The sequence below is a fragment of the Coregonus clupeaformis genome, unplaced genomic scaffold (assembly GCF_020615455.1).
Source record: "Coregonus clupeaformis isolate EN_2021a unplaced genomic scaffold, ASM2061545v1 scaf0958, whole genome shotgun sequence".
In the NCBI taxonomy this organism is placed as follows: domain Eukaryota; kingdom Metazoa; phylum Chordata; class Actinopteri; order Salmoniformes; family Salmonidae; genus Coregonus; species Coregonus clupeaformis.
The window spans coordinates 128,161-200,249 of NW_025534412.1; positions in this window are offsets into that span (position 1 = coordinate 128,161).

A 72,089-nucleotide genomic window follows, 5' to 3' on the forward strand; every position below is an offset into this window, starting at 1 on the left:
AATACTATCTTAAATGATAAACAAATCACATTTGCATAATAAGAGTTTACCTTAATTGAAAAATCCTATTTTAATAGTTCTTGTTGGATTGTGAGTGTTTATCTCATTTTGAATGTAAAGAAAAAACAGTTATGAAGTCTTTTTACGTTGCATGTTGGAATTTTTGTCAGGATATCTGATGCGGATGTGGTGCGGAATCAAGTGCAGGACACAGGAGCTAAGTCAAACCAGTCTTTACTTAAAAATAACAAACGGGTCTAACCAACCCGGAGGCGAACAATACGCAACAGTGCGTAAAACACAAAACCGACTGCGCAGCTAGTGGCAGCTAGTACTCCGGAGACGACGACCGCCGAAGCCTGCCCGAACAAGGAGGAGGAGCAGCCTCGGCCGAAACCGTGACAATTTACAAGGCTTGAAGTCCTCTGCTTTTGGGCTAAAGAGCAGAAACCCAGACTTCCTTAAAGAAATTGATGATGTTGATATTGTAGTACTACAGGAAACATGGTGCAGAGGTGATGTTTCCACTGGCTGTCCACTAGGTTATAGGGAGATAATCGTACCATCCACCAAATTAAAAGGAATCACACAGGGCAGAGACTCAGGTGGAATGCTAATATGGTATAAATCTGAACTAACTAATTCAATCGAATTGATCAAAACAGGAGAATTCTTTATCTGGCTAAAAATCAACAAGGAGGCTATCTTAACAGATAACAACGTCTTCCTCTGTGCCACATACATTCCCCCCTCAGAGTCACCCTACTTCAATGAAGAGAGTTTCTCCATTCTAGAGGGGGAGATTAGTCACTTTCAGGCCCAAGGCAATGTGCTGGTCTGTGGAGACCTGAATGCTAGAACAGCAGAAGAACTAGACACTATTAACAGTCGTGGGGACAAACACCTACCGGGAAGCAACAACCTTTCCCTCCCCACATACCCCCCTAGAAACAACTATGACAAAGTGAAAAACAAAAATGGAGTACAGCTCCTGAAGCTCTGTCGAACACTGGGTCTGTACATAGTCAATGGTAGGTTAAGAGGGGACTCTTTTGGTAGGTACACCTACAGCTCATCCCTTGGCAGCAGTACTGTAGACTACTTCATCACAGACCTTAACCCAGAGTCTCTCAGAGCCTTCACAGTCAGCCCACTAACACCTCTCTCTGACCACAGTAAAATCACAGTGTATCTGAAAAGAGCAGAACCCAACCATGAAGCATCACGGCCCAATAAATTACATGGTACTAAACAGACCTATAGATGGAGTGCAAACAGTACAGAAATCTACCAAAAAGCAATTAGTAGGCAAAAAATACAATCTCTCCTGGACAACTTTTTAGCATTAACATTCTCCTACACCAATGAAGGTATAAATTTGGCCGTTTGGAACATAAACTTCATATTTGACAAATTAGCCTCCTTGGCTAATCTTAAGAAACATAAGAGCAAACCAAAAATGATAGATCATGAAAAATGGTTTGATAATGATTGCAAAAATCTAAGAAAGTCATTGAGAAATATATCTAATCATAAACACAGAGACCCAGAAAACAAAAATATACGTCTTCAATATGGGGAAACACTGAAGCAATGCAAACACACCCTAAGAACAAAAAAGGAACAGCACATTAGAAATCAGCTAGATGTGATTGAGGAATCTATAGAATCAAACCACTTCTGGGAGAATTGGAATAAATTAAACAAACCTCATAATGAGGAATTGGCTATCCAAAATGGGGATATGTGGAGAAATCACTTTGCAAACCTCTACAGCAATATAACAAAGAGCCCAGAACAACAAGATATACAAGAAAAATTACAAATCCTTGAATCAGCAGTCAAAGACTATCAGAATCCTGTGGATACCCCAATTACAGAACAATAATTATTGGAAAACGTTGCACTCTCCAACCCAAAAAAGGCCTGTGGTGCTGATGGTATTTTAAATGAAATGATCAAATATACAGACCACAAATTCAAATTGGCTATTCTCAAACTCTTCAACATTATCCTAACTGCAGGTATTTTCCCCGATATTTGGAACCAAGGATTGATCACACCAATTTATAAAAATGGAGACAAATTTGACCCAAATAATTACAGAGGAATTTGCGTTAACAGCAACTTGGGGAAAATTCTCTGCAGTATCATAAACAGCAGACTACATAATTTCCTTGATGAACACAACGTCCTAAGCAGAAGCCAGATTGGATTTGTAAAAAATTATCGTACAACAGACCACATTTACACCCTCCAGACTCTAATTGACAAACAAGTAAATCAAAACAAAGGCAAAATCTACTCGTGTTTTGTAGACTTCAAGAAAGCATTTGATTCAATTTGGCATGAAGGTGTTTTTTACAAACTAATAGAAAGTGGTATTGGAGGGAAAACATATGATGTTATTAAATCAATGTACACTAAAAATAAATGTGCGATTAAAATCGGCAACAAGCAAACAGACTTCTTCTCTCAGGGACGTGGAGTGAAAAACGGCTGCCCAATAAGTCCAACACTATTTAACATCTACATTAACGAATTGGCAAAAACATTAGAAGAATCGGCAGCACCTGGTCTCACCCTACACAACACTGAAATCAAGTGTCTGCTGTACGCAGATGACCTGGTGCTACTGTCTCCCACTAAGGAGGGGTTACAGCAGCGTCTAGATCATCTGCACAGGTTCTGTCAGACCTGGGCCCTGACCGTTAATCAAAAAAAAAACTAATATAATGATACTCCAAAAAAGGTCCGGAAATCAGGATGACAAATATAAATTCTATTTGGACACAGTTCTATTAGAACACACCAAAAATTACACATATATAGGACTAAATATCAGCAACACAGGTAGCTTTCACATGGCTGTGAATGAGCTGAGAGACAAAGCAAGAAGACCATTCTATGCCATTAAAAGGAATATTAAAATCGAAATTCCAATTAGAATCTGGCTCAAAATTTTCCAATCAGTTATAGAACCAATTGCTCTATATGGCAGCGAAGTATGGGGTCCGCTCTCTAATACTGAATTTACCAAATGGGACAAACATCCAATCGAAATACTGCATGCAGAGTTTTGCAAGACTGTATTGCAAGTGCAAAGAAAAACTCAAAATAACGCATGTAGAGCAGAATTGGGCCAATACCCCCTCCTTATTCGAATAGAAAAAAGAGCCATCAAATTTTACAACCATCTAAAAACAAGTGACCCCAAAACATTCCATCACACAGCTCTACTATGTCAAGAGATGAAACAAGAGAAGAGTCCCCTCAGCCAGCTGGTTCTGAGGCTCAGTTCACTAACCAAAACCAACCTCATAGAGCCTCAGGACAGCACTCAGAAAATCTGGCCCAACCAAATCATCACAAAGCAAAAAGAAAAATATATCACCTATTGGAAAGACACCACAAAAAATCAAAGTAAACTTCAATGCTATTTGGCTCTAAACAGACAGTACATGGTGGCAGACTATCTGACCACTGTGACTGATAGAAAACTGAGAAAAACACTGACTAGGTACAGACTCAGTGAGCACAGTCTAGCTATAGAGACCGGTCGTCACAGGCAAACCTGGCTGCCCAGAGAGGACAGGCTGTGCTCACTCTGACCCCGGGGAGAGGTAGAGACAGAGCTGCATTTCATACTACACTGTGACAAATACTCAGACCTAAGATAATCTTTCTTTCCCAAAATTATCATTCAGTACAAAGAATTTGAACCTATAAAAGAGGAAGAAAAAATCTAATATTTATTGGGTGAAAAGCCAAAATGTGTCCTCCTGCCACAACCTGAGGGACAGCCAGTGAAAAGTGTAATGTAATGTCAATAATATTTCCTGTTTTGTTTTGGCTTTCATAGCATGTAATGTGTCTTCTCAGTCATGTTGAGATTGGTCGACTACTATTGCTTTAATGTATTGTTATTATCATTAATATTGTTGTTGTAGTTGCTGTTAATGGTAATCCCATTTCCACTACTACTATTATTATTGCTGTTGGTCCCACCATTTTTGTTATATGTATACTTTGACAATGTAAGTAATTTTACTTGCCATGTCAATAAAGTCTATTGAATTGAATTGAATTGAATTGAGAGAGAGAGAGAGAGAGAGAGAGCGAGAGAGAGAGAGAGACAGAGAGAGAGAGAGAGAGAGAGAGAGAGAGACACACAGAGAGAGAGAGAGAGAGGAAAGAGAGAGAGAGAGACAGAGAGAGAGAGAGAGAGAGAGAGAGAGAGAGAGAGAGAGAGAGAGAGAGAGAGAGAGAGAGAGAGAGAGAGAGAGAGAGAGAGAGAGAGAGAGAGAGAGAGGAGAGAGAGACAGAGAGAGAGAGAGAGAGAGAGAGAGACAGGGAGAGAGAGAGAGAGAGAGAGAGAGAGACAGGGAGAGAGAGAGAGAGAGAGAGAGAGAGAGAGAGAGAGAGAGAGAGAGAGAGAGACAGAGAGAGAGAGAGAGAGAGAGAGACGAGAGAGAGAGAGAGAGAGAGAGACAGGGAGAGAGAGAGAGAGAGAGAGACAGAGAGAGAGAGACAGAGAGAGAGAGAGAGAGAGACAGAGAGACAGAGAGAGAGAGAGAGAGAGAGAGAGAGAGAGAGAGAGACAGAGAGACAGAGAGAGAGAGAGAGAGGAGAGAGAGAGAGAGAGAGAGAGAGAGAGAGAGAGAGAGAGAGAGAGAGAGAGAGAGAGAGAGAGAGAGAGAGAGAGAGAGAGAGAGAGAAGAGAGAGAGAGAGAGAAAGAGAGAGAGAGAGAGAGAGAGACAGAGAGAGAGAGAGAGAGAGAGAGAGAGAGAGAGAGAGAGAGAGAGACAGAGAGAGAGAGAGACACAGAGAGAGAGAGAGAGACAGAGAGAGAGAGAGAGAGAGAGAGAGAGAGAGAGAGAGAGAGAGAGGAGAGAGAGAGAGAGAGAGACAGAGAGAGAGAGAGAGAGAGAGAGAGAGAGAAGGGGCATTGGAGTACGTGGAGCCTTGGAATCTCTTTAGCAGCCCTCCTTTTTCCTCCTAGGTCAGCTCCAGTATTAACCCTAGCATCTCTCATCATGGTAAAGCAGTGTACTGGAATTTGCCTTTGTCAGAACTAGGGCTGTGGCGGTCATTACGTTTTGTACGCCGGTGATTGTCAAGCAAATAACTGCCGGTCTCACAGAAATTGACCATTAATTAATATAAACACATTTAGCATCTCCTGTCTTCCACACATAGCCTACAAGCCACTGATGCAGAACTTTGGTACATCTACATTTAAAAAAGTCTAATAAATCCATGTAATATAGCCTACACCGTCACAATAAATCCATTATTTATTTTAGACAGTTCTAAAGAAACATGATATGAAGAAAATGTTGTCTATTTCAGAAGAACAGAATAGCATACTCTGAGTTGTCCTTATGTTAGGCCCTGATCTGGCTATCAACACTAGTTGATTTATGCATTCCATGGCATTATTTTACATTATTTTTTATTTTATAGTATGAAGAACACAATTGAACAAAGCTGAATAAAATAGAAAGGATATTTTCTCCAAATGATTTGAAAGAGTTCGCACATGCGGCTATTCTGTGTTAAGCGGTTAACAAAGAAACAGGTCCTCCTATATGCTTAATTTAGAGTTATTTATGCAGCTTTAGCTGTGATACAAATGCTGGGCTATATGTTTGATTTTTAATACATTCTAAGGCTGCATGATCGACTCAAATTATGATTTGAATAAAGTTGCATGAAAGGCATGAGTTCTGCTTTGACAAGCACTTGATAATGCCTCGAATTTCCCGGCGGCATCCCCTTTGTGCGGCCGTAATGCCTCCTAAAATAATCTATGTCTTTTGCGGCCAGTGGCTGAATATAATAATTATAATTCCCTTCTCCCGGCTGCGTGCTCCAAAGCACCTCTCACTCACATGGCTCTCTCAGTTATCTCAATTCTTATTAGCCAATCCCTGTCACGTGATCGGGTCCTCCTTACAGGCTACAAGTGAAGACAGACACATCAGGGACGCAACTGCGTGCGTCCTTATCCAATTCCGAGGTGCATATTGAAGATACTGGAAGAACTGTCCACATTTACTTTTCGTCAGCCAACAAGATGAGTAGGCCTAACGAACAGCAAAAGCACTAGCCTATGTCAATCTACTATCCCCCATAGTACGAAAGTTGACCTACTCTATTCTGTGCGAGAATAAATATTCCAAACATAGTCTGGGACAGTTGTGGGATGCGATAGATCCATAATTAATACAACCACTAGCACAAAATAATATTTTTAAAGCAATGAGGCTGATGCAACAGATCAGAACGCTTAGCTTAAAATGTTGATAAACTATTAGGCTATTTCTTCACATTATAAGCGCAGCAATGTGTACACGGCAGTAGGCTATAAACGCAAATGTTCCAAAAATGCAATCAATTAGCAGGAAAACACCATTCTCAAAAGTGACCGCAAATGCGATTATGCATGTACAGTGAGGGAAAAAAAGTATTTGATCCCCTGCTGATTTTGTACGTTTGCCCACTTACAAAGAAATGATCAGTCTATAATTTTAATGGTAGGTTTATTTGAACAGTGAGAGACAGAATAACAACAACAAAATCCAGAAAATCGCATGTCAAAAATGTTATAAATTGATTTGCATTTTAATGAGGGAAATAAGTATATGACCCCCTCTCAATCAGAAAGATTTCTGGCTCTGAGGTGTCTTTTTATACAGGTAACGAGCTGAGATTAGGAGCACACTCTTAAAGGGAGTGCTCCTAATCTCAGTTTGTTAACTGTACAAAAGACACCTGTCCACAGAAGCAATCAATCAATCAGATTCCAAACTCTCCAAAATGGCCAAGACCAAAGAGCTCTCCAAGGATGTCAGGGACAAGATTGTAGACCTACACAAGGCTGGAATGGGCTACAAGACCATCGCCAAGCAGCTTGGTGAGAAGGTGACAACAGTTGGTGCGATTATTCGCAAATGGAAGAAACACAAAAGAACTGTCAATCTCCCTCGGCCTGGGGCTCCATGCAAGATCTCACCTCGTGGAGTTGCAATGATCATGAGAACGGTGAGGAATCAGCCCAGAACTACATGGGAGGATCTTGTCAATGATCTCAAGGCAGCTGGGACCATAGTCACCAAGAAAACAATTGGTAACACACTACGCCGTGAAGGACTGAAATCCTGCAGTGCCCGCATGGTCCCCCTGCTCAAGAAAGCACATATACAGGGCCGTCTGAAGTTTGCCAATTAACATCTGAATGATTCAGAGGAGAACTGGGTGAAAATGTTGTGGTTAGATGAGACCAAAATGGAGCTCTTTGGCATCAACTCAACTCGCCGTGTTTGGAGGAGGAGGAATGCTGTCTTTGACCCCAAGAACACCATCCCCATCGTCAAACATGGAGGTGGAAACATTATGCTTTGGGGGTGTTTTTCTGCTAAGGGGACAGGACAACTTCACCGCATCAAAGGGACGATGGACGGGGCCATGTACCGTCAAATCTTGGGTGAGAACCTCCTTCCCTCAGCCAGGGCATTCAAAATGGGTCGTGGATAGGTATTCCAGCATGACAATGACCCAAAACACACGGCCAAGGCAACAAAGGAGTGGCTCAAGAAGAAGCACATTAAGGTCCTGGAGTGGCCTAGCCAGTCTCCAGACCTTAAACCCATAGAAAATCTGTGAAGGGAGCTGAAGGTTCGAGTTGCCAAACGCCAGCCTCGACACCTTAATGACTTGGAGAAGATCTGCAAAGAGGAGTGGAAAAAAATCCCTCCTGAGATGTGTGCAAACCTGGTGGCCAACTACAAGAAATGTCTGACCTCTGTGATTGCCAACAAGAGTTTTGCCACCAAGTACTAAGTCATGTTTTGCAGAGGGGTCAAATACTTATTTCTCTCATTAAAATGCAAATCAATTTATAACATTTTTTACATGCGTTTTTCTGGATTTTTTTGTTGTTATTCTGTCTCTCACTGTTCAAATAAACCTACCATTAAAATGATAGACTGATCATGTCTTTGTAAGTGGGCAAACGTACAAAATCAGCAGGGGATCAAATGCTTTTTTCCCTCACTGTAATGCTTTTATTATAAAAGGTGAATTTTTATGGTGAAAATGATCTTCCCCAAACTTTAGACACGCTCCGTGTATGTATGCCAGTTAGGCTCTACACTCGTTGTAAAGCAGATTATTTTCAAGCAGTTATTTGGCCACTTTAGTTGTGATACAAACCTTATCAAAACATATAGGCCTATGGGCTAGGCTACATGAGGTGTGCGACTATGATTTGAAAAAGTCGCAACAAAAAAAATGTCTTGCGCTGTTTCTTAGCACACAAGCTGGGCATCATTCCCCAGCGATAATATATAATTCACAAGTGATAGGATAATATTGTCACCAATCAGACTATTCTTGATTTAATCTTGTCTACATATACTAGAGAATATTCTTACATATACTAAACGGTCCGGATTCTCTTTTCCATTTCAAACTTTCTGGATTCTCTGTTCCATTTGAAACTATCTGGATTCTCTTTTCCATTCCAAACTATCCGGATTCTCTGTTCCATTTCAATCTATACAGATTCCTTTTTCCATTTCAAATTGTCCGGATTCTCTTTTCCATTTCAAACTTTCTGGATTCTCTTTTCCATTTCAAACTTTCTGGATTCTCTGTTCCATTTCAAACTATCCGGATTCTCTGTTCCATTCCAAAACTATCCGGATTCTCTGTTCCATTTCAAAATAATCTGATTCGCTTTTCCATTCTAAACTATCCGGATTCTCTGTTCCATTCCAAACTATCCGGATTCTATGTTCCATTTCAAACTATTCGGATTCTCTGTTATATTTAAAACTATCGGGATTCTCTTTTCCATTCCAAACTATCCGGATTCTTTTTTTCAATTCCAAACTATCCGGATTCTCTGTTCCATTTCAAACTATCCAGATTCTCTGTTCAAATTCAAACTATCCGGATTCTCTGTTCCATATAAAATTATCCAGATTCTCTGTTCCATTGCAAAATATTTGGATTCTCTGTTCCATTTCAAACTGTCCGGATCGCTTTTCCATTCCAAACTGTCTGGATTCTCTTTACCATTCCAAACTATCCTGATTCTCTTTTCCATTCCAAACTATCCTGATTCTCTTTTCCATTCCAAACTATCCTGATTCTCTTTTCCATTCCAAACTATCCTGATTCTCTTTTCCATTCCAAACATCCTGATTCTCTGTTCCATTCCAAACTATCCGGATTCTCTGTTCCATTCCAAACTATCCGGATTCTCTGTTCCATTCTAAAGTATCCGGATTCTGTGTTCCATTTAAAACTATCCGGATTCTCTTTTCCAATCCAAACTATCCGGATTCTCTTTTCCATTCCAAACTATCCGGATTCTCTGTACCATTTCAAACTATCCGGATTCCTTTTTCCATTTCAAATTGTCCGGATCGCTTTTCCATTTCAAATTATCCGGATTCTCTGTTCTATTGCAAACTGTTCGGATCGCTTTTCCATTCCAAATTATCCGGATTCTCTGTTCCATTTCAAACTATCCAGATTCTCTGTTCCATTTCAAACTATCCGGATTCTCTGTTCCATTTCAAGCTCTCCGCATTCTCTGTTCCATTTCAAACTATCCGGATTCTCTTTTCCATTCCAAACTATCCGTATTTTCTGTTCCATTTCAAACAATCCATATTTTCTGTTCCATTCCAAACTATCCAAATTCTTTGTTCCATTACAAACTTTCCGGATTCTATGTTTCATTTAAAACTTTCCGGATTCTCTGTTCCATTTCAAACTTTCCGGATTCTCTGTTCCATTTCAAACTTTCCGGATTCTTTGTTCTATTACAAACTATTCGGATTCTCTGTTCCATTTCAAACTGTTCGGATCGCTTTTCCATTCCAAACTATCCGGATTCTCTGTTCCATTTCAAACTGTTCGGATTGCTTTTCCATTCCAAACTATCCAGATTCTCTGTTCCATTCCAAACTATCCAGATTCTCTGTTCCAATTCAAACTATCTAGATTCTCTTTTCTATTTCATACTATCCGGATTCTCTGTTATATTTAAAACTATCGGGATTCTCTTTTCCAATCCAAATTATCCTGATTCTCTTTTCCATTCCAAACTATCCGGATTCTCTGTTCCATTTCAAATTATCCGCATTCTCTGTTCCATTTCAAACTATCCGGATTCTCTTTTCCATTCCAAACTATCCTTATTTTCTGTTCCATTTCAAACTATCCGTATTTTCTGTTCCATTCCAAACTATCCGGATTCTTTGTTCCATTACAAACTTTCCGGATTTTATGTTTCATTTCAAACTTTCTGGATTCTCTGTTCCATTTCAAACTTTCCGGATTCTCTGTTCCATTTCAAACTTTCCGGATTCTCTTTTCTATTTCAAACTATTCGGATTCTCTTTTCCATTTCAAACTATTCGGATTCTCTTTTCCATTTCAAACTATCCGGATTCTCTGTTCCATTTAAAACTATCCGGTTTCTCTTTTCCATTTCAAACTATCCGGATTCTCTGTTCCATTTCAAACTATCCGGTTTCTCTTTTCCATTCCAAACTATCCGGATTCTCTTTTCCATTCCAAACTATCCGGATTCTCTGTTCCATTCCAAACTATCCGGATCCTCTGTTCCATTTCAAACTATCCGGATTCTCTGTTCCATTCCAAACTATCCGGATCCTCTGTTCCATTTCAAACTATCCAGATTCTCTTTTCCATTCCAGTGTTCCAGTGCTTATACTGCTCTGTTACATTTCTCTCCAGACAGCCACTCCTGATCTCAAAGAAATGTCTCTATTGTCACCTTCCTGCTGTCTGAGTGTCAACTCAGCAATCTCCCTGACCTAGAGAGCTGAAAACATTCTCTGTCACACCCTCCTCTGTGTCCTTATGGAGCGATTACATCTCCTCTCTCCATTTCTCTGCTGCTCTGTCACCTCTCTCCATCAGCTAAATCTGTCCTTAATTATTTATCGGACTAACAATGGCAGTTAGTTGTTTTCAGTGTGGGGGGATGGTAATGTCTTTCTGTTAATATTAATATTTTCAGAGTTAATGTCTTCCTGTTAATGTTAATGTTTTCAGTGTTAATGTCTTCCTGTTAATGTTTTCAGTGTTAATGTCTTCCTGTTAACATTAATGTTTTCAGTGTTAATGTCTTCCTGTTAATATTAATGTTTTCAGTGTTAATGTCTTCCTGTTAATATGAATGTTTTCAGTGTTAATGTCTTCCTGTTAATATGAATGTTTTCAGTGTTAATGTCTTCCTGTTAATATGAATGTTTTCAGTGTCAATGTCTTCCTGTTAATATGAATGTTTTGAGTGTTAATGTCTTCCTGTTAATATTAATGTTTTCAGTGTTAATGTCTTCCTGTTAATATGAATGTTTTCAGAGTTAATGTCTTCCTGTTAATATGAATGTTTTCAGAGTTAATGTCTTCCTGTTAATATGAATGTTTTCAGAGTTAATGTCTTCCTAACACCTTCAAGAATGTTGCTGTTGCTAGTTACTTTACTTTTTAACAATTTGTTGTACCTTGTTTAAAATAACAAACAAGAATACAGTTAGACTGAGTTCAAAGTTCTTTGTTTTCCTGCAAAGGGCCCCTTCACCTTCTAGACATGTAGCACAATGGAATCTTCAGTGCCATGATATACATATAGATTTATAGAACTGCAGTCAACGTATGTTCGAAACGCTACTTCAAGGACATTGGTAAATTTCACACGAGAGTGATGAGAGTGATTTAATCTCTTTAACAGATACGTCCTTAAATACATATCATCACACTGCCACTACGATTTTGACCTTTTCTTCGAGAGAAACAAAGATTGATTTACGCCCATGTATGACCTGTGACCCCTGTTCTCTAAAAAGAATAAAAGGTAGAAAGACTAAATGCTTAAAACGTCATAAAACTGTCCTTTAGAATTTATGGTGTCATAAGCAAGGAGAGAGAAAGAGATAGAGAGTGAGAGAGAGAGTGTGAGGGAGGGAGGGAGGGAGGGAGGGAGGGAGGGAGGGAGGGAGGAGGGAGGGAGGGAGGGAGGGAGGGAGGGAGAGGGAGGGAGATAGAGAGAGAGAGAGAGAGAGAGAGAGAGAGAGAGAGAGAGAGAGAGAGAGAGAGAGAGAGAGAGAGAGAGAGGGAGAGAGAGAGAGAGAGAGAGAGAGAGAGAGAGAGAGAGAGAGAGAGAGAGAGAGAGAGAGAGAGAGAGAGAGAGAGAGAGAGAGAGAGAGAGAGAGAGTGAGAGAGAGAGAGAGAGAGGTGACAGAGAGAGAGAGAGAGAGAGAGAGAGAGAGAGAGAGAGAGAGAGAGAGAGAGAGAGCGAGAGAGAGAGAGAGAGAGAGAGAGAGAGAGAGCGAGGAGAGAGAGAGAGAGAGAGTGTGACAGAGAGAGAGAGAGCGAGAGAGTGTGACAGAGAGAGAGAGGGAGAGAGAGAGAGAAAGAGACAGAGAAAGAGAGAGAGAGAGAGAGAGAGAGAGAGAGAGAGAGAGAGAGAGAGAGAGAGAGAGAGAGAGAGAGAGAGAGAGAGAGAGAGAGAGAGAGAGAGAGAGAGTGAGAGAGAGAGAGAGTGTGACAGAGAGAGAGAGAGAGAGAGAGAGAGAGAGAGAGAGAGAGAGAGAGAGAGAGAGAGAGAGAGAGAAAGAGAGAGAGAGAGAAAGAGAGAGAGAGAGAAAGAGAGAGAGAGAGTGAGAGATAGAGAGAGAGAGAGAGAGAGAGAGAGAGAGAGAGAGAGAGAGAGAGAGAGAGAGAGAGAGAGAGAGAGAGAGAGAGAGAGAGAGAGAGAGAGAGAGAGAGAGAGAGAGAGAGAGAGAGAGAGAGAGAGAGAGAGAGAGAGAGGAGAGGGAGAGGGAGAGGGAGAGGGAGAGGGAGAGAGAGAGAGAGAGAGAGAGAGAGAGAGAGAGAGAGAGAGAGAGAGAGGGAGAGAGAGAGAGAGAGAGAGAGAGAGATAGAGATAGAGAGAGAGAGAAAGGGAGAGAGAGAGTGTGATGGGATGTTGTACTGACAGTCACTCTGCTCCTTTGATGAGAAAACTCACAGACTTAATTAAAGCCATGTAAAATGTGTTGTCAGACTGAAACACGGTAATGGCGTAATGTATTGGCGACCATGTTGTAAATCATCATAGATTCCTTATTGATTTCTGCCGCTGAGCCAGTAAAAAAGTATTCTCCCCTTCACTTACTGTGATGAGGATGAATTATGGAACTGCTCAAAGCCTGGTACAGGGAGCCAAATCTAAACCTGCTGTAAAATCCTCACCCCTTAACCATTTGACCAAGAGGACATTTCAGAGGGTTTCTGAGGGGCTATGCCTACTCTAGTGGATCTGTTTCTATGAGTTACACAAACAGAAAGTTGGACACAAGCCACTGTGGAGCACTCTTACACAACTTGTCGATTCAGTCAATTCACGCCTCAAATCGACGAGGCCGTTCTCAAACACCATCCTCTCGCTGTCTAAATGACAAAAAAAAAAAAATAGACTTTCAACATAAACCCTGTCTCCATCATGGCAGGCAGCGAAATAACTGTATTTGCATCAGCATATACTGTCCAATATCCACCCTTCAGAAACATACGTCTGAAAACAATCTCTCCATTATCGTGGAGCATTTTGGTTTCAGCTAGGTCGTATCTCAATCACAGGGTTTGACCTAGGTCGTATCTCAATCATTGTAATGTATTTTAACATTTTAAATGTATTTTACATCAACAGTTGTCACTCCGCTGTGTTTATTATTATTTCCAGACTGTGTGACAAATGAATGGTTAATTGGATAAACACAGCTGAGTGACATGGCACAGAATTGTGAACCGTTGTTAATCAACATTAAAGAACCCTAAACTGAGAAACTGTCTCTCTCATGTCTCTCTGATAGGAGTACGATATCCTTATCTCTGCCTACTCAAACCAGTTTAATAATCTTCAACATGGTCCTTTGGAGCCGGATTGAGTAACCACCTAAAGATATGGCAACAGCACAACTGGATGCACCTGACTCATCCGTGCGGCCCCCGTAATCGCAGAGAGAGACATTCCTCAGAGTTCCTGGCCAATTATGCAGTCGAATATCTGCCTCGCCAAGAACAACGCTCAGCCACCCCTCTCACCAGGACGACGGAGTAGTCGAGCATCCTATCGTGGGGGGGGCAGCAGGTAGCTTAGTGGTTAAGAGCGTTGTGCCAGTAACCGAAAGGTCGCTGGTTCTAATCCCCGAGCCGACTAGGTGAAAAATCTGTCGATGTGCCCTTGAGCAAGGCACTTAACCCTAATTGCTCATGTAAGTCGCTCTGGATAAGAGCGTCTGCTAAATGACTAAACATTTTAATGTAGCAGAGAGGAGGGTGCCCAGTTCCACATCTAGTGCCCACTCAGTGAGCCTAGCCAATGGTGGAGGAGAGAATGAAGCTGTTGGAGCTTGATGAGCTACAGCGTCAGTTTTAGGAAGATCATTGTGTTGACATGGAGTATCAACACCTTGACATCCAAGCCAGAGACGCTCAGTGGTGACAGGAGGAAGCTCAGTGGTAACAGGAGGAAGCTCAATGGTGACAGGAGGAAGCTCAGTGGTGACAGGAGGAAGCTCAATGGAGCAATAACGAGACAACTGACCAGGCGGCGGAAAGTTGACATTGTATTTCTGAATGACCAACAGGTAGCATATAAACTCAGCAAAAAAAGAAACTTCCCTTTTTCAGGACCCTGTCTTTCAAAGATAATTCGTAAAAAGCCAAATAACTTCACAGATCTTCATTGTAAAGGGTTTAAACACTGTTTCCCATGCTAGTTCAATGAACCATAGACAATTAATGAACATGCACCTGTGGAACGGTCGTTAAGACACTAACAGCTTACAGACGGTAGGCAATTAAGGTCACAGTTATGAAAACTTAGGACACTAAAGAGGCCTTTCTACTGACTCTGAAAAACACCAAAAGAAAGATGCCCAGGGTCCCTGCTCGTCTGCGTGAACGTGCCTTAGGCATGCTGCAAGGTGGCATGAGTACTGCAGATGTAGCCAGGGCAATAAATTGCGATGTCCGTACTGTGAGACGCCTAAGTACAGCTGATCGTCCTCGCAGTGGCAGACCACGTGTAACAACACCTGCACAGGATCAGTACATCCAAATATCACACCTGCGGGACAGGTACAGAATGGCAACAACAACTGCCCGAGTTACACCAGGAACGCACAATCCCTCCATCAGTGCTCAGACTGTCCGCAATAGGCTGAGAGAGGCTGGACTGAGGGCTTGTAGGCCTGTTGTAAGGCAGGTCCTCACCAGACATCATCGGCAACAACGTCGCCTATGGGCACAAACCCACCGTCGCTGGACAAGACAGGACTGGCAAAAAGTGCTCTTCACTGACGAGTCACGGTTTTGTCTCACCAGGGGTGATGGTCAGATTCGCGTTTATCGACGAAGGAATGAGCGTCACAGCGATCGATTTGGAGGTGGAGGGTCCGTCATGGTCTGGGGCCGTGTGTCACAGCATCATCGGACTGAGCTTGTTGTCATTGCAGGCAATCTCAACGCTGTGCGTTACAGGGAAGACATCCTCCTCCCTCATGTGGTACCCTTCCTGCAGGCTCATCCTGACATGACCCTCCAGCATGACAATGCCACCAGCCATACTGCTCGTTCTGTGCGTGATTTCCTGCAAGACAGGAATGTCAGTGTTCTGCCATGGCCAGCGAAGAGCCCGGATCTCAATCCCATTGAGCACATCTGGGACCTGTTGGATCGGAGGGTCATTCCCCCCAGAAATGTCTGGGGACTTGCAGGTGCCTAGGTGGAAGAGTGGGGTAACATCTCACAGCAAGAACTTGCAAATCTGGTGCAGTCCATGAGGAGGAGATGCACTGCAGTACTTAATGCAGCTGGTGGACACACCAGATACTGACTGTTACTTTTGATTTTGACCCCCCCTTTGTTCAGGGACACATTATTCAATTTCTGTTAGTCACATGTCTGTGGAACTTGTTCAGTTTATGTCTCAGTTGTTGAATCTTGTTATGTTCATACAAATATTTACACATGTTAAGTTTGCTGAAAATAAACGCAGTTGACAGTGAGAGGACGTTTCTTTTTTTGCTGAGTTTTTATAACATATAACGTAACGTAGCATATAACGTGAAAACAGTTGTGGTCCTAGAACGGAACCTTGAAGAACATCGAAATATACCATTGATTTGTCGGAGGACAAACCATCGACAGAGACGAACTGATGTCTTTCTGACAGATAAGACCTAAACCAGGCAAGAACTTGTCCACGTAGACCAATTAGGGTTTCCAATCTCTCCAAAAGAATGTGGTGATCGATTGTGTCAAAAGCAGCACTTTTTTAAATTTATTTTTTACCTTTATTTAACTAGGCAAGTCAGTTAAGAACAAATTCTTATTTACAATGACGGCCTACACCGGCCAAACCCGGACGACGCTGGGCCAATTGTGTGCCGCCCTATGGGACTCCCAATCACGGTCGGTTGTGATACAGCCTGGAATCAAACCAGGGGGGTCTGTAGTGACGCCTTCAAGCACTGAGATGCAGCGCCTTAGACCGCTGCGCCACTCGGGAGCCCAAGGCCTTGGAGCATGAGGACCGATACAGAGCGTTGGTCTGACGCCATTAAAAAAGGTAATTTACCACCTAGACACGGTCTCAATGGGGAAAGATGAGCTGACTACACTGACTGTGCTAGTGGCAGACTCCACTAAGCTGGCAGGCTGGCTAACAGCCTGCTGCCTGGCCTGCACCCTGTCTCATTGTGGAGCTAGAGGAGTTAGAGCCCTGTCTATGTTCATGGATAAGATGAAAGAGGGCCGATTATCTACAGTTCTATCTTTTGGAAGGGGCAGAAAAACTGTTTTCAACCAGCGATTGAGTTGTGAGACTCTGCTGTAGAGCTCATCACTCACCCTAACTGGAAGGGGGCCAGAGACGATTACTCCATGCCGACACATCTTTCTAGCTAAGTTACACGCTGAAGTTATGTTGCACATGATGACTTCTGACTGTTTCATCCTAACATCGTTCGTGCCAACGTGGATAACAATATCCCTATACTCTCTACACTCACCCGTTTTAGCTTCAGCCAGCACCATCTTCAGATTAGCCTTTACGTCGGTAGCCCTTCCCCCTGGTAAACAATGTATGATCGGTGGATGATTATTTTTAAGTCTAATATTGCGGGTAATGGAGTCGCCAATGACTAGGGTTTTCAATTTGTCAGAGCTAATTGGCTTCGGCGGCTCAGGCAGGTGTAGGAGAGACCTGGGAAGACTCGGCCTCTGATTCTGACTCATTGCTTAGTGGGGAAAACCGGTTGAACGTTTTTTTCGGGTGTGTGAGCGACACCGGTTGAGCATGCCGACACTATTTCTTTCCAAAAAGCGATACGAAAATTATCTGGCTGCAGGGAGGTTAACACTACTACCTGTATTTACTGTTGGCACAGACGCTGTTTCATCCTTTCCTATACTGAAATTACCATTGCCTAACGATTGCCAGATCCTCTTCTCCTCCAGCCCCCCAGATCCTCTCCTCCTCCAGCCCTCCAGATCCTCTCCTCCTCCAGCCCTCCAGATCCTCTCCTCCTCCAGCCCTCCAGATCCTCTCCTCCTCCAGCCCTCCAGATCCTCTACCCCTCCAGCCCTCCAGATCCTCTCCTTCTCCAGCCCTCCAGATCCTCTCCTCCTCCAGCCCTCCAGATCCTCTCCTCCTCCAGCCCTCCAGATCCTCTTCTCCTCCAGCCCTCCAGATCCTCTACCCCATAGATCCTCTTCTCCTCCAGCCCTCCAGATCCTCTCCTCCTCCAGCCCTCCAGATCCTCTCCTCCTCCAGCCCTCCAGATCCTCTTCTCCTCCAGCCCTCCAGATCCTCTACCCCATAGATCCTCTACTCCTCCAGTCCCCCAGATCCTCTACTCCTCCAGCCCTCTCATTGTGTGTGTGCTAATCATGCTGTTCTCCAGCCTCCTATTTTAACTATCCCATCCATAGAGTACAGCTTTGGACTGGCCACCATAACGTCTCTCTCTCTCTTTCTCTCTCTCTCGCGCTCTCTTGCTCTCCATTAGAGACAGGGTCTGCCCCCATCTCCATGTCATATTCCAGGTTAACCATAATAGCATTATGTTTCATCCCCTGCCTTCATGTGGTGATTTTGTGCTTTAACAGCTCCTCTCCTTCCGAAAATTGAGCTCCAATTTCAAAAATAGCTCCTTTGAAAGATTTCACAGTACATTAGAGCGAGAGACAGAGAGAGATAGAGAGCGAGAGAGAGAGAGAGAGAGAGAGAGAGAGAGAGAGAGAGAGAGAGATACTGTATCCTACCCCATCAGCTTGTTTTTCTATCCAGGCCCAGTAATATGAGCGAACAGACAGAGGCAGCATTGTCCTGGACTGAGGCCTTGACACCATCATTCCATCTACCCCCCAGTATATGTCTGGCTCATCAGACAGAACATACAATTCTCTTACAGTCCAAGTGTAACAGTCCAAGGGTAACAAGAGTGATTGATTTGCACAAAGAAAGCAGTGGGAGGAAAAGTCCTTGTCACAGAATGAGTTCTAGCATCTTCTAGAATCAGTTTTTATGTTGTGGAGAAGTTGTTGTGGAGAAGTTGTTGTGGAGAAGTTGTTGTGGAGATGTTGTTGTGGCGACGTTGTTGTGGAGACGTTGTTGTGGAGACGTTGTTGTGGAGAAGTTGTTGTGGAGAAGTTGTTGTGGAGATGTTGTTGTGGAGACGTTGTTGTGGAGACGTTGTTGTGGAGACGTTGTTGTGGCGACGTTGTTGTGGAGACGTTGTCGTGGAGACGTTGTTGTGGAGAAGTTGTTGTGGAGACGTTGTTGTGGAGATGTTGTTGTGGAGACGTTGTTGTGGAGAAGTTCCTGTGAAGTATTTGTGAGGTTTTTGTTGTTGTTGCAATTTTAAGTTTAATCCTTGACATTATATAGTTATAAGCATTATCCTAAGGAGGAGCAGGAAGGAATCACACATTTTTGGTTGGTTTGGCTCTGTACTACAGCACTATGGATTTGAAATGATACAACTTTAAGTTGAGGGTATTTTTATGCATATCGGGTGAACCGTTTAGAAATTACAGCACTTTCTGAACACAGCCCCCCATTTTACGGGACCAAAAGTATTGGGACAAATTCACTTATATGTGTATTAAAGTAGTAAAAAGTTACATATTTAGTCCCATATTCCTAGCACACAATGACTAAATCAAGCTTGTGACTCTACATGCTTGTTGGATGCATTTGCTGCTTGTTTTGGTTGCGTTTCAGATTATTTTGTGCCCAATAGAAATGATTTGGTAAATAATGTACTGTGTCATTTTGGAGTCACTTTTATTGTAAATAAGAATATAATATGTTTCTAAACACTTCTACATTGAATGTGGCTGCTACCATGATTATGGATAGTCCTGAATTAATCGTTAATAATGATGAGTGAGAAAGTTACAGACGCACAAATAGCATACCCATGACATGCTAACCTCTCACCATTACAGTAACAGAGGAGGTTAGCATTTTTTGGGGTGGGGTATGATATTTGTGCGCGTCTGTAACTTTATCACGCTCAACGTAACCTCAAAATGGTTGGTATAAAGACAGTTCAAAGAGCTTCCTTGACTTCATTTAGCATTTTTTTCTATAGTGTTTTATTTGCAACAAATAATCAATCGCACACATACAGACATTTGGGCTGTACGCCTTCCGTCATTCAGTGTGTGTAGGTAGGTTCTCATCCCTGTGACCACACACAGTCAATTCCACACTCTATAAACCCTCTATGTCTATCTCGGGGGCCCCAAGTTCCAGGCAAGAGATAACATAGAACATCGCTCACTCCAGGATTCATCCCTCCCTCTAGCTGAATTGACAGTGAAATGTGTTACCGTTTCTCCCACCATATCGTGTACATTAGTGAGTGATTCTCATGGTTAGATGACCCGTCGTTTGGTGCTTTCTGTTACACTTCATCATCTAAAACGGCAGAAGCTGACTCCCAAATGGCAGCCTTTTCCCTATGTAGTGCACTACGTTAGACCCGAGGAACATTCTGTTGACGGCAGAACATGCAGGGCACACATTCTTTCATGGCGGGAAACAAATGTAAATAAAGAAACTCATTAACATGAAAATGTTTATATTGGTAGGTCATTTAAAGATTACCAAAAGCTCAGACCTAGATCGTGTTTCATAGGAGGTGGATGAAACCCCAGTGACAACATCTACTCCGTCTATATAGGAAGCATTTATTGATGAAACCCCATGACAACATCTACTCCGTTTATATAGGAAGCATTTATTGATGAAACCCCATGACAACATCTACTCCGTTTATATAGGAAGCATTTATTGATGAAACCCCCATGACAACATCTACCCGTTTTATAGGAAGCATTTATTGATGAAACCCCATGACAACATCTGCTCCGTTTATATAGGAAGCATTTATTGATGAAACCCCATGACAACATCTACTCCGTTTATATAGGAAGCATTTATTGATGAAACCCCATGACAACATCTACTCCGTTTATATAGGAAGCATTTATTGATGAAACCCCATGACAACATCTACTCCGTTTATATAGGAAGCATTTATTGATGAAACCCCATGACAACATCTACTCCGTTTATATAGGAAGCATTTATTGATGAAACCCCATGACAACATCTACTCCGTCTATATAGGAAGCATTTATTGATGAAACCCCATGACAACATCTACTCCGTTTATATAGGAAGCATTTATTGATGAAACCCCATGACAACATCTACTCCGTTTATATAGGAAGCATTTATTGATGAAACCCCATGACAACATCTACTCCGTCTATATAAGTTGAGAGCAATTAAAATCAGGATTTATAACCCTCCTTACTGAAGGACTATAAACTCTTCAACATTAACGCAAATAAATGTTTATCCGGTGAATTTTTAGATCATTCCATTCAGTATTATTCACCGAGTGCAAAGGAGAAGAGATAAATGAAATGAGGGGATGAGGGAAGGGAGGCTCCTGAAGAAAAATACAGGAAATATGAGTGAATGACTTAACCCTGAGCTCTGGTCATGACGCTATATGATCCCGGCAGGATGGCTGTGATGAGGGGATGAGAGAAGGGAGGCTCCTGAAGAAAGACAGGAAAGAATGAGAGCCAGCGAGCGAGAGAGAGACGGAAAGAGGAGGCAGGGGACACGAGTGGGTACGCTGCAGCCAAATGACCAATCCAATCTCAGTGGTTTACGGTGTGTGTGTGTGCGTGCGTGTGCACTTGATGCTTGGGCTTCGGTGTCAGGTGCAATGCAGTGGGACGCTATGAGCCACACTGACAGTTAACTCTACAGGCTCTATGAACCACACTGGCAGTTAACTCTACAGGCTCTATGAACCACACTGACAGTTAACTCTACAGGCTCTATGAACCACACTGGCAGTTAACTCTACAGGCTCTATGAACCACACTGGCAGTTAACTCTACAGGCTCTATGAACCACACTGGCAGTTAACTCTACAGGCTCTATGAACCACACTGGCAGTTAACTCTACAGGCTCTATGAACCACACTGGCAGTTAACTCTACAGGCTCTATGAGCCACACTGACAGTTAACTCTACAGGCTCTATGAGCCACACTGACAGTTAACTCTACAGGCTCTATGAACCACACTGACAGTTAACTCTACAGGCTCTATGAACCACACTGACAGTTAACTCTACAGGCTCTATGAACCACACTGACAGTTAACTCTACAGGCTCTATGAACCACACTGACAGTTAACTCTACAGGCTCTATGAACTACACTGACAGTTAACTCTACAGGCTCTATGAACCACACTGACAGTTAACTCTACAGGCTCTATGAACCACACTGACAGTTAACTCTACAGGCTCTATGAACCACACTGACAGTTAACTCTACAGGCTCTATGAACCACACTGACAGTTAACTCTACAGGCTCTATGAACCACACTGACAGTTAACTCTACAGGCTCTATGAACCACACTGACAGTTAACTCTACAGGCTCTATGAACCACACTGACAGTTAACTCTACAGGCTCTATGAGCCACACTGACAGTTAACTCTACAGGCTCTATGAACCACACTGACAGTTAACTCTACAGGCTCTATGAACCACACTGGCAGTTAACTCTACAGGCTCTATGAACCACACTGACAGTTAACTCTACAGGCTCTATGAGCCACACTGACAGTTAACTCTACAGGCTCTATGAACCACACTGACAGTTAACTCTACAGGCTCTATGAACCACACTGACAGTTAACTCTACAGGCTCTATGAACCACACTGACAGTTAACTCTACAGGCTCTATGAACCACACTGACAGTTAACTCTACAGGCTCTATGAACCACACTGACAGTTAACTCTACAGGCTCTATGAACCACACTGACAGTTAACTCTACAGGCTCTATGAGCCACACTGACAGTTAACTCTACAGGCTCTATGAACCACACTGACAGTTAACTCTACAGGCTCTATGAACCACACTGACAGTTAACTCTACAGGCTCTATGAACCACACTGGCAGTTAACTCTACAGGCTCTATGAACCACACTGACAGTTAACTCTACAGGCTCTATGAACCACACTGGCAGTTAACTCTACAGGCTCTATGAACCACACTGACAGTTAACTCTACAGGCTCTATGAACCACACTGACAGTTAACTCTACAGGCTCTATGAACCACACTGGCAGTTAACTCTACAGGCTCTATGAGCTTCACTGTTCTGTTAACTATACAGGCTTAATGAGAAACCAGAGCTGATAACAGCGGCCGACTATATCTTTGCATTGAGGTCTCATCTTTTCTGTTGTTTGGACTGTTTTGATATGGTGCTGGTAACCTCTTCCCATACACAATACCAAGCTCAATGCTTCAAACTGTTTTGCTGAAAGCTGTTGTCATTGATCCCGATTGTTGTTGTTGCAGTGGTCCACCCTCCTCCTGTCCCAAAGTCAACGGGCTAGATCCAGGGGAAGTCAGCATCCTCAAAGTCATAGGCCGCGTCCCAAATGGCACCCTATTGCCTACACAGTGCACTATGGGCCCTTGTCAAAAGTAGTGTACTATATAGGGAATAGGGTGCCATTTGGGACACTAAGACAGGGCTAGACCAGGGGGAAGTCAGCATCGTCTCAGCTTGCTGCTCTGAGGTCAACCAAGGCCAGACAGAGGTGCAGCACTGTAACAGGAGACAGTCTGTCAACACAGGACTACCGTTGTGATTAACGGTCAATATTGACCACCAGGGGGGGATGGGATTTACTTCAAACGCTGCAGACTCGATCAGAAAATTGCCTTAAAACAGCACGTTGCCGACAAAGAGCTATCGGGTTGAATCCTGGCGCAGGTGTAGATGGCTGAACTGGCCTGGGCACAGAAACAGAATATGGGGAGCAACATTCCTCTGATTAAGTCGAAGAGCTGCGTGACTGACGTCGCTACATCTGGTTCAGTGATGAGTTGAAAGAGTACTCGGAATGGCCACGTTCACATAGCATTCACACTGATGCAAAGACTGCACTTGTTAGTTTGGGGAATGGGAAAACAATGCTGAAACCCAGAACGTAACTCTTGTTAGTGTGGGGAATGGGAAAACAATTCTGAAAACCAGAACGTAATTCTTGCAATTTAGGACAAATCCATATTCAGACTGATTCTAAATTGAACCATTACTGACACACTAAGAAATGCAATTTGGTCCCACAAATCAGGGCTTCCTGCGTTCTGCTTATCTGGAACTCAGCACAATGGAAGGTACCTACTATGTACACACTCAGGATATCACTGAGAGGCAGAGCCCCATGCAACAATACAATCATGGAACAATTTTCCTGTCTTGTCGTGTGTTTCCTATTCTGACAGGAGTTATCAGAGTGGGGTAAGAAGTGATGTAGGAAGGAAGGAAGAAATAAAGGAAGGAATTAAGGAAGGAAGGAATTTGATCATACACTGTATGCCACTGAAATAAGAGATAAAATTGCTGTCCATCAGGGGCTGCAGAGTAACATGGCTATAAAGACTAGATCAGTGGTGGTTCTGTTCTATGAAGACTAGATCAGTGGTGGTTCTGTTCTATGAAGACTAGATCAGTGGTGGATCTGTTCTATGAAGACTAGATCAGTGGTGGTTCTGTTCTATGAAGACTAGACCAGTGGTGGTTCTGTTCTATAAAGACTAGATCAGTGGTGGTTCTGTTCTATAAAGACTAGATCAGTGGTGGTTCTGTTCTATAAAGACTAGATCAGTGGTGGTTCTGTTCTATAAAGACTAGATCAGTTCGACACCCCCCATGCTGGCATTGTAGTCCTTCACAGAAACAGGAATGGGGACATTCTTCCTTTTTTCACCCTCCTTCAGACATGGTTGTTATTGAATGCCTTATGGGGTGATTGACATAGCAGTGGGGGGTGAAGACCTTGACCGGCGGGGGCGCTTGCTGTGCAGGAGTGGCTCCTCCACTGTGGTGAATAAAATAAAGGGATATATTGTTGTAAGACACACAGAATTACAGTTGACTACATTTACAAAACGACATTACTGTTATGTAAAAACACAAAGCCTAAACTTTATCTGTACAGTGACTCTCATAGAAGGTGTGAAGCACAAAGCAAACAGAAACACTTTGGAGACAAAGGCAGAGGTGAGAACCACAAATAAACAATGGCCATGAGAGTTTAGTGGCCTCTCCAAAGTTACAAGGATTAAATTTAGAACAGCAAACAAATATGAAACATAGACAATAACTACTTTGGAATTGTATAACATTGAAATGACTTGTTACATAGGCCTATGTAAACTAAATCGTTAGCACAAAAAGCAGATAACTTATAAAAAAATGAAATACATATAGTAAATTAGCTATATAAAGTCATTAAAATAATTTCCTTACAGATCTAAAAGTGGATCCAATCCTTCTAGAAAGCAATCTTCGTCGGCCGAGTCGAAATACTTGTTGTCCAAATCGCTCCCCTGATATGAGTCCGACCAGTATTTTATTGATGAGGTCATCGGCTCGGCCTGCCCGTATACATTCGTATGCCCATATATGGTAGTAAGTCACACCAAAGATTTTAAGGCACAGCTCAATAGCCAAGATACTCAGCTTTTCTGCAGACACCCTGCTTTGCAGATAGGGGCTACCGTTCTCAAACCAGACTGAATTGAATAAAGAAAATCTAATAGGGTCCTCAAATATGGGGACTTTACAGTTAAGAGGTTAAGAGCAGCTCTGTCACAGTGTGTTAAATAAAGAGCAGCTCTGTCACAGTGTGTTAAATCTAGAGCAGCTCTGTCACAGTGTGTTAAATAAAGAGCAGCTCTGTCACAGTGTGTTAAATCTAGAGCAGCTCTGTCACAGTGTGTTAAATAAAGAGCAGCTCTGTCACAGTGTGTTAAATAAAGAGCAGCTCTGTCACAGTGTGTTAAATCTAGAGCAGCTCTGTCACAGTGTGTTAAATCTAGAGCAGCTCTGTCACAGTGTGTTAAATAAAGAGCAGCTCTGTCACAGTGTGTTAAATAAAGAGCAGCTCTGTCACAGTGTGTTAAATAAAGAGCAGCTCTGTCACAGTGTGTTAAATCTAGAGCAGCTCTGTCACAGTGTGTTAAATAAAGAGCAGCTCTGTCACAGTGTGTTAAATATAGAGCAGCTCTGTCACAGTGTGTTAAATAAAGAGCAGCTCTGTCACAGTGTGTTAAATAAAGAGCAGCTCTGTCACAGTGTGTTAAATCTAGAGCAGCTCTGTCACAGTGTGTTAAATCTAGAGCAGCTCTGTCACAGTGTGTTAAATAAAGAGCAGCTCTGTCACAGTGTGTTAAATCTACAGCAGCTCTGTCACAGTGTGTTAAATAAAGAGCAGCTCTGTCACAGTGTGTTAAATCCAAGGCTCTGTCACAGTGTGTTAAATCTAGTGAAGCAGCTCTGTCACAGTGTGTTAAATAAAGAACAGCTCTGTCACAGTGTGTTAATAAAGAGCAGCTCTGTCACAGTGTGTTGAAATAAAGAGCAGCTCTGTCACAGTGTGTTAAATCCAGAGCAGCTCTGTCACAGTGTGTTCAATCTAGAGCAGCTCTGTCACAGTGTGTTAAATCCAGAGCAGCTCTGTCACAGTGTGTTAAATAAAGAGCAGCTCTGTCACAGTGTGTTAAATAAAGAGCAGCTCTTTTCATCTAGTCTGCCTGGTGCTTGGCTGCTCAGTTCACAGGACCAAACCATTATTTCATGCGCATCACACGTGCCATCGCCCCCCCCTATTTATAGTCAATGGAATGTTCCACATTCAATTTGGGACCATAAGCCACAGGTCTGTGTGTGTGGTGTATGTAGTGTGAATATCCTTTTATTAAAGCTGACTGTCGAGGTCCTCAAGGACATGCTGCTGCCTCCCCTCAGAACTCAGAACCATCCTGAGTGGATTCTGAATATTTGATCTAAATTCCAATAGAACCTTTTTATTTTTTTACCTTTATTTAACTAGGCAAGTCAGTTAAGAACAAATTCTTATTTACAATGACGGCCTACACCGGACCAAACCCGGACTACGCTGGGCCAATTGTGCGCCGCCGTATGGGACTCCCAATCACGGCCGGTTGTGATACAGCCTGGAATCAAACCAGGGGGTCTGTAGTGACGCCTCAAACACTGAGATGCAGTGCCTTAGACTGCTGCGCCACTCGGGAGCCAGTTGAATAGAACTGTGTGCCTATTTAAAGCTGGATTCCTTCCTGATGCTACGTCAAAGCAGCGTGACATCCACAACCCTGACCTGTGTTGTTCTATTCTCGCCATGTCGGCTACTGTCACCAACTGACACAAACAGTCCAGTACTGATTAAAGACTGTCGTTATTCAGAGGGCTTGGTTCTTACTTACCCATGACCTCTAGCCTGCCCCAGATGGATTGGACCCCAGAGGGAAACCACCTGCTGGCTGTAACTACAGTTGCTGTTGCTGCTGGTGAAAACATTTCCTCCTGTCCAAATTTTTTTAAAGATGGCCCCCATGAAACTCCCATTTTTTCCACTTGAGTGTTGTTGTGGCTTTTTAATTTAATTTACGAGTACTATAATGGACTTACAGTACCTTGATTTTTCAGCAGCAAATTAATCCTCACATTCACCATCAATCTATTTTTCACACCCTGTGATCAAGTCGTTTGCTTTCAAATTGAAAGAAAAATTCTGGAATCAAAATCTTCATATTCAAGCAGTTGAAGCGTGGAAGTTTTCAGAACATTGTGATTGTCTACCAACTCTAAGCTACTCTACACAGCATGGCTCCTTACAACAATGTTTGTAATGATCTCCCACAGAGAGGATCAAACGGGATCAAAGGTTATATCATAATCAGGATAACAAAAGGTTTTAAGGTTCTTCACCAAACACCTATGGCAGATAGATCAACCTGCATGAATATTTCATATAGTAAACTACAGACTTAAATGCTTAAATGCTTAGTACACATGGGCACCCTCATAGATATCATCCTGACTAACTTACCCTCTAAATACACCTCCGCTGTCTTCAACCAGGATCTCAGCGATCACTGCCTCATTGCCTGCGTCCGTAACTGGTCCGCGGTCAAACGACCACCCCTCATCACTGTCAAACGCTCCCAAAAACACTTCAGCGAGCAGGCCTTCCTAATTGACCTGGCCCAGGTATCCTGGATGGATATAGATCTCATTCCGTCAGTAGAGGATGCCTGGTTGTTCTTTAAAAGTAATTTCCTCTCAATCTTAAATAAACATGCCCCATTCAAAAAATACAGAACTAAGAACAGATATAGCCCCTGGTTCTCCTCAGACTTGACTGCCCTTGACCAGCACAAAAACATCCTGTGGCGTACTGCATTAGCATCAAATAGCCCCCGCGATATGCAACTTTTCAGGGAAGTTAGGAACCAATATACACAAGTAGTTAGGAAAGCAAAGGCTAACTTTTTCAAACAGAAATTTGCATCCTGTAGCACTAACTCCAAAAAGTTTTGGGACACTGTAAAGTCCATGGAGAATAAGAGCACTTCCTCCCAGCTGCCCACTGCACTGAGGCTAGGAAACACTATCACCACCGATAAATCTACAATAATTGAGAATTTCAACAAGCATTTTGCTACGGCTGACCATGCTTTCCACCTGGCTACCACTACCCCGGCCACCAGCTCTGCACCCTCCGCTGCAACTTGCCCATGCCCCCCCGCTTCTCCTTCACACAAATCCAGACAGCTGATGTTCTGAAAGAGCTGCAAAATCTGGACCCCTACAAATCATCTGGGCTAGACAATCTGGTCCCTTTCTTTCTAAAACTAGCCGCTGAAATTGTCGCAACCCCTATTACTAGCCTGTTCAACCTCTCTTTCGTAACGTCTGAGATCCCCAGAGATTGGAAAGCTGCCGCGGTCATCCCCCTCTTCAAAGGGGGTGACACTCTAGATCCAAACTGTTACAGACCTATATCCATCCTGCCCTGCCTTTTGAAAGTTTTTGAAAGCCAAGTTAACAAACAGATCACCGACCATTTCGAATCCCACCGTACCTTCTCCGCTATGCAATCCGGTTTCCGAGCTTGTCATGGGTGCACCTCAGCCACGCTCAAGGTCCTAAACGATATAATAACCGCGATCGATAAAAGACAGTACTGTGCAGCTGTCTTCATCGACCTGGCCAAGGCTTTCGACTCTGTCAACCACCGCATTCTTATTGGCAGACTAAATAGCCTTGGTTTCTCAAATGACTGCCTCGCCTGGTTCACCAACTACTTCTCAGATAGAGTTCAATGTGTCAAATCGGAGGGCCTGTTGTCTGGACCTATGGCAGTCTCTATGGGGGTGCCACAGGGTTCAATTCTTGGGCCGACTCTCTTCTCCGTGTATATCAATGATGTCGCTCTTGCTGCTGGTGACTCTCAGATCCACCTCTACGCAGACGACACCATTTTGTATACATCTGGCCCTTCATTGGACACTGTGTTAACAAACCTCCAAACGAGCTTCAGTAGCCTCCAACTGCTCTTAAACACTAGTAAAACTAAATGCATGCTCTTCAATCGAACGTTGCTGGCACCCGCCCACCCGACTAGAATCACTAATCTCGACGGGTCTGACCTAGAGTATGTGGACAATTACAAATACCTAGGTGTCTGGTTAGACTGTAAACTCTCCTTCCAGACTCACATTAAGAATCTCCAATCCAAAGTTAAATCTATAATCGGTTTCCTATTTCGCAACAAAGCCTCCTTCACTCATGCTGCCATACATGCCCTCGTAAAACTGACTATCCTACCGATCCTTGACTTCGGCGATGTCATTTACAAAATAGCCTCCAACACTCTACTCAGCAAATTGGATGTAGTCTATCACAGTGCCATCCGTTTTGTCTCCAAAGCCCCATATACTACCCACCACTGTGACCTGTATGCTCTTGTTGGCTGGTCCTCACTACATATTCGTCGCCAAACACACTGGCTCCAGGCCATCTATAAATCACTGCTAGGCAAATCCTCGCCTTATCTTAGCTCATTGGTCACCATAGCAACACCCACCCGTAGTATGCGCTCCAGCAGGTATATCTCACTGGTCATCCCCAAAGCCAACACCTCCTTTGGCCGCCATTCCTTCCAGTTCTCTGCTGCCAATGACTGGAACAAATTGCAAAAATCTCTGAAGCTGGAGACACTTATCTCCCTCACTAACTTTAAGCATCAGTTGTCAGAGCACCTTACCGATCACTGCACCTGTACACAGCCCATCTGAAATTAGACCGCCCAACTACCTCATCCCTATATTGTTATTTATTTTGCTCATTTGCACCCCAGCATCTCTATTTGCACATCATCTCTTGCACATCTATCATTCCAGTGTTAATACTAATTGTAATTATTTTGCACTATAGCCTATTTATTGCCTTACCTCCATAACTTGCTACATTTGCACACACTGTATATATATTTTCTATTGTGTTATTGACTTTATGTTTTTTTACCCCATATGTAACTCTGTGTTGTTGTTTTTATCGCACTGCTTTGCTTTATCTTGGCCAGGTCACAGTTGTAAATGAGAACTTGTTCACAACTGGCTTACCTGGTTAAATAAAGGTGAAATAAAATAAAAAATAAATATCAACTACCTCAACTAGCCGGTGCCTCCGCACATTGACTCTGCACCGGTACCCCCCTGTATATATAGCCTCCCTACTGTTATTTTATTTTACTTCTGCTCTTTTTTTCTCAACACTTTTTTTGTTGTTTTATTCTACTTTTTTTATAAAAAATAAATGCACTGTTGGTTAAGGGCTGTAAGTAAGCATTTCACTGTAATGTCTGCACCTGTTGTATTCGGCGCATGTGGCCAATAAAAGTAGATTTGATTTGATTTGATTTAACACAGTCTTAGTAAAAAAGCTACCGGAGCTGCGGCCTGCTACCTTCTAGAAGGAGGAGACAGTACAGCTGCATCAAAGCTGGGACCCGAGAGACTGAGAAACAGCTTCTATCTCCAGGACATCAGACCGTCAACAGCCATCACTATCCTTCTTAGTCCCTGTCACTAGCCGGCTATCACCCAGTTACTCTACCCTGCACCTTAGAGACTGCTGAACGATGAGTCATTGAACACTGGTCACTTTATTAATACTGTTTACATACTGTTTTACCCAGGAAAATAAACATTTCTCTGCGCCTGCGATAACATCTGGAAATCTGTGTACACGACCATTCAAATTTCGTTTGATTTTAATAGCATTTAGGCATTTAGCCCAAAGGCTTTTTAATCATGTTCGCAAACAATGTTCTATCTAACTTCATGGGTATTTTCCCATGGGAAGGGGAAGAATTGACAACTAAAGAACAGATAAGTAATATTTCTAAAAATAGAAATTATCTTGTCATGTCTGCAACCTAGAGAGTGAGAGCGAGAAAGTGAGAGAGCGAGAGAGCGTGAGAGAGAGAGAGAGAGAGAGCGAGAGAGAGCGAGAGAGAGCGAGAGAGAGCGAGAGAGAGCGAGAGAGAGAGAGAGAGAGAGAGAGAGAGAGAGAGAGAGAGAGAGAGAGAGAACGAGAGAGAGCGAGAGAGAGAGCGAGAGAGAGCGAGAGAGCGAGAGAGAGAGAGAGAGAGAGAGAGAGAGAGAGAGAGAGAGAGAGAGAGAGAGAGCGCGCGCGAGAGAGAGAGAGCGAGAGAGAGAGAGAAAGAGAGAGAGAGAGAGAGAGACAGAGAGAGAGAGAGAGAAGAGCTCTACTTAGTGAGTGTAAGTTGTGGCTCAGATTGGGTTCTATTAGGCTTGACCAGGAGGAATGGAGGGTGGGATGGGGAGAGGCAAAGAAGCGAGAGAATGTAAGAATGAAAGCGTGAAAGAGCTCATCTATCACAGTTAAGCTGCAGGGGAGAGACCCACGGTCCAAACTTGCTACAGTTGCAGAATATAGCAAATTTGCTTTAACCGAAACCTGGCAGGTACACAAGAACTGTGAGGTGACATTTAGTGTGTGTGTGTGTGTGTGCATTGAGAGTGTCTGTCCTGTTTTGTTAGGTCCACTCAGGATGTAGAGGGCATTCGGAAAGTATTCAGACCCCTTCCCTTTTCCAAATGTTGATACGTCACAGCCTTATACTAAAATCGATGTAAAAAAAAGTATCTCGACACACAATACCCCAATGACAAAGCACTTTTTGTCAGAGCAAAAACCAAGCCATGAGGTCAAAGGAACTGTCTGTAGAGCTCCGAGATAGGATTGTGTCAAGACACAGATCTGGGGAAGGGTACCAAAAAATTCTGCAGCATTGAAGGTTCCCAAGAACACAGTGTTCTCCATCATTCTTAAATGGAAGAAGTTTGGAACCACCATGACTCTTCCTAGAACTGGCCGCCCGGGCCAAACTGAGCAGAAGGGCCTTGGTCAGGGATGTAACCAAGATCCTGATGGTCATTTAAAATTTTAGCAGACGCTCTTATCCAGAGCGACTCACAGTTTAGTGAGTGCATACATTTTTCATACCTGCCCCCCGTGGGAATCGAACCCACAACCGTGGCGTTGCAAGCACCATGCTCTACCAACTGAGCTACACAGGGCACTCTGGTCACTCTGACAGAACTCCAGAGTTCCTCTGTGGAGATGGGAGAACCTACCAAAAGGACAACAATCTCTGCAGCACTCCACCAATCAGGCCTTTATGGTAGAGTGGCCAGACGGAAGTGGTCAGACGGAAGCCACTCCTCAGTAAAAGGCACTTGACAGCACGCTTGGAGTTTGCCAAAAGGCACCTAAAGACTCAGACCATGAGAAACAAGATTCTCTGGTCTGATGAAACCAAGATTGAACTCTTTGGCCTGAATGCCAAGCTTCACGTCTGGAGGAAACCTGGTACCATCCCTACGGTGAAGCATCCTCCTCTGTAGCTCAGCTGGTAGAGCACGGCGCTTGTAACGCCAGGGTAGTGGGTTCGATCCCCGGGACCACCCATACTCAAAATAAATATATATGCACGCATGACTGTTAGTCGCTTTGGATAAAAGCGTCTGCTGAATGGCATATTATTATTATTATGGTGGTGGGCAGCATCATATTGTGGGGATGTTTTTCAGCGGCAGGGACTGGGAGACTAGTCAGGATCGAGGGAAAGATGAACGGAGCAAAGTACAGAGAGATCCTTGATGAAAACCTGCTCCAGAGCGCTCAGGACCTCAGGGGCGAAGATTCACCTTCCAACAGGGCAACAACCCTAAGCACACAGCCAAGATAATGCAGGAGTGGCTTCGGGACAAGTCTCTGAATGTCCTTGAGTGGCCAAGCCAGAGCCCGGACTTGAACCCGATCTAACATCTCTGGAGAGACCTGAAAATAGCTGTGCAGCGACGCTCCCCATCCAACCTGACAGAGCTTGAGAGGATCTGCAGAGAAGAATGGGAGAAACTCCACAAATACAGGTGTGCCAAGCTTCTAGCGTCATACCCAAGAAGACTCAAGGATGTAATCGCTGCCAAAGGTGCTGAGTAAGGGTCTGAATACTTATGTAAATGTCATATGTCCGTTTTAATTTTTTTATACACTTGCTAAAATTTCAAAACGTGTTTTGGATGTGTCATTATGTGGTATTGTGTGTAGATTGATGAGAAGAAGAAAAAAAAGATTTAATCCATTTTAGAATAAGGCTGTAACGTAACAATGTAGAAAAAGTCAAGCGGTCTGAATACTTTCCCAATGCACTGCACAGTAAGAGGAGGAGGAGGAGGAGGAGGAGGAGGGAGGGTTGAGTTCACCCTTGGATTTCTTTTCAGACATTAGACCTGATTAACTCACACACACAAACACTCACACACACACACACACACACACCTCACAGAGACGTCACACTGTGTGAACTGACTGAACTGTTATCAAATCAAATGTTATTGGTCACATGCGCCGAATACAACAGGTGCAGACATTACAGTGAAATGCTTACTTACAGCCCTTAACCAACAGTGCATTTCTTTTTAACAAAAAAAGTAAAAATAAAACAACAACAAAAAAAGTGTTGAGAAAAAAAGAGCAGAAGTAAAATAAAATAACAGTAGGGAGGCTATATATACAGGGGGGTACCGGTGCAGAGTCAATGTGCGGGGGCACCGGCTAGTTGAGGTAGTTTAAGTAATATGTACATGAGGGTAGAGTTAAAGTGACTATGCATAAATAATTAACAGAGTAGCAGCAGCGTAAAATGATGTGGTGGGGGGGGCAGTGCAAATAGTCCGGGTAGCCATGATTAGCTGTTCAGGAGTCTTATGGCTTGGGGGTAGAAGCTGTTGAGAAGTCTTTTGGACCTAGACTTGGCACTCCGGTACCGCTTGCCGTGCGGTAGCAGAGAGAACAGTCTATGACTAGGGGGGCTGGAGTCTTTGACAATTTTGAGACATCCTTACCTTAGGGGGTGACATCATGCTCAGCCTTGATCAAAGAGAACTAAAACAGATAGAAGACCGTATAAAGAACAGGTCTTTGGGTATTCACTAACCCTGTCACACACATGACTGTTATAAAGAACAGGTCTTTGGGTATTCACTAACCCTGTCACACACATGACTGTTATAAAGAACACGTCTTTGGGTATTCACTAACCCTGTCACACACATGACTGTTATAAAGAACACGTCTTTGGGTATTCACTAACCCTGTCACACATGACTGTTATAAAGAACAAGTCTTTGGGTATTCACTAACCCTGTCACAGACATGACTGTTATAAAGAACAGGTCTTTGGGTATTCACTAACCCTGTCACACACATGACTGTTATAAAGAACACGTCTTTGGGTATTCACTAACCCTGTCACACACATGACTGTTATAAAGAACACGTCTTTGGGTATTCACTAACCCTGTCACACACATGACTGTTATAAAGAACACGTCTTTGGGTATTCACTAACCCTGTCACACACATGACTGTTATAAAGAACAAGTCTTTGGGTATTCACTAACCCTGTCACACACATGACTGTTATGAAGAACAAGTATTTGGGTATTCACTAACCCTGTCACACACATGACTGTTATAAAGAACAAGTCTTTGGGTATTCACTAACCCTGTCACACACATGACTGTTATGAAGAACAAGTATTTGGGTATTCACTAACCCTGTCACACACATGACTGTTATAAAGAACAGGTCTTTGGGTATTCACTAACCCTGTCACACACATGACTGTTATAAAGAACACGTCTTTGGGTATTCACTAACCCTGTCACACACATGACTGTTATAAAGAACACGTCTTTGGGTATTCACTAACCCTGTCACACACATGACTGTTATAAAGAACACGTCTTTGGGTATTCACTAACCCTGTCACACATGACTGTTATAAAGAACAAGTCTTTGGGTATTCACTAACCCTGTCACACACATGACTGTTATAAAGAACAAGTCTTTGGGTATTCACTAACCCTGTCACACACATGACTGTTATAAAGAACACGTCTTTGGGTATTCACTAACCCTGTCACACACATGACTGTTATAAAGAACACGTCTTTGGGTATTCACTAACCCTGTCACACACATGACTGTTATAAAGAACACGTCTTTGGGTATTCACTAACCCTGTCACACACATGACTGTTATAAAGAACAAGTCTTTGGGTATTCACTAACCCTGTCACACACATGACTGTTATGAAGAACAAGTCTTTGGGTATTCACTAACCCTGTCACACACATGACTGTTATAAAGAACAAGTCTTTGGGTATTCACTAACCCTGTCACACACATGACTGTTATGAAGAACAAGTCTTTGGGTATTTACTAACCCTGTCACACACATGACTGTTATAAAGAACAGGTCTTTGGGTATTCACTAACCCTGTCACACACATGACTGTTATAAAGAACACGTCTTTGGGTATTCACTAACCCTGTCACACACATGACTGTTATAAAGAACACGTCTTTGGGTATTCACTAACCCTGTCACACACATGACTGTTATAAAGAACACGTCTTTGGGTATTCACTAACCCTGTCACACATGACTGTTATAAAGAACACGTCTTTGGGTATTCACTAACCCTGTCACACATGACTGTTATAAAGAACACATCTTTGGGTATTCACTAACCCTGTCACACATGACTGTTATAAAGAACAAGTCTTTGGGTATTCACTAACCCTTTAACACATGACTGTTATAAAGAACACGTCTTTGGGTATTCACTAACCCTGTCACACACATGACTGTTATAAAGAACACGTCTTTGGGTATTCACTAACCCTGTCACACACATGACTGTTATAAAGAACACGTCTTTGGGTATTCACTAACCCTGTCACACACATGACTGTTATAAAGAACAAGTCTTTGGGTATTCACTAACCCTGTCACACACATGACTGTTATAAAGAACACGTCTTTGGGTATTCACTAACCCTGTCACACACATGACTGTTATAAAGAACACGTCTTTGGGTATTCACTAACCCTGTCACACACATGACTGTTATAAAGAACACATCTTTGGGTATTCACTAACCCTGTCACACACATGACTGTTATAAAGAACAAGTATTTGGGTATTCACTAACCCTGTTACACACATGACTGTTATTAAGAACACGTCTTTGGGTATTCACTAACCCTGTCACACACATGACTGTTATAAAGAACACGTCTTTGGGTATTCACTAACCCTGTCACACACATGACTGTTATAAAGAACACGTCTTTGGGTATTCACTAACCCTGTCACACATGACTGTTATAAAGAACAAGTATTTGGGTATTCACTAACCCTGTCACACACATGACTGTTATAAAGAACACGTCTTTGGATATTCACTAACCCTGTCACACACATGACTGTTATAAAGAACACGTCTTTGGGTATTCACTAACCCTGTCACACATGACTGTTATAAAGAACAAGTATTTGGGTATTCACTAACCCTGTCACACACATGACTGTTATAAAGAACAAGTCTTTGGGTATTCACTAACCCTGTCACACACATGACTGTTATAAAGAACACGTCTTTGGGTATTCACTAACCCTGTCACACACATGACTGTTATAAAGAACACGTCTTTGGGTATTCACTAACCCTGTCACACACATGACTGTTATAAAGAACACGTCTTTGGGTATTCACTAACCCTGTCACACACATGACTGTTATAAAGAACAAGTCTTTGGGTATTCACTAACGCTGTCACACACATGACTGTTATGAAGAACAAGTCTTTGGGTATTCACTAACCCTGTCACACACATGACTGTTATAAAGAACAAGTCTTTGGGTATTCACTAACCCTGTCACACACATGACTGTTATAAAGAACACGTCTTTGGGTATTCACTAACCCTGTCACACACATGACTGTTATAAAGAACACGTCTTTGGGTATTCACTAACCCTGTCACACACATGACTGTTATAAAGAACACGTCTTTGGGTATTCACTAACCCTGTTACACACATGACTGTTATAAAGAACACGTCTTTGGGTATTCACTAACCCTATCACACACATGACTGTTATAAAGAACACGTCTTTGGGTATTCACTAACCCTGTCACACACATGACTGTTATAAAGAACACGTATTTGGGTATTCACTAACCCTGTCACACATGACTGTTATAAAGAACACGTCTTTGGGTATTCACTAACCCTGTCACACACATGACTGTTATAAAGAACACGTCTTTGGGTATTCAATAACCCTGTCACACACATGACTGTTATAAAGAACACGTCTTTTGGTATTCACTAACCCTGTCACACACATGACTGTTATAAAGAACACGTATTTGGGTATTCACTAACCCTGTCACACATGACTGTTATAAAGAACACGTATTTGGGTATTCACTAACCCTGTCACACACATGACTGTTTTAAGATGGGTCGTTCAAGACTACACAAACAGCTGTATTGCAGACCGTCAATAAACTCCAATATATACTGAACAAAAATATAAACGCAACATGTAAAGTGTTGGTCCCATGTTTCATGTGCTGAAATAAAGGATCCCAGAAATGTTCCATGGGCAAAAAAAAGCTTATTTCTCTAAAATGTTGTGCACAAATATGTTTACATCCCTGTTAGTGAACCTTTCTCCTTTGCCAAGATAATCCATCCATCTGACAGGTGTGGCATATCAAGAAGCTGATTAAACAGCATGATCATTACACAGGTGCACCTTGTGCTGGGGACAATAAAAATCCACTGTAAAATGTGAAGTTTTGTCAAACAACACAATGTCACAAGTTTTGAGGGAGAGTGCAATTGGCATGATGACTGCAGGAATGTCCACCAGAGCTGTTGCCAGAGAATATAATGTTAATTTCTAATTTTAAAGAATTTGGCAGTACGTCTAAGTGGCCTCACAAGTGCAGACCACTTGTATGGCGTCATGTGGGCGAGCGGTTTGCTGATGTCAACGTTGTGAACAGAGTGCCCCATGGTGGCAGTGGGGTTATGGTATGGGCAGACATAAGCAACGGACAACGAACATAATTGCATTTTATCTATGGCAATTTGAATGCACAGAGATACCGTGACGAGATCCTGAGGCCCATTGTCGTGCCATTCATCCGCCGCCATCACCTCATGTTTCAGCATGATAACGCACGGCCCCATGTCGCACGGATCTGTACACAATTCCTGGAAGCTGAAAATGTCCCAGTTCTTCCATGGCCTGCATACTCACCAGACATGTCACCCATTGAGCATGTTTGGGATGCTCTGGATCGACGCGTCCGACATCTGTTCCAGTTCCCGCCGATATCCAACAACTTCGCAAAGCCATTGAAGAGGAGTGGGACAACATTCCACAGGCCACAATCAACAGCCTGATCAACTCTATGCGAAGGAGATGTGTCGCGCTGCATGAGGCAAATGGTGGTCACAGATGAAATTCTGTATTACCATGTCATGTGAAATCCATAGATTAGGGCCTAATGAATTTATTTCAATTAGCTGTTTTCCTTATATGAACTGTAACTCAGTAAAATCTTGGGACAATTGTGCGCCGCCCCATGGGTCTCCCGTTCGCGGCCGGCTACGACAGAGCCTGGATTCGAACCACTCTCCCGAGTGGCGCAGTGGTCTAATGTGCCACTAGAGATCCTGGTTCGAATCCAGGCTCTGTCGTAGGCGACCGGGAGACCCATGGGGCGGCGCACAATTGGTCCAGGGTAGGGGAGGGAATGGCCGGCAGGGATGTAGCTCAGTTGGTAGAGCATGGCATTTGCAATGCCAGGGTTGTGGGTTTGATTCCCACGGGGGGCCAGTATGAAAAAAAAAAAAAAAATGTATGCACTTTTTGTGTAAGTCGCTCTGGATAAGAGCGTCTGCTAAATGACTAAAATGTGTTAATATTTTTGTTCAGTATACATTTGCATCTACTAGAAAATTTTAACTTAGTATTTCCTATATTAATACTAGTTATAACTGAGTTATGAACATTGTAACATCTAACCTCTTAGTAGCACTAGAGACCAGAGAGAGAGCAACACTAGGAGATCTAGAGACCAGAGAGAGAGCAACACTAGGACATCTAGAGACCAGAGAGAGCAACACTAGGAGATCTAGAGACCAGAGAGAGAGAGCAACACTAGGACATCTAGAGACCAGAGAGAGAGCAACACTAGGAGATCTAGAGACCAGAGAGAGAGCAACACTAGGAGATCTAGAGACCAGAGAGAGAGCAACACTAGGAGATCTAGAGACCAGAGAGAGAGCAACACTAGGGAGATCTAGAGACCAGAGAGAGAGCAACACTAGGAGATCTAGAGACCAGAGAGAGAGCAACACTAGGAGATCTAGAGACCAGAGAGAGAGCAACACTAGGAGATCTAGAGACCAGAGAGAGAGCAACACTAGGACATCTAGAGACCAGAGAGAGAGCAACACTAGGACATCTAGAGACCAGAGAGAGAGCAACACTAGGACATCTAGAGACCAGAGAGAGAGCAACACTAGGAGATCTAGAGACCAGAGAGAGAGCAACACTAGGACATCTAGAGACCAGAGAGAGAGCAACACTAGGAGATCTAGAGACCAGAGAGAGAGCAACACTAGGACATCTAGAGACCAGAGAGAGAGAGCAACACTAGGACATCTAGAGACCAGAGAGAGAGAGCAACACTAGGACATCTAGAGACCAGAGAGAGAGCAACACTAGGAGATCTAGAGACCAGAGAGAGAGAGCAACACTAGGACATCTAGAGACCAGAGAGAGAGAGCAACACTAGGACATCTAGAGACCAGAGAGAGAGCAACACTAGGACATCTAGAGACCAGAGAGAGAGCAACACTAGGAGATCTAGAGACCAGAGAGAGAGCAACACTAGGAGATCTAGAGACCAGAGAGAGAGCAACACTAGGAGATCTAGAGACCAGAGAGAGAGCAACACTAGGACATCTAGAGACCAGAGAGAGAGCAACACTAGGAGATCTAGAGACCAGAGAGAGAGCAACACTAGGAGATCTAGAGACCAGAGAGAGAGCAACACTAGGAGATCTAGAGACCAGAGAGAGAGCAACACTAGGACATCTAGAGACCAGAGAGAGAGCAACACTAGGACATCTAGAGACCAGAGAGAGAGCAACACTAGGAGATCTAGAGACCAGAGAGAGAGAGCAACACTAGGAGATCTAGAGACCAGAGAGAGCAACACTAGGAGATCTAGAGACCAGAGAGAGAGCAACACTAGGAGATCTAGAGACCAGAGAGAGAGAGCAACACTAGGAGATCTAGAGACCAGAGAGAGAGCAACACTAGGAGATCTAGAGACCAGAGAGAGAGAGCAACACTAGGACATCTAGAGACCAGAGAGAGAGCAACACTAGGAGATCTAGAGACCAGAGAGAGAGAGCAACACTAGGAGATCTAGAGACCAAGAGAGAGAGCAACACTAGGAGATCTAGAGACCAGAGAGAGAGCAACACTAGGAGATCTAGAGACCAGAGAGAGAGAGCAACACTAGGAGATCTAGAGACCAGAGAGAGAGCAACACTAGGAGATCTAGAGACCAGAGAGAGAGCAACACTAGGAGATCTAGAGACCAGAGAGAGAGAGCAACACTAGGAGATCTAGAGACCAGAGAGAGAGAGCAACACTAGGAGATCTAGAGACCAGAGAGAGAGCAACACTAGGAGATCTAGAGACCAGAGAGAGAGCAACACTAGGAGATCTAGAGACCAGAGAGAGAGCAACACTAGGAGATCTAGAGACCAGAGAGAGCAACACTAGGAGATCTAGAGACCAGAGAGAGAGCAACATTAGGACATCTAGAGACCAGAGAGAGAGCAACACCAGGAGATCTAGAGACCAGAGAGCAGCTATGAACAGGGAGCAGCTTTGACCAGAGAGCAAACCACGCTATGAAAGACATCCAGGTTTTAAATTGTATTGCGGCTGTGTGTGTGGGTGGTCAACACATTTAGACTATGTCACAAATGGCATCCTATTCCCTATATAGTTCACTACTTTTGACCAGATCCCTATCGGCCCTGTTTAAAGTAGTGCACTATATAGGGAATAGGGTGCCATTTGTGACTCATTATTTACAAGCCTCCTTTCCATTAAGGACGCGGTTTCATTTGTTGCATTTGTCTTCCATCATATTCCACATTAATCTAATTTCATCACATCTCATTCCGTTCCATAGCAGGCCCATAAATCTATGTTGAGAGGAAAACCTTTTAACAAACAGATGGATAGAACAGTCAAACTGGATAGTCAACCTCATCAAACAGATATATAGAACAGTCAAACTTGATTGTCAACCTCATCAAACAGATAGATAGAACAGTCAAACTGGATTGTCAACCTCATCAAACAGATGGATAGAACAGTCAAACTGGATTGTCAACCTCATCAAACAGATGGATAGAACAGTCAAACTGGATTGTCAACCTCATCAAACAGTTTTCTGATGAGTCAAACAATTTCTGAAAAGCTGTATCCTAGCGGTTAAGAGCATTGAGCCAGTAACCAAAAGGTTGCTGGTTTGAATCCCTGAGCCGACTGAGTGAAAAATGTCGAAGTGCCCTTGAGCAAGGCACTTAACCCCAATTGTTCCTGTAAGTCGCTCTGGATCAGAGTGTCTGTAAATGGTTGATGTATGCACATGAAGCTTTTACATCATGTTCCTAACGGCAAAATAGTTATTTCACAACTTGGGTCTAAATAGTGCGTACAGTGTTGTATTGCTGTGCTCACACTGAGTGCTGTAAGATTTCTTTGTTCATTTTTACCGATAAACGTCTGAATCGATCAGACTTTCAATCTGATAGATCTGTTAGTACAGCATTATTTAATTACTTATTTAGTTTCGTTTCGTTGCGGTTCTTGAAAGTAGAAGTGATGACACAGTGGAGTCTGGGAGTCAAGAAAGGACTAAGATAACTTATTAATTTAACCCAACCCGACTACATCCCAAATGGCACCCTATTCCTTATATATGGCTCTGGTCAAAGGTAGTGCACTAGATAGTGAGTAGGGTACGATTTGGGACTCATCCTTAGCCTCCCCTGTCCTAACAGACTCCAGGAAGTAAACAAAGGAGCTAATTAGTTCTACATAATTTAATCCTAGCTTTGTATTATAGCCAACCTGCTCATATTAGTCCAGAGATATTTAATCATACTATATACACACAGCCAACAGAGGGATGTTAAATTATATTGTTCCTGATAGGTGGAGACACTCTGTGTGCTTCCCAAATGTTTAGTCAGATATGACAATGTAACCGATAAGGACCAACACACTGCCTTATCGGTTACTTAATTAATTTAGCCCCCCGACTACATCCCAAATGGCACCCTATTCCCGTATAGGGCTCTGGTACACTATGGTGTTGTCACGGATTCTGCCGAGGCTGCCCCTCCTCCTTGCTCGGGCAGGTTTCGTCGTTCGTCGTCACCGGAGTACTAGCTGCTGCCGATCTATGTTATATGTTTCTATGTTCTACCTGTTGTTGTCAGATTGTTTCACACCTGTTGCCCATCTACTCTCCTGAGTGGCGCAGTGGTCTAAGGCACTGCATCGCAGTGTTAACTGTGCCACTAGAGATCCTGGTTCGAATCCAGGCTCTGTCGCAGCCGGCCGCGACCGGGAGACTCATGGGCGGCGCACAATTGGGATGCAGGGATGTAGCTCAGTTGATAGAGCATGGCGTTTGCAACGCCAGGGTTGTGGGTTTGATTCCCACGGGGGGCCAGTATAAAAAAAAGATGTATTCACTAACTGTAAGTCGCTCTGGATAAGAGCGTCTGCTAAATGACTAAAATGTAAATGTTGTGATTACTCCGCCCCTATTTAACCCTGTGGCTCCCATTGTGTCCTGTGCGTGTTTGTTTGCTGATGTCGTTGGTGAGCGGGTTTATTCCTCCCTGCGTGGAGGCTTCTTGTTTCTTTACGTGTATTAGTAAAGATACGTTTTTCATTGAGTTCTGTGTCCTGTGCCTGACTTCAGTCTACCGCATACACTGACATCGTGACAGAAACACGCACCACGATGGAGTCAGCAGGAACGACTGGATCTACGAAGATGATGGAAGAACGAGTCCAACGTCAAGGGACGATGATCCAGAATCTCTGTGCTACGATGGAACGAGTGTTCCAGATGATGGAGCAAATAGAGAGAGGTGGTATCCCTTCACCATGCCCAACCACACCACCACCTGCTACACTGGCTACCACTTCGCCCCCTGGGTCCAGGGGAATTCGGCTCTCGCTCCCGAGGGCATATGACGGTACACCTACCGGGTGCCAGGGATTTCTCCTCCAGGTAGAGCTTTACCTGGCCACCATTCACCCGGCGCCCTCGGGATACGAGAGAGTGCCCGCCCTCATCTCCTGTCTATCAGGGAAGGCGCTTGAGTGGGCTAACGCCGAGTGGGGGAATATAGACTCGAGAACTGTCCGCTACGAGGATTTCACCCGCCGCTTCCGGGCGGTATTCGATCATCCGCCGGAGGGCAGAGCGGCGGGAGAACGGCTGGTCCACCTACGACAGGAGATGAGGAGCGCGCATGATTTAGCGCTGGAGTTTAAGACTTTAGCAGCCAGCGCGGGATGGAATGAGCGGGCCCTTATCGACCACTACCGTTGCAGCTTAAGAGAGGACGTCCGTCGGGAACTGCCTGCAGGGACACCACTTTCAACCTGGACCAACTGGTGGACATGTCCATCCGGTTGGATAACCTGTTGGCAGCCCGCGGACGTTCTGATGGGGGTCTGTCCATTCCATCCCCCAGCACCTCCGAGCATACCCCCATGGAGCTTGGAGGTGCTGCAGGTAGGGAGACTGGGAGAGAGACTGTCCCCTGCACCAAGTGCAGCCGCAGAGGACACACTGCTGGTCGGTGCAGGGGAGGGTTCTCAGGAGGTCGAGGCAGCAGGCAGAGCACTGGTTGACCGTCTCAGGTGAGTAGGCACCCGACTAACCCAGAGTTCCCTGTTGCCAATATGTGTATCGACATTATGTTTCCAGATTTTTCTCCACATTCCCAGCATAAGGCGCTAGTAGATTCAGGCGCGGCTGGGAATTTTATTGATCGCCAGTATGCACGTAGCCTAGGGATTCCCACAGTGTCTGTTGATAAACCTTTCCCTGTTCACGCATTAGATAGTCGCCCGTTAGGGTCAGGCATAATCAGGGAGGTCACCGCTCCACTGCTAATGATGACGCAGGGGGGTCATGAGGAGAGGATTAGCCTCTATCTGATTGATTCTCCTGCGCATCCTGTGGTGTTGGGACTTCCCCTGGTTAGCCATTCATGACCCACGATTTCATGGCAACAGAGGGCTCTCAAGGGATGGTCCAGTCAGTGTTCAGGGAGGTGTTTAGGAGTTTCCTTGGGGGCAACTTCGGTGGAAAGTCCAAACCAGGTTTCCACCATGCACATTCCATCTGAGTATGCCGATTTGGCTCTCGTCTTCAGTAAAAAGAGGGCGACTAAATTACCACCCCATCGTCCGGGGGATTGTGCGATAAATCTCCAGGTAGGAGCTGCACTTCCCCGGAGTCACGTGTATCCTTTGTCTCAGGAGGAGAAGGCGGCTATGGAGACATATGTCACCGAATCTCTGAGGCAGGGATACATTCGGTCATCCACTTCACCCGTTTCCTCAAGTTTCTTTTTTGTGAAAAAGAAAGATGGTGGGTTACGCCCGTGCATTGATTACCGTGGCCTAAATCAGATTACCATCAAGTACAGCTATCCATTACCTCTGATAGCTAGTATGACAGAATTATTGCACGGGGCACGCTTTTTCACAAAATTGGATCTTAGGAGCGCGTACAACCTAGTCCGTATCCGTGAGGGAGATGAGTGGAAGACGGCATTTAGTACCACCTCTGGACATTTTGAGTATCTGGTCATGCCATACGGGTTAATGAATGCTCCTTCAGTTTTCCAATCATTTGTGGATGAGATTTTCAGAGACCTGCACGGACAAGGGGTAGTGGTGTATATTGATGACATCCTTATATACTCCGCTACACGGGCAGAGCATGTGTCCCTGGTGCGTAAGGTGCTTGGAAGACTGTTGGAGCATGACCTGTATGCTAAGGCAGAGAAATGCCTGTTCTTCCAAGAGTCCATCTCTTTCTTGGGGTACCATATGTCCGCGTCAGGGGTGAGGATGGAGAGTGACCGCATTTCGGCCATGCGTAATTGGGCGACTCCAACCACGGTAAAGGAGGTGCAGCGATTTTTGGGTTTTGCTAATTACTACTGGAGATTTATCCGGGGCTTTGGTCAGGTAGCAGCTCCCATTACCTCGTTACTGAAGGGGGGGCCGGTGCGTCTGCGGTGGTCAGCGGAGGCGGACAGGGCTTTTAGGCGTCTGAAAAACCTGTTTACCTCGGCTCCAGTGCTGGCTCATCCGGACCCCTCTTTAGCCTTCACGGTTGAGGTGGATGCGTCCGAGGCTGGAATAGGCGCTGTACTGTCTCAGCGCTGGTTACGCCACCTAAACTCCGCCCCTGTGCCTTCTTTTCGAAGAAGCTCAGCCCGGCGGAGCGCAACTATGATGTGGGGGACCGGGAGCTGTTGGCTGTGGTCGAAGCTCTGAAAGCGTGGAGACATTGGCTTGAGGGGGCTAAACACCCTTTTCTCATTTTGACTGACCACCGCAATCTGGAGTACATCCGGGCAGCGAGGAGGTTAAACCCTTGCCAGGCAAGGTGGTCCATGTTTCTTACCCGTTTTGTTTTCACCCTTTCTTACAGGCCAGGTTCCCAGAACGCTAAGGCAGATGCTCTGTCCCGACTGTATGACACGGAGGGGAGTTCCGTGGAGCCCACTCCCATACTTCCGGCGTCGTGTCTGGTGGCACCGGTGGTGTGGGAGGTTGACGTGGAGATCGAGCGGGCGTTGCGCAACGAACCCACTCCTCCTCAGCGTCCAGAGGGTCGTGTGTACGTACCGCTTGATGTTCGCGATCGGTTGATCTATTGGGCTCACACGTCACCCTCCTCTGGTCATCCTGGTATTGGTCGGACAGTGCACTGTCTTAGTGAGAAGTACTGGTGGCCCACCTTAGCTAAGGACGTGAGGGTTTATGTTCCCTCCTGCTCGGTGTGCGCCCAGTGTAAGGCTCCTAGACACCTGCCCAGAGGTAAATTGCAACCTCTACCCGTTCCACAACGACCAAGGTCCCACCTATCGGTGGACTTCGTGACGGATCTTCCCTCCTCACAAGGGAACACCACAATCCTGGTCGTTGTGGATCGGTTTTCTAAGTCCTGCCGCCTCATTCCGCTGCCCGGTCTCCCTACGGCCCTACAAACAGCTGAGGCCCTATTTACACACGTTTTCCGGCACTACGGGGTGCCTGAAGATATAGTGTCTGATCGGGGTTCCCAGTTCACCTCTAGGGTTTGGAGGGCGTTCATGGAACGTCTGGGAGTCTCGGTCAGTCTGACCTCAGGATTTCACCCCGAGAGTAATGGGCAGGTGGAGAGAGTAAACCAGGAGGTGGGTAGGTTTCTGAGGTCGTATTGCCAGGACCGGCGGGGGGAGTGGTCGGTTTACCTCCCCTGGAAAGAGATAGCCCAGAACTCCATCCGCCACTCCTCTACTAACCTGTCTCCGCTCCAATGTGTATTAGGTTATCAGCCGGTCCTGGCACCTTGGCATCAGAGCCAGATCGAGGCTCCTGCGGTGGACAAGTGGTTTCGGCGCTCGCAGGAGACCTGGAACGCTGCCCATGTACGTCTGCAGCGGGCCATCAGGCGGCAAAAGGCGAGCGCCGACCGCCACCGCAGTGAGGCTCCGGTGTATGCACCGGGGGACCGGGTCTGGCTCTCGACCCGAAACCTGCCCCTTCGCCTGCCCTGCCGGAAACTGGGTCGGCGGTTTGTGGGGCCATTCAAAGTCCTGAGGAGATTGAACAAGGTATGTTATAGGTTACAACTTCCTACTAATTATCGTATTAACCCCTCGTTCCATGTGTCTCTCCTCAGGCCGGTGGTAGCTGGTCCACTCCAGGAGTCGGAGATACGGGAGGTTCCTCCGCCCCGCTGGACATCGAGGGGCACCGGCGTACTCGGTTCGGTCCATATTGGATTTGAGGCGTCGGGTGGGGGCCTGCAGTATCTCGTGGAGTGGGAGGGGTACGGTCCGGAGGAACGGTGCTGGGTTCCTAGGAGGGATATCCTCGATCCATCCATGTTGAGGGATTACCACCGCAATCATCCCACTCGCCCCGTGCCGCGTCCTCCTGGCCGTCCCCGAGGCCGGTGTCGACGCACGGCTGGAGCCGCGCGTCAGGGGGGGGGGTACTGTCACGGATTCTGCCGTGGCTGCCCCTCCTCCTTGCTCTGGCAGGTTTCGTCGTTTGTCGTCACCGGAGTACTAGCTGCTGCCCATCTATGTTATATATTTCTATGTTCTACCTGTTGTGTCAGATTGTTTCACACCTGTTGCCCATCTTGTGATTACTCCGCCCCTATTTAACCCTGTGGCTCCCATTGTGTCCTGTGCGTGTTTGTTGTTTGTTCGCTGATGTCGTTGGTGAGCGGGTTTATTCCTCCCTGCGTGGAGGCTTCTTGTTTCTTTACGTGTATTAGTAAAGATACGTTTTTCATTGAGTTCTGTGTCCTGCGCCTGACTTCAGTCTACCGCATACACTGACATCGTGACAGGTATAGATACACTATGGTATAGATACAATATGGCATTGATACACTATGGTATAGATACACTATGGTATAGATACACTATGGTATAGATACACTATGGTATAGATACACTATGGTATAGATTTACATTTACATCATTTAGCAAACGCTCTTATCCAGAGCGACTTAGAAATTGGTGCATTCAACTTTTGATAGCCAGTGGGACAACCACTTTTTTTTTAGTTTTGTATTTTTATGATGGGGTGGGGGGTAGAAGGATTACTTTGTACTATTCCAGGTATTCCTTAAAGAGGTGAGGTTTCAAGTGTCTCCAGAAGGTGGTGAGTGACTCCGCTGTCCTGGCGTCGTGGTGGAGCTTGTTCCACCATTGGGGTCTCAGGATGCTTTACTGTTGGCATGACACAGGACTGCTGGTAGCGCTCACCTTGTCTTCTCCGGAAAGGGGATTCATCAGAGAAAATGACTTTACCCCAGTCCTTAGCAGTCCAATCCCTGTACCTTTTGCAGAATATCAGTCTGTTCCTGATGGTTTTCCTAGAGAGAAGTGGCTTCTTTGCTGCCCTTCTTGACACCAGGCCATCCCCCAAAAGTCTTCGCCTCACTGTGCGTGCAGATGCACTCACACCTGCCTGCTGCCATTCCTGAGCAAGCTCTGCACTGGTGGTGCCCCGATCCCGCAGCTGAATCAACTTTAGGAGACAGTCCTGGCGCTTGCTGGACTTTCTTGGGCGCCCTGACGCCTTCTTCACAACAATTGAACCTCTCTCCTTGAAGTTCTTGATGATCCGATAAATGGTTGATTTAGGTGCAATCTTACTAGCAGCAATATCCTTGCCTGTGCAGCCCTTTTTGTGCAAAGCAATGATGACGGCACGTGTTTCCTTGCAGGTAACCATGGTTAACAGAGGAAGAACAATGATTTCAAGCACCACCCTCCTTTTAAAGCTTCCAGTCTGTTATTCTAACTCAATCAGCATGACAGAGTGATCTCCAGCCTTGTCCTCGTCATCGCTCTCACCTGTGTTAACGAGAGAATCACTGACATGATGGCAGCTGGTCCTTTTGTGGCAGGGCTGACATGCAGTGGAAATGTTTTTTTGAGATTAAGTTCATTTTCATGGCAAAGAGGGACTTTGCAATTAATTGCAATTCATCTGATCACTCTTCATGACATTCTGGAGTATATGGAAATTGCCATCATCGAAACTGAGGCAGCAGACTTTGTGAACATTTATATTTGTGTCATTCTCAAAACCTTTGACCACGACTGTAGTTAGAGTGAGATTTTCTGAAGCCATACTGATGTTTGTATAACAGACTTTACCTTTTTAAGATATTTTATAAATCTGTTATGTGCCATTAATATAGCCATTAAAACATGGCTCAGGATTCTTTCCACTCTCAGACATGACACAGTCCATCTGGCCCTCAGGTAATGTAACTAATGTAGTGGGAGGTTGTGTTTGTGACAAGAGGAGTGTTTGAATTTGAATGAACTGATTCAAATTCAACATCAATAATTTATCTCTGAGAAGTTATCTCTGAAAAGTTATCTCTGAGATTGTCTGAGACCTGTCAGTCAGACGTGATGATGTGGCGAGGACAGGTTGGTCTGAGACCTGTCAGTCAGACGTGATGATGTGGCGAGGACAGGTTGGTCTGAGACCTGTCAGTCAGACGTGATGATGTGGCGAGGACAGGTTGGTCTGAGACCTGTCAGTCAGACGTGATGATGTGGCGAGGACAGGTTGGAAATATTTTGCCCTCAGACTACAGATTATAGTACGCTAAACTGACATTCCTCCATTCCTCCACCCCTCCACTCTACTCCTCCACCTCTCCACTCCTCCATTCCTCCACCTCTCCACTCCTCCACTCCTCCACCCCTCCACTCCTCCATTCCTCCACTCCTCCACCCCTCCACTCTACTCCTCCACTCCTCCACCCCTTCGCTCTACTCCTCCACTCCTCCACCCCTCCGCTCTACTCCTCCACTCCTCCACCTCTCCACTCCTCCATTCCTCCACTCATCCACCCCTCCACTCTACTCCTCCACTCCTCCACCCCTCCACTCTACTCCTCCACTCCTCCACCCCTCCGCTCTACTCCTCCACTCCTCCACCCCTCCACTCTACTCCTCCACTCCTCCACCCCTCCACTCCTCCACCCCTCCACTCTCCATTCCTCCACCTCTCCACCTCTCCACTCCTCCATTCCTCCACTCCTCCACTCCTCCACCCCTCCACTCCTCCATTCCTCCACTCCTCCACCCCTCCACTCTACTCCTCCACTCCTCCACCCCTCCGCTCTACTCCTCCACCTCTACCCTCCGCTCTACTCCTCCACTCCTCCACCTCTCCACTCCTCCATTCCTCCACTCCTCCACCCCTCCACTCTAGTCCTCCACTCCTCCACCCCTCCGCTCTACTCCTCCACTCCTCCACCCTCCACTCTAGTCCTCCACTCCTCCACCCTCCGCTCTACTCCTCCACTCCTCCACCCCTCCGCTCTACTCCTCCACTCCTCCACCTCTCCACTCCTCCACTCCTCCATTCCTCCACTCCTCCACCCCTCCACTCTACTCCTCCACTCCTCCACCCCTCCGCTCTACTCCTCCACTCCTCCACCCCTCCGCTCTACTCCTCCACTCCTCCACCCCTCCGCTCTACTCCTCCACTCCTCCACCCCTCCACTCTAGTCCTCAACTCCTCCACCCCTCCGCTCTACTCCTCCACTCCTCCACCCCTCCGCTCTACTCCTCCACTCCTCCACCTCCACTCCTCCATTCCTCCACTCCTCCACCCCTCCACTCTACTCCTCCACTCCTCCACCCCTCCGCTCTACTCCTCCACTCCTCCACCCCCCTCCACTCCTCCATTCCTCCATCCTCCACCCTCCGCTCTACTCCTCCACTCCTCCACCCTCCGCTCTACTCCTCCACTCCTCCACCCCTCCGCTCTACTCCACTCCTCCACCCCTCCGCTCTACTCCTCCACTCCTCCACCCCTCCACTCCTCCATTCCTCCACTCCTCCACCCCTCCACTCTAGTCCTCCACTCCTCCACCCCTCCGCTCTACTCCTCCACTCCTCCACCCCTCCGCTCTACTCCTCCACTCCTCCACCCCCTCCACTCTAGTCCTCAACTCCTCCACCCCTCCGCTCTACTCCTCCACTCCTCCACCCCTCCGATCTACTCCTCCACTCCTCCACCCCTCCGCTCTACTCCTCCACTCCTCCACCCCTCCGCTCTACTCCTCCCACTCCTCCACCCCTCCACTCTAGTCCTCCACTCCTCCACCCCTCCGCTCTACTCCTCCACTCCTCCACCCCTCCGCTCTACACCTCCACTCCTCCACCCCTCCACTCTACTCCTCCACTCCTCCACCCCTCCGCTCTACTCCTCCACTCCTCCACCCCTCCGCTCTACTCCTCCACTCCTCCACTTCTCCACTCTACTCCTCCACTCCTCCACTTCTCCACTCTACTCCTCCACTCCTCCACCCCTCCACTCCTCCACCCCTCCACTCCTCCATTCCTCCACCTCTCCACCTCTCCACTCCTCCATTCCTCCACTCCTCCACTCCTCCACCCTCCACTCCTCCATTCCTCCACTCCTCCACCCCTCCACTCTACTCCTCCACTCCTCCACCCTCCGCTCTACTCCTCCACCCTCCACCCCTCCGCTCTACTCCTCCACTCCTCCACCCCTCCACTCTAGTCCTCCACTCCCTCCACCCCTCCACTCTACTCCTCCACTCCTCCACCCTCCGTTCTACTCCTCCACTCCTCCACCTCTCCACTCCTCCACTCCTCCATTCCTCCACCCTCACCCTCCACTCTACTCCTCCACTCCTCCACCCCTCCGCTCTACTCCTCCACTCCTCCACCCCCTCCGCTCTACTCCTCCACTCCTCCACCCTCCGCTCTACTCCTCCACTCCTCCACCCCTCCACTCTAGTCCTCAACTCCTCCACCTCCGCTCTACTCCTCCACTCCTCCACCCCTCCGCTCTACTCTTCCACTCCTCCACCCCTCACTCCTCCATTTCTCCTCCTCCACCCCTCCACTCTTCCACTCCTCCACCCCTCCGCTCTACTCCTCCACCTCCACCCCTCCACTCCTCCATTCCTCCTCCTCCACCCTCCGCTCTACTCCTCCACTCCTCCACCCCTCCGCTACTCCTCCACTCCTCCACCCTCCACTCTAGTCCTCCACTCCTCCACCCCTCCGGTCTACTCCTCCACTCCTCCACCCCCTCCGCTCTACTCCTCCACTCCTCCACCCTCCGCTCTACTCCTCCACTCCTCCACCCCTCCACTCCTCCATTCCTCCACCCTCCACCCCTCCACTCTAGTCCTCCCACTCCTCCACCCCTCCGCTCTACTCCTCACTCCTCCACCCTCCGCTCTACTCCTCCACTCCTCCACCCTCCACTCTAGTCCTCCACTCCTCCACCCCTCCGCTCTACTCCTCCACTCCTCCACCCCTCCGCTCTACTCCTCCACTCCTCCACCCTCTCCCTCTAGTCCTCCACTCCTCCACCCCCTCCGCTCTACTCCTCACTCCTCCACCCTCCGCTCTACTCCTCCACTCCTCCACCACTCCGATCTACTCCTCACTCCTCCACCCTCCGCTCTACTCCTCACTCCTCCACCCCCTCCACTCTAGTCCTCAACTCCTCCACCCTCCGCTCTACTCCTCCTCCTCCACCCCTCCGCTCTACTCTTCCACTCCTCCACCCCTCCACTCCTCCATTCCTCCACTCCTCCACCCCTCCACTCTACTCCTCCACTCCTCCACCCTCCGCTCTACTCCTCCACTCCTCCACCCCTCCACTCCTCCATTCCTCCACTCCTCCACCCCTCCGCTCTACTCCTCCACTCCTCCACCCCTCCGCTCTACTCCTCCACTCCTCCACCCCTCCACTCTAGTCCTCCACTCCTCCACCCCTCCGCTCTACTCCTCCACTCCTCCACCCCTCCGCTCTACTCCTCCACTCCTCCACCCCTCCGCTCTACTCCTCCACTCCTCCACCCTCCACTCCTCCATTCCTCCACTCCTCCACCCCTCCACTCTAGTCCTCCACTCCTCCACCCCTCCGCTCTACTCCTCCACTCCTCCACCCCTCCGCTCTACTCCTCCACTCCTCCACCCCTCCACTCTAGTCCTCAACTCCTCCACCCCTCCGCTCTACTCCTCCACTCCTCCACCCCTCCGATCTACTCCTCCACTCCTCCACCCCTCCGCTCTACTCCTCCACTCCTCCACCCCTCGCTCTACTCCACTCCTCCACCCCTCCACTCTAGTCCTCCACTCCTCCACCCCTCCGCTCTACTCCTCCACTCCTCCACCCCTCCGCTCTACTCCTCCACTCCTCCACCCTCCACTCTACTCCTCCACTCCTCCACCCTCCGCTCTACTCCTCCACTCCTCCACCCCTCCGCTCTACTCCTCCACTCCCTCCACTTCTCCTCTACCCTCCACTCCTCCACCCTCCACTCCTTCACCCCCTCCACTCCTCCATTCCTCCACCTCTCCACCTCTCACTCCTCCATTCCTCCATTCCTCCACTCCTCCACCCCTCCTCCTCCATTCCTCCACTCCTCCACCCTCCACTCTACTCCTCCATTCCTCCACCCCTCCGCTCTACTCCTCCACTCCTCCACCCTCCATCCTCTCACTCCTCCACTCTCCACTCCTCCATTCCTCCTCCTCCACCCCTCGATCTACTCCTCCACTCCTCCACCCCCTCCGCTCTACTCCTCCACTCCTCCACCCCTCCACTCTAGTCCTCAACTCCTCCACCCCTCCGCTCTACTCCTCCACCCTCCACCCCTCCGCTCTACTCCTCCACTCCTCCACCCCTCCACTCCTCCATACCTCCATCCTCCCACCCCCTCACTCTACTCCTCCATCCTCCACCCCTCCGCTCTACCTCCACTCCTCCACCCCTCCACTCCTCCATTCCTCCACTCCTCCACCCCTCACTCTACTCCTCCTCCTCCACCCCTCCGATCTACTCCTCCACTCCTCCTACCCCTCCGCTCTACTCCTCCACTCCTCCACCCCTCCGCTCTACTCCTCCACTCCTCCACCCCTCCACTCTAGTCCTCCACTCCTCCACCCCTCCGCTACTCCTCCACTCCTCCACCCCTCCGCTCTACTCCTCCACTCCTCCACCCTCCACTCTACTCCTCCTCCTCCACCCTCGCTCTACTCTCCACTCCTCCACCCCTCCGCTCTACTCCTCCACTCCTCCACTTCCTCCCTCTACTCCTCCACTCCTCCACCCTCCTCCTCCACCCCTCCACTCCTCCATTCCTCCACCTCTCCACCTCTCCACTCTCCATTCCTCCATTCCTCCACTCCTCCACCCCTCCACTCTCCATTCCTCCCTCCTCCACCCCTCGCTCTACTCCTCCATTTCCTCCACCCCTCACTCTACTCTCCTCCTCCACCCTCCACATACTTCCTCCACTCCTCCCCTCTCCACTCCTCCATTCCTCCACTCCTCCACCCTCCGATCTCTCCTCCTCCTCCACCCCTCCGCCTACTCCTCCATACTCTCACCCTCCACTCTAGTCCTCAACTCCTCCACCCCTCCGCTCTACTCCTCCACTCCTCCACCCTCCGCTCTACTCCTCCTCCTCCACTCCCTCCCCTCCTCCATACCTCCTCCTCCCACCCCTCCACTCTACTCCTCCACTCCTCCACCCTCCGCTCTACTCCTCCACTCCTCCACCCTCCTCCCTCCTCCATTCCTCACTCCTCCACCCCTCCGCTCTACTCCTCCACTCCTCCACCCCTCCGCTCTACTCCTCACTCCTCCACCTCTCACTCCTCCATTCCTCCACTCCTCCACCTCCTCCACTCTAGTCCTCCACTCCTCCACCCCTCCGTTCTACTCCTCCACTCCTCCACCCCTCCACTCTAGTCCTCCACTCCTCCATCCCTCCGCTCTACTCCTCCACTCCTCCACCCTCCGCTCTACTCCTCCACTCTCCACCTCTCTCACCCCTCCAGCTCTACTCCTCCACTCTCACTCCTCCTCTCTACTCCTCACTCCTCCACCCCTCCGCTCTACTCCTCCACTCCTCCACCCTCCGCTCTACTCCTCACTCCTCCACCCCTCAGCTCTACTCCTCCACTCCTCCACCCCTCACTCTAGTCCTCAACTCCTCCACCCCCTCCGCTCTACTCCTCCACTCCTCCACCCTCCGCTCTACTCTTCCACTCCTCCACCCCTCCACTCCTCCATTCCTCCACTCCTCCACCCCTCCACTCTTCCACTCCTCCACCCCTCCGCTCTACTCCTCCACTCCTCCACCCCTCCACTCCTCCATTCCTCCACTCCTCCACCCCTCCGCTCTACTCCTCCTCCTCCACCCCTCCGCTCTACTCCTCCACTCCTCCACCCTCCACTCTAGTCCTCCACTCCTCCACCCCTCCGCTCTACTCCTCCACTCCTCCACCCTCTCGCTCTACTCCTCCACTCCTCCACCCCCTCCGCTCTACTCCTCCACTCCTCCACCACTCCACTCCTCCATTCTTCCACTCCTCCACCCCTCCACTCTAGTCCTCCACTCCTCCACCCCTCCGCTCTACTCCTCCACTCCTCCACCCCTCCGCTCTACTCCTCCCTCCACCCCTCCACTCTAGTCCTCAACTCCTCCACCCCTCCGCTCTACTCTCCATCCTCCACCCCTCCGATCTACTCCTCCACTCCTCCACCCCTCCGCTCTACTCCTCCTCCTCCACTCCGCTCTACTCCTCACTCCTCCACCCCTCCACTCTAGTCTCCACTCCTCCACCCCTCCGCTCTACTCCTCCACTCCTCCACCCCTCCGCTCTACTCCTCCACCTCCCACCTCTCCACTCTACTCTCCACTCCTCCACCCTCCGCTCTACTCCTCCACTCCTCCACTTCTCACTCTACTCCTCCACTCCTCCACCCTCCACTCCTCCACCCTCCACTCCTCCATTCCTCCACCTCTCCACCTCTCACTCCTCCATTCCTCCACTTCTCACTCCTCCACCCCTCACTCCTCCATTCCTCACTCCTCCACCCCTCCCTCTACTCCTCCACTCCTCCACTCCGCTCTACTCCTCCACTCCTCCACCCCTCAGCCTACTCCTCCCTCCTCCCTCTCACTCCTCCATTCCTCCACTCCTCCACCCCTCCACTCTAGTCCTCACTCCCTCCACCCCCTCCGTTCTACTCCTCCACTCCTCCACCCCCTCCACTCTAGTCCTCCACTCCTCCACCCTCCGCTCTCCTCCACTCCTCCACCCCTCGCTCTACTCCTCCCTCCTCCACCTCACCCCTCCGCTCTACTCCTCCACTCCTCCACCCCCTCCACTCTACTCCTCCACTCCTCCACCCTCCGCCTCTCCTCCATCACCCTCCGCTCTACTCCTCCACTCCTCCACCCTCCGCTCTACTCCTCCACTCCTCCACCTCCACTCTAGTCCTCAACTCCTCCACCCCTCCGCTCTCTCCTCCACTCCTCCACCCCTCCGCTCTACTCCTCCACTCCTCCACCCCTCCACTCCTCCATTCCTCCACTCCTCCACCCCTCCACTCTTCCACTCCTCCACCCCCTCCGCTCTACTCTCCACTCCTCCACCCTCACTCCTCCATTCCTCCTCCTCCAACCCTCCGCTCTACTCCTCCACTCCCTCACCCCTCCGCTCTACTCCTCCACTCCTCCACCCCTCCACTCTAGTCCTCCACTCCCTCCACTCCTCCGCTCTACTCCTCCACTCCTCCACCCCTCCGCTCTACTCCTCCACTCCTCCACCCCTCCGCTCTACTCCTCCACTCCTCCCACCCCTCCACTCCTCCATTCCTCCACCCTCCACCCTCCACTCTAGTCCTCCACTCCACCCCTTCGCTCTACTCCTCCACTCCTCCACCTCCGCTCTACTCCTTCACTCCTCCACCCTCCACTTCTAGTCCTCCACTCCCTCCACCCCTCCGCTCTACTCCTCACTCCTCCACCCTCCGCCTGCTCTCACTCCTCCACCCTCCCTCTAGTCCTCCACTCTCCACCCTCCCTCTACTCCTCACTCCTCCACCCTCCGCTCTACTCCTCCACTCCCTCACCTCCGCACTCTCCACTCCACCCTCCGCTCTACTCCTCCACCTCCACCTCGCTCTACTCTCCATCCTCCACTCCTCCACCCCTCCCTCTACTCCTCACTCCTCATCCCACCCCTCCGTCTACTCCTCCACCTCCACCTCCGCTCTACTCCTCCAATCCTCCACCCCTCCGCTCTACTCCTCCACTCCTCCACCCTCCGCGATCCTCTACTCCTCCACCTCCACTCTAGTCCTCCACTCCTCCACCCTCCGTCTCTCCTCCCTCCTCCACCCCTCCGCTCCTCCTCCACTCCTCCACCCCTCCACTCTACTCCTCCATCTCCACCCCTCCGCTCTACTCCTCCACTCCTCCACCCCTCCGCTCTACTCCTCCACTCCTCCACTTCTCCACTCTACTCCTCCACTCCTCCACCCCTCCACTCCTCCACCCCTCCACTCCTCCATTCCTCCACCTCTCCACCTCTCCACTCCTCCATTCCTCCACTCCTCCACTCCTCCACCCCTCCACTCCTCCATTCCTCCACTCCTCCACCCCTCCACTCTACTCCTCCACTCCTCCACCCCTCCGCTCTACTCCTCCACTCCTCCACCCCTCCGCTCTACTCCTCCACTCCTCCACCTCTCCACTCCTCCATTCCTCCACTCCTCCACCCCTCCACTCTAGTCCTCCACTCCTCCACCCCTCCGTTCTACTCCTCCACTCCTCCACCCCTCCACTCTAGTCCTCCACTCCTCCACCCCTCCGCTCTACTCCTCCACTCCTCCACCCCTCCGCTCTACTCCTCCACTCCTCCACCTCTCCACCCCTCCGCTCTACTCCTCCACTCCTCCACCCCTCCGCTCTACTCCTCCACTCCTCCACCCCTCCGCTCTACTCCTCCACTCCTCCACCCTCCATCTCTACTCCTCCACTCCTCCACCCTCCGCTCTACTCCTCACTCCTCCACCTCCACTCTAGTCCTCAACTCCTCCACCCCTCCGCTCTACTCCTCCACTCCTCCACCCCTCCGCTCTACTCTTCCACTCCTCCACCCCTCCACTCCTCCATTCCTCCACTCCTCCACCCCTCCACTCTTCCACTCCTCCACCCTCCGCTCTACTCCTCCACTCCTCCACCCTCCATCCTCCATTCCTCCACTCCTACCCTCCGCTCTACTCCTCCACTCCTCCACTCCGCTCTACTCCTCACTCCTCCACCCCTCCACTCTAGTCCTCCACTCCTCCACCCTCCGCTCTACTCCTCCACTCCTCCACCCCTCGCTCTACTCCTCCACTCCTCCACCCCTCCGCTCTACTCCTCATCCTCCACCCCTCCACTCCTCCATTTCCTCACTCCTCCAATCCCTCCTCTAGTCCTCCTCCTCCACCCCTCCGCTCTACTCCTCCACTCCTCCACCCCTCCGCTCTACTCCTTCACTCCTCCCACCCCTCCACTCTAGTCCTCCATCCCTCACCCCTCCGCTCTACTCCTCCACTCCTCCACCCCTCCGCTCTACTCCTTCCTCCTCCACCCCTCCACTCTAGTCCTCCACTCCTCCACCCCTCCGCTCTACTCCTCCACTCCTCCACCCTCAGCTCTACTCCTCACTCCTCCACCCCTCCGCTCTACTCCTCCAATCCTCCACCCCTCAAGCTCTACTCTCCTCCTCATCATCTACTCCTCATCCTCTCCTCCACCCTCCGCTCTACTCCTCCATCCTCACCCTCCACTCTCTCTCCACCTCCGTCTACTCTCTCCTCCACCCCTCATCTACTCTAATCCTCACCCTCCCTCTACTCATATCCTCCACCCTCACTCTGCTCCTCTAATCCTCCACCCCTCCGCTCTACTCCTCCACTCCTCCACCCCTCCGCTCTACTCCTCACTCCTAAACCCCTCCGCTCTGCTCCTCCACTCCTCCCCTCTCCATCTCTATCACTCCTCCACACTCCACTCTACTCTCTAGTCTTCACTCTCCACCCCTGGCTCTACTCCCCACTCCCTCTACTCCTCCACTCCTCACCCTCACTCCTCCACTCCTCACCTCCCTCCACCCTTCCACTCCTCCACCCCTCCACTCTACTCCTCCATCCCTCCAGTCCTCCATTCCTCCACCTCTCCACTCTTCCTTTCCTCCACTCCTCCACCTGTCCACTCCTCCATTCCGCCACTCCTCCATTCCTCCACCCCTCCATCCTCCACCCTCCACTCCTCCACCCCTCCGCTCTACTCCTCCACTCCTCCACCCCTCCGCTCCTACTCCCCCCTCCACCCCTCCACTCTAGTCCCTCCCACTCCTCCACCCCTCCGCTCTACTCCTCACTCCTCCACCCCTCCGATCTACTCCTCCACTCCTCCACCCTCCACTCTACTCCTCCAATCCTCCACCCCTCCGCTCTACTCCTCCACTCCTCCACCTCAGCTCTCTTCACTCCTCCATCCTCCACCCTCCGCCTACTCCTCCACTCCTCCACCCTCCGCTCTCTCTCCTCCACCCTCCAGCTCTACTCCTCCACCCTCATGCTCTACTCCTCCACTCCTCCACCCTCCCTCTACTCCTCCATCTTCACCTCCGCTCTGCTCATCTACTCCTCCACCCTCCATCTGCTCCTCCTCTTCCACCTCCGCTCTACTTCCCTCTCTACCTCACTCTACTCTCCTCCTCTCACCTCTCCGCTCTTCTCCTCCTCCTCCCACCCCTCCGCTCTACTCCTCCCACCCCTCCGCTCTACTCCTCACCACCCCGCTCTCACTCTCCACTCCTCCACCCCTCCACTCTACTCCTCCACTCTTCCACCCCTCCACTCCTCCACTCCTCCACTCCTCCACCCTTCCACTCCTCCACCCCTCCACTCTACTCCTCCACTCCTCCATCCCTCCAGTCCTCCATTCCTCCACCTCTCCACTCTTCCTTTCCTCCACTCCTCCACCTCTCCACTCCCTCATTCCATCCTCCCATTTCCCTCCTCCTCCACCCCTCCACTCCTCCATTCCTCCACCCCTCCATCCTCCACCCCTCCACTCCTCCACTCCTCCATTCCTCCACCCCTCCACTCCTCCACCCTTTCACTCATCCATTCCGCCAACCCTCCATTCCTCCACTCCTCCATTACTCCACCGCTCCACTCCACCCTCCACCCCTCCGCCATTCCTCCACTCCTCCACCCCTCCACTACTCCACTCCTCCACCTCTCCACTCCTCCACTCTACTCCTCCATTCGTCCACCCCTCCATTCCTCCACCCCTCCACCCCTCCATTACTCCACCCTCCACTCCTCCATTCCTCCATCGCTCCATTCCTCCACTCCTCCATTCCTTCACCCCTCCACCCCTCCATTCCTCCATTCCTCCATTCCTCCACTCCTCCACCCCTCCATTCCTCCACCCCTCCATTCCTCCATTCCTCCACCCCTCCATTCCTCCACCCCTCCATTCCTCCATTCCTCCATTCCTCCATTCCTCCACTCCTCCATTCCTCCACCCCTCCATTCCTCCATTCCTCCACTCCTCCACCCCTCCATTACTCCATTCCTTCACCCCTCCACCCCTCCATTCCTCCATTCCTCCATTAGTCCACCCCTCCATTCCTCCATTCCTCCACCCCTCCATTGCTCCATTCCTCCACAACTCCATTCCTCCATTCCTCCACTCCTCCATTCCTCCATTCCTCCATTCCTCCACCCCTTCATTCCTCCATTCTTCCATCCCTCCATTCCTCCATTCCTCCATTCCTCCATTCTTCCACCCCTCCATTCCTCCATTCCTCCACCCCTCCATTCATCCATTCCTCCATTCCTCCATTCCTCCACTCCTCCATTCCTCCGCCCCTCCACTCCTCCATTCCTACACCTCCATTCCTCCACCCCTCCATTCCTCCATTCCTCCACCCCTCCATTCCTCCATTCCTCCATTCCTCCACCCCTCCATTCCCCCACTCCTCCACTCCTCCATTCCTCCACCCCTCCACTCCTCCATTCCTACACCCCTCCATTCCTCCACTCCTCCATTCCTCCACCCCTACACCCCTCCATTCCTCCATTCCTCCACCCCTCCACTCCTCCATTCCTCCGTTCCTCTGTTCCTCCATTCCCCCATTCCCCCATCCCTCCATTCCTCCATTCCTCCATTCCTCCACTCCTCCATTCCTCCACTCCTTCACCCCTCCATTCCTCCATTCCTCCACTCCTCCATTCCTCCATTCCTCCATTCCTCCACTCCTCCATTCCTCCACTCCTCCATTCCTCCATTCCTCCACCCCTCCACCCCTCCATTCCTCCATTCCTCCACGCCTCCGTTCCTCCATTCCTCCACCCCTCCATTCCTCCATTCCTCCATTCCTCCATTCCTCCATCCCTCCATTCCTCCATTCCTTCACCCCTCCATTCCTCCATTCCTCCATTCCTCCATTCCTCCACTCCTCCACCCCTCCATTCCTCCATTCCTCCACCCCTCCACCCCTCCACCCCTCCATTCCTCCATTCCTCCACCCCTCCACCCCTCCTCCCCTCCATTCCTCCATTCCTCCATTCCTCCACTCCTCCATTCCTCCATTCCTCCACCCTCCATTCCTCCATTCCTCCACCCCCCATTCCTCCATTCCTCCATTCCTCCATTCCTCTATTCCTCCATTCCTCCATTCCTCCACCCTCCACCCCTCCATTCCTCCATTCCTCCACCCCCTCCACCCCTCCTCCCCTCCATTCCTCCATTCCTCCATTCCTCCATTCCTCCACCCCTCCATTCCTCCATTCCTCCACCCCCCATTCCTCCATCCTCCACCCCTCCATTCCTCTATTCCTCCATTCCTCCATTCCTCCACTCCTCCAGTCCTCCATTCCTCCACCCCTCCACTCCTCCAGTTCTCCATTCCTCCACCCCTCCATTCCTCCACTCCTCCATTCCTCCATTCCTCCACCCCTCCACCCCTCCATTCCTCCATTCCTCCACGCCTCCGTTCCTCCATTCCTCCACCCCTCCATTCCTCCACCCCTCCATTCCTCCATTCCTCCACTCCTCCATTCCTCCATTCCTCCATTCCTCCACTCCTCCATTCCTCCACCCCTCCATTCCTCCATTCCTCCATTCCTCCACTCCTCCACTCCTCCATTCCTCCACTCCTCCATTCCTCCACCCCTCCATTCCTCCATTCCTCCATTCCTCCATTCCTCCACTCCTCCATTCCTCCACTCCTCCATTCCTCCACCCCTCCATTCCTTCATTCCTCCATTACTCCATTCCTCCATTCCTCCACCCCTCCATTCCTTCATTCCTCCATTACTCCATTCCTCCATTCCTTCACCCCTCCATTCCTCCATTCCTCCACTCCTCCATTCCTCCATTCCTCCATTCCTCCACTCCTCCATTCCTCCACCCCTCCATTCCTTCATTCCTCCATTACTCCATTCCTCCATTCCTTCACCCCTCCATTCCTCCATTCCTCACCTCCACCCTCCATTCCTCCATTCCTCCACCCTCCACCCTCCTCCCCTCCATTCCCTCCATTCCTCTCCACTCCCTCCACTTCCCTCCCATTCCTCCATTCCTCCACTCCTCCATTCCCTCCCCACCCCCATTCCTCCCATTCCTCCATCCCCCCATTCCTCCATTCCTCCACCCCCCCATTCCTCTATTCCTCCATTCCTCCACTCCTCCACTCCTCCATTCCTCCACCCCTCCATTCCTCCACTCCTCCATTCCTCCACTCCTCCACACCTCCATTCTTCCATTCCTCCACCCCTCCATTCCTCCACCCCTCCACTCCTCCACTCCTCCACCCCTCCACCCCTCCATTCCTCCACCCCTCTATTCTTCTTCGGTACTTATTGTTCCAAAGAATACCTTTTCCCAAAATGGCAGCAATTATCAACACTTTTCCTGCTCTTTGAAAGCCCACTGTACCACAATCATGTATTTTTTGTATAAAGATACTGAGAACCATAGCCTGCTACAAACTATGCTGCCTGCTCACATAACTGACTATTTTTCACTCTACAATGACTCATGTATTACACAGACATATTTCCTATACATTGAGGGCCTCTCTCTCACACAATTGATTTTCCACATAATTGCCAGGTGTGAATGGATTTGCTAAATACACACTAATAATACATACCAGTTATTATACTCTCTGTCTTCACTCACAAATATTTTTCACATACCTACCTTTCTAAAGGATGGGGAATGGATCTCTCTCTCTCTCTCTCTCTCTGTCTCTCTGTCTCTCTCTCTCTCTCTCTCTCTCTCTCTCTCTCTCTGCCCTTCTGCTTCATCTGTCCCCCATCAGAGTTCACAGATGTGAACTAGATGACAACTCCACCCCCTCATCCCACCCCTCCCTTTTCCAGCCCCTCTCTTTCCACCGAAAATAATTACAAGTTATATAAGTTTCAGCAGTTTGTACAAACATCCCATCCACAGACCCAGACATGGGCACACACACAGGCCGGCGACCAACCTTACTCTCCAACCAACCCCAAAGTGTGTGCTAGAGGAAGGAAGTGTGTTTTCTCTGACAAACTGTCCTATAAAGAACACATAACAAGTGGACAGAACCATTTTTTAAAGCACAAATATGTCACCATCCAATAAACTCTAAAAGCCCAGCTTCTAAAAGCCTTTAAAAGTCCAGGCTCTAAAAACCCAGACTCTAAAAGTCCAGTCTTTAAAAGCCCACCCTCTGAAAGCCCTGCCAAATGTTTATGGAGAGACAGATTATCTAACAATGATCTGTCAAAACAAACGCCCTATTTGATCATCCTTAAAGTAGGCCTAAGTGTGGGCAATGTGGAAAACATTTTCCACTAACAGAGGCTGTTGCTCCTTATCCCGGTAATTTAACCAGACACCATTGTTTTGAGGTAAACCAGGCTATTTCCTCCTCTACAGTATGAGACAGACATGAGTGGCTCTTGTCTCTGTCTTAACACAGAGCATTACCCAAGAGTCCTTTTACTGTTTTAAACTGCAATTGAAGTTTTAAATACATTTAACTTTTAGTCATTTAGCAGACGAGAATGAGAAAAGCAGTTGAGTGTCATCGGCATAGCCATGATAGGAGAGACCATGAGATGAGTGACATGGTCTCTAGAGAAGAAAAGGGCTCGAACCAACCCTGGGGAACACCAGTAGTGAGAGGACATGATGCATTTACACACTGGTCATTTAACAGACATGTATGTCCAAGCAAAAAAACAGCCTAATTATAACTGTATCGGTCCAATGAGATAACATCAGACCTGTTCCTCGCTCCACACATGTCAATCACACCCACACCGCACGCACGCACGCACGCACGCACACAGACACGCATACACACAGACACACACGCGAATGCACATGCACCCACGGACACACACACACGCACAGAGATGGGGAGAGGCTGTAGAGGAGCCACCTGTAGGAAGGGTTTACGGCCATGTGGTGTGTGTGTGTGTGTGTGTATGTGTGTGTGTGTGTGTGTGTGTGTGTGTGTGTGTGTGTGTGTGTGTGTGTGTGTGTGTGTGTGTGTGTGTGTGTGTGTGTGTGTGTGTGTGTGTGTGTGTGAGTGAGTGGTGGTGAGTGAGTGAGTGAGTGAGTAGGTGAGTGAGTGGTGAGTGGTGAGTGAGTGTGTGGTGTGTGTGTGTGTGTGTGTGTGTGTGTGTGTGTGTGTGTGTGTGTGTGTGTGTGTGTGTGTGTGTGTGTGTGTGTGTGTGTGTGTGTGTGTGAGTGAGTGGTGGTGAGTGAGTGAGGTGTGTGTGTGTGTGTGTGTGTGTGTGTGTGTGTGTGTGTGTGTGTGTGTGTGTGTGTGTGTGTGTGTGTGTGTGTGTGTGTGTGTGTGTGAATGTGTGTGTGTGTGTGTGTTTACGACTATGTGTTCCTGCACCATTGGCAGCTCTATGTAGACAGCGGTCGTTTAGGGCCCCCCGGCTGCTAGGGGCCCTGTCATGCCAAATAATGTCCTGCGGCCAAATAGTGTCCCCCTCTGCGTCACAATGGAATTAGATAAACTATTAGCGTCCATTGCTATAGCAACGGTGTGATGACATAATGGTTAGAATTTTGGAGATCATTACAGCCTAAATGTCTTTTCATCATCGCTATGCAAACAAAGCAGATTTCCGCGACAATTTCACTGTTTAAACAAGTTTTGTTTAGCTAATAAAACATTATTATTCAAACTACTTTTGGGTACCTTGTTGACATTACAACATGAAACCCATGTCTTAAACGTTGCTACGTTTCGGAAATGGCAAAGGAAACGTGTAATCTGCTTGACACATTGTTACTTACCTTACAGATCACGAAGTCAGCAAATTTTTCACTCCATTCATATGCAAATCCGTTTGATTCATACACTGGCTTGTCTGGCTGGCATGTTTTTATTTTAAACTGCCCTTATCTACACTAAAATAATATTATTTCAGTAGTCCTCTATTATGATTCATTTTTTTCGATCTCGCATAGCTCATTAGCACCCCCTTGTGGTTGAATATATATGTATCTGTTGTAGGTCCTAGGATACAACAATGAATAGTGTGGAACAAATATATACCATCAAAGGATCACTTACAACTTACAATAATGAACACCTTGTGAAACAACTGTGAAAACCAACTTGGCAATATTTAAGAATGTAATATATAAACGTTGATATTTTTTTGTTACAGTTGTGTCATTAATTTATTTTCACAGATATGTTATACACTCACATGGCAATCAGACTAAAATACTGAATTCTGGTGTGTGGAATATGGAGGTGGGTGCTGTGTGGGTGGGAGGTTCTGCCTGTCACTAGTTCTCAACAGGCAGCCAGTCTCGGAAGGAGGACTTGAAGAGGGAGACTGCAAAGTCCAGTCTCTCTTTGTTCTGAGTGTTTGCAGCGCTAGTGTTTTTAGTTCATCTGTGTATCTCACATATTATGAGCCCAGTATGATAGAGCAAGAACACTTTCTTAGCAGATAATGACAACAACAGTAGCTGTAGATGATGTAATGACAAGTTGGAGGGTGGTTGGTAATGGAGGACATCAGGTGGATCCACGTCTGGGTGTTGGGCAGAACCCCTAGGTCCTGGAGAACAGGAGCAGAGCTAAAGGGAACAGGTCTGGGTGTTGGGCAGAACCCGGGTCTGGAGAACAGGAGCAGAGTAAAGGAACAGGTCTGGGTGTTGGGCAGAACCCTGGGTCTGGAGAACAGGAGCAGAGTTAAAGGGAAAGGTCTGGGTGTTGGGCAGAACCCCTAGGGTCCTGGAGAACAGGAGCAGAGCTAAAGGAAACAGGTCTGGGTGTTGGGCAGAACCCCTAGGTCCTGGAGAACAGGAGCAGAGCTAAAGGAAACAGGTCTGGGTGTTGGGCAGAACCCCTAGGTCCTGGAGAACAGGAGCAGAGCTAAAGGGAACAGGGGAGGAGACCGAGACGTAAACAAGAAAACACACAGCTTACACTTTACTGGGAGAAACTTTGATGGATTAGTGCAGTGTTATAAATGGGAGATATGTACTTTTCAACACTTTTGGAAGGTATAGCCTACCTCAAGCTGGTCCGCCTCCGACTCAGAGCACAGAGAATCAGACTGATCCGAACTCACTGGTTCTGGTGGATGGGATACCCTCTGGGGGGCTCGGACAGTCGATGGTCCTAAAGTCATTTGGAGAGGTAAATTGAAGAGGTAAATTTTTCTAAATTCAGCATAACTACCATTTCTTGCTTTCTGAAATGTCAACCAAAGCTTAACATACTTTGTCTGTTGTGCTTCACCGTAGTGTAGGGCGTCCGGGCTTTCAGTGGTCGACCGTCCAACTGCTCCAACTGCAGAAGATTGTTGGCTTCCACCGAGGAAACCCTAGGAAGACAAAGAGAAAAATATCAGTGTTAGGGGAACTAAAACTAGCTTCAGGTTATTTTGTGTGCAAATGCAAATAGTTATTATCTGAGATGTTTTACATTCACCTTAATGGATGGTGACCCCAGCTAGGAGTGAAAGAGCAGCGAGGTTTCCCAGGTCTCGCCTTCCTTTCGTCCTTCTTCCAAACCAAGTCATTCGCCCGGATGTCGTAGCACTTGGTGCCCTTCTTGATTCTTGTTTCTCCTGCACCTTGTTCATGTTCTCACCTTGATTGATAACAGGAATAAATGCAATTATATTTCATATTACAAATATATTTCTTAAATATCTCTTGGAGGGCCAGAAAATAAATTAACAGCGGACAATCGTTTTTACCTGGTCGAAAACCTCCACATCCTTCTCAGTCCGTGCCTGAAGGTGGTCCTCGAAGGCTTTCTGATCTGGTTCGACAACTTCCACCACATCAGGTGGGGTTTCAGTGATCTGAAGGTACGTTATACAAAAATAGCAATAGACAAACAACAACACTAAGTCAATCACAAATTTGAATCCCCAAGCAAATCTCAATTAGGCCCCACAAAAGGCTTGAGCATTTGTGAAAATTATGATAGTGCCCTTTTGTTGTAAGAGCTGTTTGAAAAGACCGGCTGAAATTTCAGCCTGTTTTGGTGGGATGGAGTTTTGGCCTTTCCACGGTGACATCATCATGCGGTAAATTAGTTACTAGACCAATAAGAAATAGAGTTCCGAACCTCTCTGCCAATAACAGCTACTTTTCAGTTGTCCCCTCCCCACTCAGACCACTCCCAGACAGTCCTAGCTAAATGGCTCTTTGCCAATAATCTTTTTTAGGTTTATTTTTTGACCATTTTAATTGAACACAATCACAGTAAGATTATCAATTGTTACCGAGGAATGATTTGATGTTGAGATAAAAAAACGGCTGCACTGGACCTTTCAAGTTTCTGCTGTAGGATTTCTCCCTTTTGTTCAGAGGAACTGGGCTACTTCCGATGACTTGAAGAGTTGTGTACTGTACGTGTTTTACCTGGTGTCAGTGAGTCAGGGGAGCGTAGACCTTTTCAACGGCTTTTCAAGTGAGCCACCAACTTTAAGGGGTGATTCTGCAGGAGTGATAGTGATTGTCAGGTTTGTTAGCACTTCATTGATTTCCTGGCAGGCAGACAGCTGACAATGGACTGATAGTCAGTGCATCGGTCCCAAATGGCTAAGGAGTCCTATGGGCTCTGGTCAATAGTAGTGCACTATATGGGGATTAGGGTGCCATTTGGGACAGATCCAGTGATTCAGACAATCAACTCCACACACACACACACCCAGAGGCCAACTCCACACACACCCTCGACACACACGCCTACACTCACGCTACAACTGCACTCTACATTCGCACGCCAGACATATACGCACAACAACAACACACACACACACACACAACACACACACACACACACACACACACAACACACACACACACACACACACACACACACACACAGGCTCTCTCCCTCTTCTTCTTCTTCTTCTTCCAGACTACTTATCAGACTATACAGGCATCACTCCCAACGGCCTTCCTGTCACGACTTCCTCTGAAGCTGCCTCCTCTCCTTGTTTCGGGCAGGCTTCGACGTTCGTCGTCACTGGCCCTTCTCTAGCCACTGCCGCTCCCCATCTCATCCATTCCATTTGTTTTGTCTTGTCATTCACACACCTGTTTCGTATCCCCTCATTGGTCTGTGTACTAAGTGTTCCCTCTGCCCCTTGTCGTTGTGGGTGATTGTTTGTGTGGTGAGATGTAGCCTCGGTTGGCTCCGGGTATTTTTGTTTGCGGGGGTATTTTCCCTGTTCTGCCTGTTTGTTCAGTGCGTCTGTTTTGCGTCTGGACTGGTTAATGCTGTATTACGGATAAACTCTGTATGCTGTGAGTTACCCTCCTCGCCTGACTCCTTCAAATGCATCGCGCTTCCGTACCAACCAGACCCAACAGGCATCACTCCCCAGGCCTTCCCTTACTAACCAGACCCAACAGGCTATCCTACTCCCCAAAGGCCTTCCTTACTATACAGACCCAACAGGCACCGCTCCCATCAGCCTTCCTTACTAACCAGACCCAACATGCATCACTCCCAAAGGCCTTCCTTACTAACCAGACCCAACAGGCATCACTCCCAAAGGCCTTCCTTACTATCCAGACCCAACAGGCATCACTCCCAACGACCTTCCTTACTATCCAGACCCAACAGGCATCACTCCCAACGACCTTCCTTACTAACCAGACCCAACAGGCATCACTCCCAAAGGCCTTCCTTACTAACCAGACCCAACAGGCATCACTCCCAACAACCTTCCTTACTAACCAGACCCAACAGGCATCACTCCCAACAACCTTCCTTACTAACCAGACCCAGCAGGCATCACTCCCAACGACCTTCCTTACTAACCAGACCCAACAGGCATCACTCCCAACGGCCTTCCTTACTAACCAGACCCAACAGGCATCACTCCCAAAGGCCTTCCTTACTAACCAGACCCAACAGGCATCACTCCCAAAGGCCTTCCTTACTAACCAGACCCAACAGGCATCACTCCCAAAGGCCTTCCTTACTAACCAGACCCAACAGGCATCACTCCCAAAGGCCTTCCTTACTAACCAGACCCAACAGGCATCACTCCCAACGGCCTTCCTTACTAACCAGACCCAACAGGCATCACTCCCAACGGCCTTCCTTACTATCCAGACCCAACAGGCATCACTCCCAAAGGCCTTCCTTACTAACCAGACCCAACAGGCATCACTCCCAAAGGCCTTCCTTACTAACCAGACCCAACAGGCATCACTCCCAACAGCCTTCCTTACTATCCAGACCCAACAGGCATCACTCCCAAAGGCCTTCCTTACTAACCAGACCCAACAGGCATCACTCCCAAAGGCCTTCCTTACTAACCAGACCCAACAGGCATCACTCCCAACGGCCTTCCTTACTAACCAGACCATACAAAGCTTTATAATGAACGGTCAATGATTCATTGAGATTCACTAGACAGAATCATCTGATCATCAGAATGGTTCATTTAGTAGATAAATTAAGGTCTGAGACTGAAACAATATTACCGGTGCTGAGACTGAATCGATATTACCGGTGCTGAGACTGAATCGATATTACCGGTGCTGTGACTGAATCGATATTCCGGTGCTGGGACTGTATTACGGTGCTGAGACTGAATCGATATCGGTGCTGAGACGAATCGATATTACGGTGCTGAGACTGAATCGATATTACCGGTGCTGAGACTGAATCGATATTACCGGTGCTGAGACTGAATCGATATTACCGGTGCTGAGACTGAATCGATATTACCGGTGCTGAGACTGAATCGATATTACCGGTGCTGAGACTGAATCGATTTTACCGGTGCTGAGACTGAATCGATATTACCGGTGCTGAGACTGAATCGATATTACCGGTGCTGAGACTGAATCGACATTACCGGTGCTGAGACACAAGTCACTCTAGGGCCTGGTTTGGTCGCTGACACTGACCCCTAGGTCAGGGACGGGCAACTCCAGCCCTCGGGGCCTGAATGGTGTCACACATTTTTGCCCCAGCCCCAGTTAACACACCTGACTCCAATTAGTAAACTAATCACGATTTTCAGTTTAGAATGCAATTAGTTTAATCAGCTGTGTTCGCTAGGGATTGGGGGGGAAAAGAGTGTGACACCGCTCCGTCCCTGATCTAGGGTCAGTATCAGCGACCAAACCGGGCTCTAAAGGTCACCAACCATCACAGACAACAGAGGCCAACCCCACAAACAGGCATCAGAGTTTCCGGATGCATCTGTACTATCCATCACTCCAACACACATAGTGAACCAGTTAGCAGTGTCAAAGGTGCACCGTGTACATTTCCCACCTGGACAAGAGGAACATCTACGTGAGAATGCTGTTCATTGACTACAGCTCAGCGTTCAACACCATAGTGCCCTCAAAGCGCATCACTAAGCTAAGGACCCTGGGACTAAACACCTCCCTCTTCAACTGGATCCTGGACTTCCTGACGGGCCGCCCCCAGGTGGTAAGGGTAGGCAACAACACATCCGCCACGCTGATCCTCAACACGGGGGCCCTCAGGGGTGCGTGCTCAGTCCCCTCCTATACTCCCTGTTCACCCTTGACTGCGTGGCCAAACACGACTCCAACACCATCATTAAGTTTGCTGTCGACACAACAGTGGTAGGCCTGATCACCGACAACGACGAGACAGCCTATAGGGAGGAGGTCAGAGACCTGGCAGTGTGGTGCCAGGACAACAACCTCTCCCTCAATGTGAGCAACACAAAGGAGCCGAACAGGCCCCCATTAACATCGACGGGGCTGTAGTGGAGCGGGTCGAGAGTTTCAAATTCCTTGGGTGTCCACATCACCAACAAACTATCATGGTCCAAACACACCAAGACAGTCGTGAAGAGGGCACAACTGGGAAACGTCCATGGCAGGCAGTGTTGTCACGGACAATTTTCTTGGAAAAGATGTACAAGAAGGGAATAATATTTATGAAGGATAAAGTAAGATAAGATAAGATAAGATAAAGTAAGATAAGATAAGATAAGATAAGATAAGATAAGATAAGATAAAGTAAGATAAAGTAAGATAAGATAAGATAAGATAAGATAAGATAAGATAAGATAAGATAAGATAAGATAAGATAAGATGAGATGAGATGAGATGAGATGAGATAAGGTAAGATAAGTAAACTAGAATGGTAAAATGACATCACACAAGCAACTAACAATAATGTATGGAGGTTTAAAATCATAAATGGTTTAAAATGATAAGTATAAATCAAAAAAATTTATCCGTTTTCACTTAAAGTCAAAATGTTTGGCAGCAATACCGTATAAAATTCAAGTCAGTTGGCATTGGGTCTATGAACTGACACACAGTATAAAACAACTATTGACACGTCAATCCAATCTTTTCAATTTAAGATATTATATAATATACTTGCTACAAAAAGAATGCTCAGTATATGGGGCATTGAACAGTCAGCCTTGTGCAACGAGGAAACAGAATCAAATAGAGCATATTTTCTGGTACTGTCCATCTGTGGCTCGCTTTTGGAGTCAGGTCCAGGAATGGTTGTTATGTCATAACATCAGAGTTCGGTTTGACCTGCAAACTGTATTGTTAGGGGATCTGAAAAACCACAATCAGTCAATTGGAAATGTAATTATACTCTTGAGTAAAGTATTAATTTTTTGGGCAATATCGGTATAAATGTTACAGCCTCTAGTGAAGGCTATTTAACAGTCTGATGGCCTTAAGATAGAAGCTGTTTTTCATTATCTCGGTCCCAGCTTTGATGCACCTGTACTGACCCTGCCTTCTGGATGATAGCGGGGTGAACAGGCAGTGGCTCAGGTGGTTGTTGTCCTTGATGATCTTTTTGGCC